Source organism: Homo sapiens, chromosome 6, assembly GCF_000001405.40.
Source record: "Homo sapiens chromosome 6, GRCh38.p14 Primary Assembly".
In the NCBI taxonomy this organism is placed as follows: domain Eukaryota; kingdom Metazoa; phylum Chordata; class Mammalia; order Primates; family Hominidae; genus Homo; species Homo sapiens.
In genome coordinates, this window is record NC_000006.12 from 104,091,023 (window position 1) to 104,163,111 (window position 72,089).

General features: G+C 36.0%; 2 annotated features.

Annotated features, from left to right (window-relative positions):
* Window positions 26,904-28,103: an enhancer, noted in NCBI's record as "BRD4-independent group 4 enhancer chr6:104565801-104567000 (GRCh37/hg19 assembly coordinates)". NCBI's record gives its function as "activates an origin of replication core promoter dependent on BRD2, P300/CBP, MED14 and CDK7 cofactors, and independent of BRD4, by STARR-seq in HCT116 cells {active_cell/tissue: HCT116}" and the evidence as "EXISTENCE:reporter gene assay evidence [ECO:0000049][PMID:35650434]".
* Window positions 32,121-32,674: an enhancer, noted in NCBI's record as "OCT4-NANOG hESC enhancer chr6:104571018-104571571 (GRCh37/hg19 assembly coordinates)". NCBI's record gives its function as "activates a minimal SCP1, AML or CMV promoter by ChIP-STARR-seq in primed H9 embryonic stem cells {active_cell/tissue: H9 hESC(primed)}" and the evidence as "EXISTENCE:reporter gene assay evidence [ECO:0000049][PMID:30033119]".

Sequence of the window (72,089 nt, forward strand, 5' to 3'; positions counted from 1 at the left end):
AGGGATCTAGAACTAGAAATACCATTTGACCCAGCCATCCCATTACTGGGTATATACCCAAAGGATTATAAATCATGCTGCTATAAAGACACATGCACACATATGTTTATTGTGGCACTATTCACAATAGCAAAGACTTGGAACCAACACAACTGTCCAACAACGATAGACTGGATTAAGAAAACGTGGCACATATACACCATAGAATACTATGCAGTCATAAGAAATGATGAGTTCATGTCCTTTGTAGGGACATGGATGAAAGTGGAAACCATCATTCTCAGCAAACTATTGCAAGGACAAAAAACCAAACACCCCATGTTCTCACTCATAGGTGGGAATTGAACAATGAGAACACATGGACACAGGAAGGGGAACGTCACACACCGGGGACTGTTGTGGGGTGGGGGGAGGGGGGAGGGATAGCATTAGGAGATATACCTAATGCTAAATGACAAGTTCATAGGTGCAGCACACCAGCATGGCACATGTATACATATGTAACAAACCCACATGCTGTGCACATGTACCCTAAAACTTAAAGTATAATAATAAAATTTAAAAAAAAAAGAAGGGACAAATATTCAAACCATAGCAAGGGTTTTGGGAAGGAGGGATTGAGTAAAGTGAAACTGTCTTTCCTAGCCTCTTTAGTATGTCTTTTATCTCTATGCTCCACCTGGATTTTATAATCTGTCACCTGGATTCTGGAGCACTCATGAAGATACTGTGATTCATGGATGGTTGTCAAATTTGTTTTCTCTAGGGGAACAAGGCTATAACTTCCTGTTCTACCATCTGCTGATGTCACACTCCTAAATGGTACTGTTTTACAATTGATTTTTATATATTAATTTTGTGTTCTAAGATGTTGTAAACATATTATTCTAAGGAACTTTTTTGTAAATTCTTAAGGACTTGCTTTGTGATCAATTATGATGTCTACGAATAGAATTTGTTTTATTTCTTTCTTTTCAATCTCTATATACTTAGATTTTTTGCCTTGTCTTATTACATAACATATTCAATACAATAAATAGGCTTGGTAATAGTAGATATCCCTGCCTTGTCTCTAATCTTAAGACAATGTTGTTCAGTCTTCCACTGTTAAGTATGATGTTAATTATAGGCTTTTTGTAAATATACTATGTCAAATCGGGGAATTTCTCTTCTCTTCCTAATTTGATGAAGGTTTTTATGATAAATTAATGTTTATTGTTTTCACATGCTTTCTCTGCTTCTATTTAGATTATAAGTGATAATATATTAAGGATTAAAATAGAGTCAGTGTGGCTGAAACATAATGTACAGATTTAGAAAATAAACCTTGATCAGCCAACTCAATCCTAAGGCAAAAGAACAAAGCTGGAGGCATCACACTACCTGACTTCAAACTATACTACAAGGCTACAGTAACCAAAACAGCATGGTACTTGTACCAAAACACAGATATAGATCAATGGAACAGAACAGAGCCCTCAGAAATAACGCCACATATCTACAACTATCTGATCTTTGACAAACCTGAGAAAAACAAGCAATGGGGAAAGGATTCCCTATTTAATAAATGGTGCTGGGAAAACTGGCTAGCCATATGGAGAAAGCTGAAACTGGATCCCTTCATTGCACCTTATACAAAAATTAATTCAAGATGGATTAAAGACTTAAACGTTAGACCTAAAACCATAAAAACCCTAGAAGAAAACCTAGGCATTACCAGTCAGGACATACGTATGGGCAAGGACTTCATGTCTAAAACACCAAAAGCAATGGCAACAAAAGCCAAAATTGACAAATGGGATCTAATTAAAGAGCTTCTGCACAGCAAAAGAAACTACCATCAGAGTGAACAGGCAACCTACAAAATGGGAGAAAATTTTTGCAACCTACTCATCTGACAAAGGGCTAATATCCAGAATCTACAATGAACTCAAACACACTTACAAGAAAAAAACAAACAACCCCATCAAAAACTGGGCAAAGGATATGAACAGACACTTCTCAAAAGAAGAATTTATGCAGCCAAAAAACACATGAAAAAATGCTCATCATCACTGGCCATCAGAGAAATGCAAATCAAAACCACAATGAGATGCCATCTCACACCAGTTAGAATGGCAATCATTAAAAAGTCAGGAAACAACAGGTGCTGGAGAGGATGTGGAGAAATAGGAACACTTTTACACTGTTGCTGGGACTGTAAACTAGTTCAACCATTGTGGAAGTCAGTGTGGCGATTCCTCAGGGATCTAGAACTAGAAATACCATTTGACCCAGCCATCCCATTACTGGGTATATACCCAAAGGATTATAAATCATGCTGCTATAAAGACACATGCACACGTATGTTTATTGTGGCACTATTCACAATAGCAAAGACTTGGAACCAACACAAATGTCCAACAATGATAGACTGGATTAAGAAAATGTGGCACATATACACCATGGAATACTATGCAGCCATAAAAAAGGATGAGTTCATGTCCTTTGTAGGGACATGGATGAAATTGGAAATCATCATTCTTAGTAAACTATCGCAAGGACAAAAAACCAAACACTGCATGTTCTCACTCATAGATGGGAATTGAACAATGAGAACACATGGACACAGGAAGGGGAACATCACACTCTGGGGACTGTTGTGGGGTGGGGCGGGGGGAGGGATAGCATTAGGAGATATACCTAATGCTAAATGACAAGTTAAAGGGTGCAGCACACCAGCATGGCACATGTATACATATGTAACTAACCTGCACATTGTGCACATGTACCCTAAAACTTAAAGTATAATAATAATAAAAAAAATGCAAAAAAAAAGAAAATAAACCTTGGTCATTGGTAGTTCTCTTTGATTGCTGCCCTTTTTTCTTCTCTCTTTCTCAGGACTTCCAAATGTTTTCTTCAAGACAATGGCAATGAAACGAGATATTCAAAATCCCTATTAGCAAAACTAATTCAAAAATTATTTAGTGCCATTGCAATAATTATTTATTCAGCATGTGGTTTTAAGTAGATGCTATGCTCTACGCACTGAGATTTTTTTGAAAAACCAACAGCATACATTACATGATCCCTGCCCTTTAGAAGCTAATGGCTTAGTTGGAAAGGCTTACTAGAAATGGTTCAATTTCAGTAGACTGTGTCAAACACCAAGGTAGGAGTACATAAAAGAGTGTTAGAAGACATAGAAGAGACAACTAATTAAGGGTTAAGGGGTCGAAGATGGCTTCATGAAAAGAGTGGGAGGTATTAATAGAAGACTACTATTTACTTATGCTATTTGTGTAAACTTATTTGAATGTTCATAAAGGTCATTGAGCTTCATCACGAAATTTTGATAAGTTAATGTAGGTTTAAGTTTTAGAAAAATAATTACTACTATTATTACTATTGATTACTTTCATGTCTTTAAATTTTTAAATAAGATTTTTCTTATTGTAAAAGCGATATAAATTCACTGTAGAATTTTGAACACTCAAAAATAATAAACACAATAAAATGACATTCTTAACTTTAATCCTTAAATGTAACTAATCTGAATATTTACTATACGCTTTTTATCCATTAATACATATATAGATTAATGTGGTGATATAGTGATTCTTACTTGCTTATATATCTATTGCATGTACAATAATAACTATTTTCCAGTATCATATTAATGTGCTGTAAAATGCAAGTTTGATGATTGTAGAATATCCAGTAGATGAATATACCACAATTTGTTTCACCAGGCCCCAGTTATGGGGCACTTAAGTTCTTTCCATTTGTAAATGTATAAATAGCATGGTGATTTGCATTTTTGAAATTAAATCTTCACATGCATTTTTAATTTTTTTCAGGGTAATTGTTAAAGTTTATTGATTTAGTAAAAAGTAATAATATTATAGAAATTTTGCTTGTCAAATTTCCCTCCAGAGAAAACCATACTGAGGTATCTTTCTCCCAGTAGCTATGTCAAAAATTAACATTTTTTATTTCAGCAGCACACCTTCATTGACATTGTTTATTACAAATTGTTTTAATTGCCAGAATTTTTGTTTAAAAGGACATTCTATTGTTTAAACTTGCATTGTTCTGATTATTAGAGTTTTCTGGAGTTTGGCCAGCAAAATTAAAATGTATAGTAATAAAGTAATGCTACTGAGTTTAACCTGTTACTTCTGGAAATTTTTCCCATAACATTATAGCCATACTATTTTCATAAACATCGTGTAACTATTAAAACCTGTTCTTAATTGTAATGTTTTTATGTTCACACATTGGATACAGAATAATAATATTTTTTATTTAAAACAATCTTAAATTTTTCAACCACTAGAAATATGAAAGGCATTGTATTTCTGAAAATACAGTTTTCCCAAGTAATAAAAAATTATTTTCAATGGACATATCTTAAATCGTACTTGAAACTCTACAAGCGGGGGTGGAGCCAAGATGGCCGAATAGGAACAGCTCCAGTCTACAGCCCCCAGCGTGAGTGACGCAGAAGACGGGTGATTTCTGCATTTCCCCAAAAAAAAAAAAAAAAAAAAAAAAAAAAAAAAAAAAAACTCTACAAGCGCATAATACATTTCTAAATACTGGTATATACTGGGAGTAATATAATACCTTTTAAAACATACCACATATAGCACTACAGAGTTAGTTCTGCTATAATTACTCCTGCCTTCCTACACTGAGTATTACAAAAAAGCTTCACTGGCTACGGCAGTGGCTTGATATATTGTTAGTAACATATTCTGACACAGCTCAAAATGTGGATCATTAGGCATAATTTTATAGAAAGCATCGAAATAGGCTTGCAATGATATCAGAAAGGAAAACAAAACCGCGATTCTGCCCAACCGCGGTACTGCACTGTTACAGAGCAATTTCTCCTTGGATTGCACACCTGCTTTCTGGCCCATTAAGTCCTGCTGTCTTTACAAGGAATTGAGGTTGTAATGTCTTTCCCCAATGCATATTTTTATGGGACCATGCATAACAAGTACACATAAAGTACATATGAATGAACATGCTGCCAACCTCATTTTTAATATGTCTGATCTGACTAGAAAAGAAAAACACTTACCTTAGAAAATAAATCTCTTAATTGCTTAAAGCTCTGTAACAGTTATTTCCTGACATATATTGCAAGAATTCCCTGTAGCTGTGTGGAATCATTATTCTGTTCACTTATATATATATACATTCCTAGAAACATGATCTGATATCATTTTTCATAAAGAAGCAGTATTTAGGAATAATGTGCACATCAGATCTATTTTTGTGCACATCAAAATTCCACTGTGCCAAGCTCCTGCAGTCACCTGTCATTAAAGTAATTCCAGTAAGCTGTATCTCCCCTTTCTCTGCTGTGCACAGACCACTTCTCAACATATTTTCATGGTTTGCAGAATATATCAAGAGTTAGCTAAGAAATAATTTCAACAGTAGAGTTCCACTGGGAATGTCAATAAGCTAAGGGCATTTTGGCCACACTATCTGCATTTCTGAGTTTTATTTTAAGATTAAATAAGTTTGAGACAGAAGAAGCACTGATCTGTACCTGATGGAACAATGGTCTTTCATCAGAGACATATGTACATTGAAAAGGTGAGGTGGTAGTTGCAATGAAATTAATGTAGTTGGGTTCTAGAGTTCTTTGAAATTTAATCTAATCAAGAACCCAAATCTGCAATTTTCGAGACCTTTAAATTTTTTGATACGAAGTTTTAAAAGTTAGTGTTATCATACTACTTTTATTATAAATACATATGTCGATTTTTTTTTTTACTATCTTGACTTATTAAGTCAGCTAAAATTAAAAGTCAAGTAAAATTGTCCTGGCTGGCTAATTAAGGTGAAAATGGTCAACCCATCTTTCCCATGAAAATATAATAATTATTTATACTGACATTTGAAAATATTAAGTGACATATATAAAATTATTTTTCTCTCAGTATTTAGAAAATATTGCAAAGGGATAAGTGTATATCAGAAGCCTATGTTTCAGTTATTAGGAGAAAATGATATCTAATAAAAGGGAATAAATGGCAAATCCAATTTCTGATTTAACTTTGAACAGAACAACTTTTATATATGATTTTGAATTTTTGTTTAATAATATGAATTTCAAAGAAATAATCAGAGATATCTTGGGAAATACAGGTGTCATGTTGACCAGAAAATAATCTGAATGTCATTTTTAAAGTCTTATGTATTTTACTCAGTTTATCCCTTTTCTCGTGTTTTCTATCAATATATTCTCTCCAGATTTTGTGGACTTGCAATTGTTATTATGAGGTGGCAAGGGGGAAAAATGCAAGCTCTTTTCAAGGACAGAGTCAAGGTACCAAAGGGAAAATCAACCAGAGAAAGAATAACCATCTGTTCTGTTTCCTACCAAAATGTAAAAACATGTTACTTCACATCAAAGGAAGCATTAAAAATTATTCTTAGAAAAACTAATACGTCCAACTTCAATAAATACCTATAATATTATTTAATTTACGTTATTTCAGTATAGCAGTAGACTTAATTAAATATAGTAAGTTCTTCACATCTCTTCATTGCAATGAACATGTGTAAAGACATTTAGGTCAAGTTTTGAGTGAGAAGAAAATAAATTATCTGTGTAGCTCAACCAAAGTGAAGTAACAAAAACAGTCAATGTCTAAGGCTTTTATCACATAATCCTAGTGAGTTTTTAAGTTATATAATACCTTGATGAGCATGCTGACTCAGAAAGAATTTTCAAATTGTATCAAGAATGTTTTGTGACATAACTGGGTAGAGTATCTGCCTGTGCATACTATCAAGATTTTGTCCTGTGTGACAGAATCAAATTTTCTAAAATGTATTTGGTTAAGTGTTGTTTCTAAACGATAAAAATGGAAAGTAAAATTCTAACCATTTAGTTAATTTCCTGATTCAACTGACATCAAAATACCTTTTTTTTCTTTTTTTGAGATGGAGTCCCACTCTGGCACCCAGTATAGAGTGCAGTGGCACGATCTCGGCTCACTGCAACCTCCGCCTCCCAGGTTCAAGCGATTTTTCTGCCTCAGCCTCCCGAGTAGCTGGGACTACAGGCCCACGCCACCACGCCCAGCTAATTTTCACATTTTTAGTAGAGATGGGGTTTCACCATATTGGCCAGGCTGGTCTTGAACTCCTCACCTTGTGATCTGCCCACCTCGGCTTCCCAAAGTGCTGGGATTACAGGCGTGAGCCACCGTGCCTGGCCCAAAACACTTTTTTAACTGAATCTATCAAATATATTGTTTTTGCAGGCCAATGATTCCCAATCGTAATGTAATGTTTACAGATGCCCATCTAAATTTCTCAAATAATTGATTTTATTGTATTTAAAATATAATACATACTACTTTTGCAGGGAATAGGAGACTGAAATTATTCAAATGTTTTTTGGGTGCCAAAAACTGTATATTTATCTTATTTATATTTTCACAATCCTATTAAATATTATTATTCCACACATTTTCTTAGATAAGGCACTTCAGAGATGTTAGATAATTTATCCAATATTCCACAGCTCTGATTTGAACCCATGTTGACTCCCACACCTGTGTTGCTAGTGGAGAATAAAGGCTATGAGCGATATCGTATCATATTGTAAAGATGTAAAAATGGCTCTTAATCTGGGTTACAGAAAAACTTTGATCACTTCAGGAATAATTTTGCTATCTGGGTTGTTGTTTTTTGTTTGTTTGTTTGTTTTTTCCTAATGTTAAATATATTCATTGAATAAACAAAGCAAGTAGCCTTTCATCACTGGCTGATATTCACTCACATTCCCATTTCACTAAAAGAATTCAAGTTTCTGGTCCAGGAAGCAGTGCAGAATTAAAGGCTTGGGCTTGGGAGTTAGCAGGCTTGGACTCCAAACCTAGCTCTAAGGTTTACCAGTTGTGTTAAGACAGCTTGCTTTTAACTTCTCTCAGTTTCAATTTATTCATCTATAAGAAAGAATAATAATCAGATGTATAAAATGTATGTAAAAACAAGAAGAAATAGATAGATGTTACTTCTGGTCAAGAATAAATTCAATTTTGTATCTCTAAACAGAGTCACAAAAGTTTAAACTCATATGGAAGAGATCTCTATATAGTTTTATCTCTTTTTATTGTATACAATAATTTCTAATGTGATTAAAAAGAATAAAACAAAGGAACACTGGGCAAAACAATGAAAGTGTTTTCTAATGTGATATTCATGATTTATCATTGTATGCTGTAAGCTTGCAAGAAAAATTTTTTAAAAATCACTATTAATTAGGAAGATACTATTTAAAACACAATAGAAACGTCCAGAAAATCTGATTTTTTTTTTTTTTTATCCAGAGTACCCCAATGGCTTGACCATTCTTCGTGGAATGGTCAACAATGGAAAACAACAATGGAGCTAAAATTGTCTTGTGGCAAATGCAGTGATTGTGATTTGTCACAATTCCATGTGGCTCTGAAATATTAAGGTTATGAGAAAACCAAGTCCTGAGTATCACAAACTCTGTTATACATAGTCAAATACAACTTTAACCAATTCTGTCACAGTTGATGTAATAAAAATATATATTTGCACATTCATTATGTTTATACTTAACATTTCTCAGAGGAATGCTTATTTCACTTCATCTTTATAATATTAATTATTGAAGTAGTTTTAATCAAATGTCTTGTTAAAAATAAATGAAAGTAATAAAAGAAGAACTAAATAAATAAATGTTCATGAATAAAAATACTGAATATTCTCGAGATGTTAGTTCTTCCTAACTTTATCTATCAATTCAATGTGATCTCAGTCAAAATCCTAGCAAGTTATTTTGTGGATATTAATAATCTGATTTTAAAATTCACAGAAGAAGCAAAAGACCCAGAATAGCCAACACAATATTGAAGAAGAACAAAGTCAGAGGACTGACACTAACAGACTTCAAGACTATAAAGCTACAGTGTGGTATTGGTGAAAGAAGGAATTGGTCAGTGGAAAACAGAAAGCCCAGAAATAGATCCACATAAATATAGTTAACTGATCTTTGAAAAAGAAGCAAAAGCAATCTAATGGAGAAAATATAGTCTTTTCAATAATAGAGTTGGAACTGTATATCCACATGCAAAACAATAAATCTAGACATAGACCTTATACCTTTCATAAAAATTAACTCACAATGGATCCAGACCTAAATTTAAAATGTAAAACTAGGCTGGACATGGTGGCTCATGCCTGTAATCCCAGAACTTTGGGAGGCCAAGGCAGGTGGATCACCTGAGGTCAGGAGTTTGAGACCAGCTTGACCAACATGCTGAAAATACAAAAATACTAAAATACAAAAAAAAAAAATAGTTTGGCCTGGTGGCACACACCTGTAATCCCAGCTACTCGATGCTGAGGCAGAAGAATCACTTGAACCCAGGAGGCAGAACTTGCAGTGAGCTGAGATCGCGCCACTGCACTCCAGCCTGGGCAACAGAGTGAGACGCCGTCTCGGAAAAAAAAAAATGCAAAACTATAATTCCTAGAAAGTAACATAGGAGAAAATAGAGATAATTTGGGACATGGCAATGACTTTTAGGACCAAAGGCATGATCTATGAAATAAATAATTGATACTCTGGACTTCATTAAAATTAAAAACTTGTATTCTGTAAAAGACACTGGCAAAGGAATAAGAAGAAAAGCCACAGATGGGAAGAAAATATTTATAAAAGACACATCAGGTTAAGGACTTTTATTCAAAATATACAAAGAACAATTAAAGCTCAACAATAAGTAAATAAATAGTCCAATTAAAAATTAGCCCAAAAGGCTTGAATAGATACCTCACCAAAGAAGATAAATGAATAATCAATAAGCATATGAAAAGTTGCTAAACATCTATGACAGTAGTGAAATGCAAATTAAGACAATGATATCTACTACATGCCTGTTAGAATTACCAAAATCCAGAACACCGACAATACCAAATGCTGGAAAGGGTGTACAGCAACAGAAATTCTTATTCATTGCTGGTGGGAATGCAAAATAGTACAGAAACTTTGGAACACAGTTTGACAATTTCTTAGAAAACTAAACATATTCTTTATATATGATCCAGCAATCACATTCCTTACTATTTACCCAAATAGGTTGAAAACTTACATTCACACAAAAACCTGTGCATGAATGTTTGTAGCATCCTTATTCATAGGCACCAAAACTTGGAAGCAAACAAGACATCCTTCAGTCAGCAGGGGAATGGTTAAATAAAGTATGATATATCCAGAGAACAGGATATTATTCAGTGCTAAAAAGAAATTAGCTATCAAGTCATAAAAAAATGGGGAAATCTTCAATGCATATTACTAAGTGAAAGAAGCCAATCTGAAGACTACATAGTATAGGATTTCACCTGTATGACATTCTGGAAAAGGAAAATCCTAGAAGAATATCAAGGCAATACCCTTCAGGACAAAGGCATGGGCAAAGATTTTATGTTGAAATCGCCAAAAGCAATTGCAACAAAAGCAAAAATTGACAAATGGGATCTAATTAAACTAAAAAGCTTCCGCACAGCAAAAGAAACTATCATCAGAGCAAACAGACAACCTACAGAATGGGAGAATATTTTTGCAATCAATCCACCTGACAAAGATCTAACATCCAGAATCTACAAGGAACTTAAGCAAATTTACAAGAAAACTAAACCCATTAAAAAGTGGGCAAAGGACATAAATAGACACTTCTCAAAAGAAGAGATACATGCAGCCAAGCAACATATGAAAAAAAGCTCAACATCACTGATCATTAGAGAAATGCGAAATATGGTACCTTGGCGAGATACCGTCTCATGCCAGACAAAATGGTGATTATTAAAGTCAAGAAATAACAGATGCTGGTGAGGTTGTGGAGAAACAGGAACACTTTTACACTATTGACGAGAATGTAAATTAGCTCAATCATTGTGGAAGACAGTTTGGCAATTCCTCAAAGATTTAGAACCAGAAATATCATTTGACTCAGCAATCATATTACTGTGTATATACCCAAAGGAATATAAATCATTCCATTAAAAAGGTACATGCACATGTATGTTTGTTGCAGCACTATTCAAAATAGCAAAGACATGAAATCAACCCAAATGCCCAACAATGATAGACTGGATAAAGAAAATGTGGTACATATGCACCATGGGATACTATGCAGCTGTAAAAAGGAAGGAGATAACGTACTTTGCAGGAACATGGATGAAGCCAGAAGTCATTATCCTTGGCAAACTAACACAGGAACGGAAAACCAAACACTGCATGTTCTAATTTATAAGTGAGAGCTGAACAATGAGGACACATGGACACAGGGAGGGGAACAACACACATTGGGACCTCTCAGGGGAGGGCAGAGGGTGGGGTAGAGCATCAGGAAAAATAGCTAATGCATGCCAGGCTGAATATCTAGGTGATGGATTGATAAGTGCAGCAAACCACCATGGCACATATTTACCTATGTAACAAACCTGCACATCCTGCACATGTACTCTGAAATTTAAAAAAACATGAATAAAGTGTGGACAACAACAATGGAGCTAAAATTCAAAATTCTCTCTCTCTCCCTCTCTCTCTATATATATGGGTAAATATATAAATTTGGTAAATATATAAATATGGGTAAATACATAAAAATTTAAATATGGGTAAATACATATTTCTCTCTCTATATATATGGGTAAATATATAAATTTGGTAAATATATAAATATGGGTAAATACATAAAAATTTAAATATGGGTAAACATAAAAATTTGAAATTCTATCTCTCTATATATAATGGGTAAATATATAAATTTGGTAAATACATAAATATGGGTAAATACATTAAAAATCTATCTATATCTATATATCTATATATATATACATATATATATAGATATATATAGACAGAGAGAGAGAGAGAGAGGGAGATATCAGTGGTTGCCAGGAGAGGGAGGGATGAATAGGTAAAATATAGAGGCATTTAGGGCAGCGAAACTATTCTGTATGATACTGTAATCGTATGTATAAGTTATTACACAATTGTCAAAACTAATGGAATGTGCATCACAGGAAGTAAACCCTAATGTAATCACAGGAAGTAAATCCTAATGTAAACTATGGAGTTTGGGTGAAGACGTGGCATTGTAGGTTCATCAGCTGTAACAAATGCACCACTCTGGGGCAGGATGTTGATAGTGAAGGAGGCTGCGAGAGTGTGGGGGTAGGCGATATGTGGAAACTCTGTACTTTCTGCTCAGTCTTTCTGTGAACCTAAAACTGCTCTAAAAAAATAAAGTGCATTTAAAAGAAAAAAAATAAGATAGTCAGAAAAATATTACTGTCTTAAAGTAGGAATCTTAACTCTGTGTATTATGTGTATTTATACCAAATTATTTTTGCTTCAAATGTATGAAATTTTAATTTAAATAAGCAATAAATACGTAAAGATATTCAAATTCATGAGTCATCTTGAAAATAAAGTTAATTTGTAATGAAATATATCAAAAGACTAAGAAGAAAAATAGTAACAAACTTTTGCAAGAATGTTACTTGCAAAAGAACGTTGTATCATTCAACCACTTTGGAAAACCATTTGGCAGGTCTCCTAAAGCCAAATTATACCTGCCCTTTGACCCCAAAAAACATGAACTATCATGGCCGTAATAGCATCATTTTAATAGTCAAAATATGGAAACAACCCAAGTGTCCAATAGTAGCATAAATCACTAGTGATATGTTCACATAATAGAATACTCCATAGCAATGAGGATAGACTTCAACTGTGTGCAAGAGTGTGAAGGAGTCTTATATATATAACTTTAAGCAAAACAGGCCAGACATGAAAAGAGCTCAGACTTTATTATTCCATATTTATTATGCACAAAAACAAACCAATCCCAGTAGAGTAGTGAGTGAGAGGAGGCTGAAGAGAGCTTAGGCTGCTGCCAGTGTTGTGTTTCTTGATCTAAGTGCTGTTATTTGATTGTGTATGGTATATAAAAATCTATTGAACTGAGTATTAATGAAACACTTAATTTACCTCATGTATACTGTATTTCAATAGAGAAAAATATACACTAAATGTAAAGGCTTTTGTTAATGTATATGTAAAGATAGAATTGTTTAAATATTTTATTGAAATACATATTTAAATAACAAAAGGATTTTAATCTAGCATCACCTCCTTGTGTTTCTTCGCTTCATGATAATTCAACAACTTCATAACCATGAAAAGTTTAGGCTGCTGTGCACTCGTTGAACAGGAGAGACAGGCGCATAGAAGCTGGCCTGAAGTTCCTTTCAAACTGAAAATGATGGTTCTTTTGCAAAAATCATTCTTGTTTTTCTATAGGTTGTAGTATTAAATACTATGAACTAATGTTTGCTACATAACATATAACATTTAGAGTACAACTTAATTCTGAAGTTGTGTATTTATCTAAAATTATAAGATGCTAGTAATTGTCATAATGTGGAGACGTTCTATTTGCTGGCATACCAAAGGTTGTGGGCACAAGATCTTTCTCTGAATATGTTTTTCTCTACCAAATATTTTGACACATATAAGAATAGAATCCTTTGTAAGCTGTATTCGTAGGTATTTTATTCTCTTTGTAGCAATTGTGAATAGGAGTTCAATCATGATTTGGCTGTCTGTCTGTTATTGGTTATAGGAATGCTTGTGATTTTTGCACACTGATTTTGTATCCTGAGAGTTTGCTGAAGTTGCTTATCAGCTTAAAGAGATTTTGGGCAATGAGATCTAATTAAACCAAAGAGCTTCTGCACAGCAAAAGAAACTATCATCAGAGTGAACAGGCAACCTACAGAACAGGAGAAAATTTTTGCAATCTATCCATTTGACAAAAGGATAATATCCAGAATCTACAAGGAACTTAAGCAAATTTACAAGAAAAAAACAACTCCATCAAAAAGTGGGTGAAGGATATGAACAGACACTTCTCAAAAGAAGACATTTATGCAGTCAACAAACATATGAAAAAAAGTTCATCATCACTGGTCATTAAAGAAATGCAAACCAAAACCACAATGAGATACCATCTCACGTCAGTTAGAAAGGCAATCATTAGTCAGGAAACAACAGATGCTGGAGAGGATGTGGAGAAATAGGAATGCTTTTACACTGTTGGTGAGAGTGTAAATTAGTTCAACCATTGTGGAAGACAGTGTGGCAATTCCTCAAGGATCTGGAACCAGAAATATCATTTGACCCAGCGATCCCATTACTGGGTATATACCCAAGGATTATACATCATTCTACTATAAAGACACACGCACAGGTATGTTTACTGCAGCACTGTTAACAATAGCAAAGACTTGGAACCAATCCAAATGCCCATCAATGATAGACTGGATAAAGAAAATGTGGCACATATATACCATGGAATATGATACAGCTATAAAAAGAATGAGTTCATGTCCTTTGCAGGGACATGGATGAAGCTGGAAACCATCATTCTCAGCAAACTAACAGAGGAACAGAAAACAAAACACTGCATGTTCTCACTCATAAGTGGGAGTTGAACAATGAGAACATACTGACACAGGGAGGGAAACATCCCACACCAAGGCCGACTGGGGGTGGGGGCTAGGGGAGGGATAGCATTAGGAGAAATACCTAATGTAGATGACAGGTTGATGGGTGCAGCAAACCACCATAGAACGTGTATACCTATGTAACAAAACTGCACGTTCTGCATATATATCCCATAACTTAAGGTATAATAATTAAAAAATAGAGATAGAGTACTTAAAGGATTATTGTGAAGAATAAGGAGACCATTATGCCAAGTGTCTCCTTTACAGTATAAACCTAATAAATATTGATTCCTTCAAAAAAAAACAAAAAATCCGAGGGCATTTGGACACAGCACTGACGGTGTCTGCTAGAATGCGTGTGCTTTTTTTTTTTATTAAATCAAAGACAAATTTAAGTGGTTGTTTGCTTAATTATGCCCTTTACAAAATTATTACTTTTTTCTAAGGATTCCCTCTAAATAATGAGGATGTTGGGCATTTGTATGTCTCTTTTTAATAAACGTCTATTAAGGTCTTTTGCCCATTTTTAAAATTGAGTTGTTTTGTTGCTATTGAGTTGTTTGAGTTCCTTATATATTTTGGATATTAACCCGTCATCAAATGTATAGTTTTCAGGGGTATTTTTTTCATTTTGTAGGTAGGTTGTCTCTTCACTGTTGATTGTCTCCTTTGCTGTGCAGATTCTTTTTAGGAATAAGTTCAAGAGGTCTATTATACAACATGGTGACTACAGTTAATAATTCTATTGTATTCTTGAAAGTACCAAGAGAGTAGATATAAAGTGTTCACACCACAAAAATGATAGCTATCTGAGGTAATGCATATGTTAATTAGCTAGAGTTAGTCATTCTACAATGTATGCCTATGTCAAAAGGTAAATACATCCATTTTATCTGTCATTTTTAAAAATGAGGATGAATTTATACATTGATAAGGCCAAGTCTACTATCAAACATCTCTATGATAAATTTTAAAAGACTACCATGAGAACAAAGTCATGAAAGAATAATAGAAAGAACAGTAAAAATATCAAAGCATTGAATATAGGAGTGTAACAAAAAGTAGCAAAATTGAAAGCAATCATGAAAATATCTGATTATAGCTTGCAAATTGAGGTTGTATGTAAAAGTAATAAAAATAAAATTTAAAAACTAGAGGGTTAAAATTTTGAATGATTTGAGTCTGAGTCATAATTAAAATTTGAACTAGTTGTCATAGTCCTCAGCAAAATGAAGAATTTGCCTAGAGCTTGGTAAAGAAAGACAAAAAGGATGAAAAAGTATCCATATGGCATAAACCTCACAGAAATAAGGGACTTTGTGCTAGAGAAGAAGAGTAATCACTTGAAAGTAGCCTTGGAGACCCAAGGGAATGTCAGTGTCATCTCCCAGATCTTTGATCAGCCTCCACTTGAGCAATCTACAGGGAAAGGAATGAAACTAGGATGTACTGTTCTTCCGTAGGGTATGGAAGTTTACGTAATGATGCTTGGGAGCTTGTGGCAATAGAAAGATTCCTGGAGCACCATGAAAACATTATGGAGGGAGTAGATCTAAGAAAGAATGAGCCTTGAGAGCATAAATGCAAAAATAGGATGGTCAAGGAATAAAAATCTGAGAAAGGCTGGGTAACAAAAGACCATCATTTGGGATGAAGACCAGCATTGAATGGTAAACTTGAAATTAACTGTCCTTGAGGCTTCAAATGAAACCTTTGGGGAAGATGAGTGAAAAGGAGGCGTAAATAAGGAGTTATACCTCAATATTACCCTCACCCAAAAATCACAGCAAAGAAATCAAGATTGAAAGGCATTATTTGAAAGGATCATGATTAATTCATGGAAAATAAATACCTTAGTTTTTAGTTTCTATAAATTGAAATACAAAAATGTCTTCAACCTATGTCTTAGGATTTGTTTAACTGATATCAGATACAATGATATATTATGTTTTGTCAATTGTGGAGAGGTTACACATTTTCTATGCCAGATGAAAATAGGATTGGGAGTTTAAGTGATAGAATGGAAAGGAATTTTATGATACAGTGTGAGGAAGTATATACTACGTTTGACTATATACTACCTCTTAAGCAAAAAGATGCTTTGATAAAAGTTCATGGCTTCAGATAGAATTTTGGTGAAAGCTGGTTAATATTTCTCTTCAGGCGGTTGTTTGAGCATTGTTTGGAAAAGCCTCTTCTTTCTTTTAGATCAGTCTGAAGGTTCCCCTGACATTAAGACTGAACATTTAAGATGTGTTTTAAGATTTTTTAAATAAATAAAATTAAACTAAAAAAAAACTGAATTTGTTCATGAAATTAGTCAAAGGGCCAAAAAGAGGGAGCCTGAAGTTTAAGCTAGTAATTTAGTCTACTTACTAAGAGCAACTGCAAATGGCATATTCAGCTTATTTATGACAACTGACATTTTAAAAATCTTTTCTCAAAATTGAGTATTTTCTCTCATTCATTTACTAATACAAAATAATTGAATTTTTCTGAAAATTTAAAATGAAATCCTTGCCATGTGCTAGGATAAAATTAGACAATAAATAGGTCTATAAAGATAAATAGGAAACACGCAGTCCATATATTCCCACCTCATAAAGTTCAACTAAAATACCTCCAGGGACATAAATAACAACTATGGAAAAACGCATAATTAGATAAACAGGAGATAACTTTTCAAATATGATTAAATTTTTTTAAAAACCTGAAATCATTAATTTTTACTAATGTATTTTCAACTGAACATGCATATTATACACATACAGACTTTTAAATTTGTAATATATTTAAATTTTTAATTATTACCATATTCCATCCTTAGTCAAATCCTTAATAACTTTAATGTGAAGTACAAAGATATTTCCTCTGTATTTCAATGCTAATATAAATTTTCTCTTTATCTCTGCATGGTGCTCACACTTTACTATGTAACCATGTATTATTCTCTGATTTTTTATTTCTATGGCTTTCCTACGGTCATGAATCAATAAATGATTGCATAAAAAGTCCGTATTTCCTGACAGATGTGATTTTTATACTGGATAGAGGAGAGATAAACAGTATATACCAGGGATGTAATTGCCAAAGTCAATTTAAAGGAGATAGGAGCTTTAGCCTCCACTCTATCTGTTATGATCACATTCCAAATACAATTACTAACAAAATGTATACTGATGTCAAACAAGCAACTCACTCCTGGGGCATTCCATTCTTTTTTATTTGCAACTGCTATCATGGTATCCTATATGAAATGAGCTCTGCTTACATAAATGCATGTTAGTAATTTTTAAATATGAATTCTGGCTTTGTGACAATTGTCATAAAATGGGTAATGTAAAACATACTAAAAATATTTTAGGAGTGACAAGGTGTATGTCTTATTCAATATTTGAAGATTTTTTAAACCAAGGTTGAAAGACTCAAAGGATACACTAACAAGTCAAATTTATAGTCTATGTGCTCATATATCGTACTAGTCTGTTATGAGCTGAGGAGAACTCAGACAACAAAATAAACCTTGCTTGACCCCACAAGCCTGTGTGTAGAAAATGTGTTTTGTAGCTTGACTTTATTGTTATTGGACGTCATTTTACATTTTTAGATCTTCAAAGGATAGTTGATTAAATAAACAAATTACTTAATGAGTTTACCTATATGTTTCAGTATTTTATCCAAAAATACTACACCTGTAAATTTTTGGACTACTTCCCAAAGTTTATTCTGATAATATTCTCCATTCATAGAAGATAAACTCCTCATTTACCAGAAGACCAAATTTTTGATTGAGAAATTTATTTGATAAGTAACTGTTACATTCATTTTACTTAAGTCTGTTGTCAACTAAAATCTATAAAAACAAATTATGCTTAAATGATAATGTTCAATAAAGGGAATTAAATAAAAGGTAACTACCAGTGAACTAAGCCAATGTATTTTCTATTTTCTTGCTGATCTGTTCAAGAATTTTCTTTATTTAACTGATTCATCACTAAACCTTTCCCTAAATGATGTTAAAAGTAATTGTTATCTAGTGATTTTTAAAGAGTCAAAGCAGCTAGAATAATTGGGGAAAATAGGCTCCCTTTCCTTTATTTCATTTAAAATTGCCTTTCTGAGGTAGATAGAACTCATGATACAACGTTTCCATTTTTATTATATGATAGCAAAGGAACATTAATTGATTTTTTTCATTTTTGGTATGTTTCTATCAGTGTAGCATGTCTTACACAGAGACATACTCATTTGGTCATTTGATACACATATTCTCACATTTATGAAATTATCACCATATAGCATACTGTATGGATTCAGAGTTCTTATTTCAAACCGAACATGTTATAGAGTCTCTAGAGAAAGTAAAGAATAGTTAAGTAATAGACTTCATCACTACATGACTCAGCCATGATGAACTCAGATATCATTGGCAAATGCCAATCATTTATATACTCACTTTCTAGTCCCACGTATATAATTAAATCATAAGCATGGAATTTTGTTCAATATCCTATATTTTTATACTGGCTTTGAGCACAGCATATTCAAAACTGTTAGTTGTTTCAGAAATGTTTATAACACATAAACAATTTCCAACTGTTTTAACTGAATGCCCTAAAGAATAGAATTGGAAATCACTTCACCAGAATAAGACTTTTTTTAATGCAGAAATAGCATTTTAATTAAGATTACGCTTCCTTTTTTAACAGATGGAACTCTGTCAAGGCATGCTATTCTTTTCTGTTCAAAATGCACTATATTCTGTAAAAACTGCTAAGCAATTATTGGGTCAAAAATTGTGTGTGTAGTCAGCTACAACTGTGAGGATTTTCTGTAGGGAACAATGGGGACCCACCTGTACAGTATGCTCTGTAAAAGTGTCAGAGCTGCTATTTCAGGATCCAATGCCTGTGATGTGTGAGTGAATGCAATATGCATATCAGTTTTCATTATTGGGAAGTGTCACTTGCTGCCCAATTTGAAGACTACATCAAAATACAGTTTATAAACATAAATATATGAAGGAGCATTGAACTGTGGGCAATATAAAGGCACACACAGCCTTTGGCATATGAGAGTCTGGCAAATATACTGTATCTTATTTTATACTCAGAATAATCCTATGAGATACCTTGGTATCATTAAACTAATAAATAAGGTAACCAACTTCCCAAGAGTTAAAGTATTTTTGAGATATAGTGTACATTAAAATATAAATCCCTTCTACATGACTGATTTTCCCATTGAGGAGACTGCCTAGTTTTACATATTTGCTGCAAAAACATATAGTGGAAGCTAGCTATTTTGTGGTTTCAAAAGATTCTCTTGGTGGATTTGGATACCAAGTTATGAAATACAGAAAAAGGTGAGCTAGGCTAAAAGAAATTATGTCTTTCTTTCTGATCACTCATCTTGACAAAATGCACAGTCACTGAAGATACTTCTAGTGTTTAGGACAAGAACATCATTTTTATGCCTTGAGAACAAAATAGTTTTAAAAGATATAGCTGGGTTAATCATTATTCCTGGAAGTCATTTCTGGGTTCTAAAGAGTCTGCATCAAATTGTTCATGATGTGATATTTGTCATCTGTTCACACATCTTTCAACACAGTAAATTATTTAAGAGGAATATAATATCAGAGCTGTATTCAATTGGCTACTGGTAAATGAGAAGCTGAGGCTTTTGGAAACATAGCTGGAAAACTAGTAGAACATATCTATGCTGCAAAAAGCAGGCTCAGAGTTAGCAATAGAGAAAAAAATCTGGCACAATCCTGTTCTCAGGATCACCAAGGTAGTGATCTTTAAGTTAAGTGGTCAGGATCAAGGAGATTTTAAAAGTTGAAGACAAGGACATAGCATCAATATCAATGTTAAGGAGATTTGGTACTGAGCAAATCCCTGGTCTCAACCAGGAAATTTTAAATACTCTCTATTTAGGGCAAGATAAGATGTCCCAAGTTTAAGACTCAACAGATGAAGTATATATAACAAGAGATTTAAGAGATAATGACTGAACCCTCAGCATAGAGAATCATGTCTCTTTTCTCATATAACCAATTTAGGTATATTTACATAAAATAAGAAATAATATGCTGGCACATTTATATACATTTTCACATACTCCTTATAAAAATGCTCAAATCATTAGCCAAGATAAGATATCTCTTATTTGGCCAAGCTGTTCTTTTTGTTCCTTTTGTTTCATTTTGCTTTTCTGTTCTGGGATATTGATGATCTTGGTGCATAGCTGTTCTCTTCCCAGACAGTTTTAACCAAATTATGGTTTAATTATTGTCAGTATTCGCCTCTGACTTTACTCAGCCTTTATGTATGGTTTGGATCAAATGATTTTCATGGAGGTTAGTTTTCCCCTGAACATTTACAGATCTGCTGGATGTCTGACCAATGGAATGGGATAGAGATAAGACAGCCTAGAAATACTGACACATTCACAGTCAATTGGTTTTAACAAAGGTGACAAGAACACACAATGTGAAAGGACAGGTTCTCCAATAAATGGTGTTGAGGAAAACTGAATATCCACATGCCAAAGAAGGAAAATGGACCCTTATCTTATACCTTAAATGACAATCAACTCAAAATAGATTAAAGGCTTAAGTGTAAGACCTGACGCTGTAAAACTATGAGAAGAAAACATAAGGGAAAAGCCCCAAGACTTTGGTTTGGGCAGTAACTTCTTGGATAAGACCCTAAAAACCACAGGGAATTAAGGCAAAAAATAGACAAATGGGATTGCATCAAACTAAAAAGTGTCTGCACAGCAAAGGGAACATGTAACAGTGTGAAGAGACAATTCACAGATTGGGAGAGAATATTTGCAAAGGAATTTGCAAAGCAAAGTCATCTTAAGCAAAAAGAACAAAGCTGAAGGCATCACATTACCCAATTTCAAACCACACTATAAAGCTACAGTAACCAGAAGAGTATGGTACTAGTAAAAAAAAATAGACACATAGACCAATGGAACAGGTTAGGGAACCCAGAAATAAAGCCACACATCTACAGCCATCTGGTTATTGACAAAGTTGACAAAAATGAGCTATGGGAAAAGGATTCCCTATTTAATAAGTGGTACTGAGATAGCTGGCTAGCCATATGCAGAGAATGAAAGTGGATCCTATCCTTTCACCATATAGAAAAATTAACTTGAGATGAATTAAAGATGTTTGCATTCTCATGTCATTGCAGCATTATTCACAATGTCCAACAATGTCCAAGATATGGAAACATTCGAAGTGCCCATCAACAAATAGATGTTTAAAATGTGGTACATATCCAAAACAGAATACTCCTCAGCTTTAAAAAAATAAATTTTGTCATTTGTGACAACATATATGAACCTACAGGACTTTACGTTGTACGAAATATTCAAGGTACAAAGAGATAGATACTGTATGAGCTTATACGTGGAACCTAAAAAAGTTGAAATTACAGAAGCAGCGAGTAGAATGGTGGTCACCAGAGGCTGGGGGAGGGAGTAGTAGATGGGAAAAGGGGTGGCTTTTGTCAAAAGGTACAAAGTTTCAGTTAGAAAGAATAAGTTCTGTTGCACAGCCTGATGACTACAGTCAACACTAATGTATTGTATATTTCCAAAAGCTAAAAAAGGATTTTAAATGTTCTCACCACAAAGAAATGATAAATATTTGAGATAATGAACATAGTAACGAGCCTGATTTGATTATTCCACAATGTGTATACGTAAGAAAATATCACAATGTACCCCATAAATATATGTAATTATTATGTACATCAATTAAATAACATTAAAATAAAAATTTAAAAATAATTTTAAAATGTTAGATGTCTGTTTATCTTACTTTTGGTCACCACTTTTTATGATTAACTATTGTTGTTCCCCATTTTATTTTTTCAGCAAACGTTGGGTGGATTATACTCATTTTCTTTTCTTGAGGTGAATAATTTTCTGATGGCCTTGAACTGAAAACTGATGTCCCATCTGGAAGAAGAGTGCAATAATGCTTCCTGTCCCCCTATTGTGACATCGCTTTAATCATCACATATGTAACAGCACATAGGCTACACACACCTAAGTGGCTGTTATTTGCTAGTGTTCCTCAAGATCTGTAACATGAACAACTTATATAAGTGTCACCTGTGGAGCTTGCCAAAAATGCTTATTCCAGGAAACTATCCAGGTCTTTAAAAAAATAAATAAATGTATGGGGTGTAGGTGTAATTTTGTTACATGGCACATATTCAAAACAGACTTAGCACATATATACAAACTACTATCAAGTGAACAAAAAGTGGATACTGAGAAATAAGTGTATGCATTAGAAAATCGGAACTTAGCATATCATCAATTTAGGTAATTAAATCTGAAAAATGTTGGAAACCTGTGATTCACTAAATTACTGTTACTAATTATGTAACTAATTATGTAATGTAAATAAGAAAATCATCATATGATCACATTGCAGAGTGGTGAAGTCAGGGCTTTTAGAGTATTCATCATTTCAATAACATACATTGTTCCCATTAAGTAATTTATCATCATCCACACCCCTCTCAACCCCTCATCATTCTGAGTTTCCATTCCCATTCAGGTTTTCTGAATCAGAAAATCTCAGATTGGCCCAGAGACCCTGCATATTTAGAACAAGTCACCAGGTGATTTTAACACAAAAGAAACTTGATAAAAAAAATTATGAGATGACATTCTTTACAAATTCCAGGTAAATAAAATCCCCTTCTCAAGAGAGATACTTCCCTCTACTCTTTTGAGTATTCCAGATCTCACTGGCACAAGTTAGAATACCTGGAATATTTTAGTTCAAGCTAAGTCTTAGTTCAATGTTGAACAAGAACAAATTCTTAACTTTTCTAGTCTTTGATTCTTAATTTGAACGAAATCATCATTACAGTGGAGTGGCACATATTCAAAACAGACTTAGCACACATATAGAAACTACTATCAAGTGAACCAAAAAGTGGTTACTGAGAAATAAGTGTATGCATTAAAAAATGGGAACTTAGCATATCATTAATTTAGGTAATTAAATGTGGAAAATGTTGGAAATCTGTGATTCACTAAATTATGGTTACTAATTATGTAAATAAGAAAATCATCATATGATCATAATTTTTCTTTCAAGTCACATTAGTCATTGCAAATTTGGTAAATGAATAAATGAGATGTTACATTTTAAAATTTTCCAAACAGGGAAAATTAAATATAGATATTATTCTATATGCAAATAATTTATTCAGCAATTATTTTGAATATGTGATTATTTATAAAATGTCATATCATTTTATAAGTATAGACACACACATATATATATGTGTGATTATATTAAAAAGTATAAGACGTCACCAACCCTAAACAAAGTTTATACTTTAGTTGTGGAGAAAAGAGTAAACTTTTAAGAGCTAAACTGCAAGGAAGTAAGAGAGCATCCTCAGGAGTGAAGCTTTTCTAACTTCTGCAATCCTTGATGAAATGAGTCAGGGCTAGTAAGCCTTGCCTGGCTATAAAGAGAGATATGGATTTGAAAGGGCAGAAAGCAAGGGATAGAGGGGCCCAGGAGACAGAAAAAGCATAAGCAAAGACAGAGAGAGAGAAATGTGTGTGCACAGTGCAAGAATAAGACATGTTTAATAACTTTAAAGTTTAATGTGGGAGATGGATAGAGAGAAAGGCTGTTTAGTAAATCACATTAGGGAAAGCAAGACAGAGATGAAATTGATGTGGAAGAAAATAGAGCCATTATTGTATTTTGAACCTAGAAGTGAAAAGATCAAACTGGTATTTTGGTAATTTTAAAATCGCCTGACTCTCAGATAATCAAGAAACAGGGACAACAGATAGGGCATCTTTATAATAACCTATCCAGGTTATTATATCCTATATAATAATAATAACCTATCCATGAAGCACTGCAGAACAGATAAATCACACAACTTAAAGGATGAAATAACAGATTTTTTACTTTTTTAAACATAGTACACAAAGTAAAATGAGAATGAAGAACTTATCATAGGAAGTTGCATTCCACTTGATGAATGGCATTTCCAAGTGCATGCATGTTAGTTTCCAACTACTGCTGTAACAAATATCACAGGATTAGTAGCTAAAACAACAAAAATTTATCTTCTCCTTTATAAGGACCCTTGTGATTATACTAGACTCACTCAAATAATTCAGGGTAATATCTCCATATCAAGATCCTTAAGTTAGTCACATCTAAAAAGTTCCCTTTGCCATGCAAGAACATATTCACAGATTCCAGGGATTAGGATATGGGCATCTTTGGGTGTCCATTATTCTTCCTACTCTATCAAGAGATGAACAAGAGAATACAATTAATATTATTGAGCTCTTACCCCGTAATATGGCTTGGTTGTGTCCCCACTCAAATCTCGTCTTGAACTGTAGCTCCCATAATTCCCATGTGTCGTGGGAGGGACCCAGTGGGAGGTGATGGAATCATGGTGGCAGGTCTTCCTCATGCTGTTCTTGTGACAGTGAATACGTCTCACAAGTTCTGATGGTTTTATAAAGGGGAGTTCTCCTACACAAGTTCTGTCGCCTGTCACCATGTAAGATATACCTTTGTTCCTCCTTTGCCTTCTTCCATGATTGTGAAACCTCCCCAGCCTGTGGAACTGTTAGTCCACTAAACCTCTTTTCTCTCAGGTATGTCTTTATTAGCAGTGTGAAAACAAAATAATGCACCCTGTGAGAGACACATAATCTCACATATCCAATCTCATTTATCCCCAAAAATAGACCGAAAGGGAAAGAGAAACATTCCCTATAATCCCACAGTTAATAAGATGCAAAACTGAGTTTGAACCCAGTTTTATTTCACTTCAGACACCATCCTCAAAAGGGAAAAGTTGAGGATCTTTTGGGGGTTATTTAGGGGGTGTGTGCTGTGAATTTTGTTTTAAACATATTGCATATGAAGGAACAATTACAGAGAGTTGGAAATAAAGAACTTAAGCACAAGTAAAGTATCAGCGACACAGGTAGAAATTTAGAAATAAATATCAGATAAATAATAACTAAAATTATTATAGCATATGGATTATGAAAGATAATTTGAACAGGAAATCAGGGCTATTAAGTTGGTTAGAGGGAGAGGAAGAATGACCAAAGAGGTAGGAGAATCAGAGGAGTGTATTATTGTAAGAGGCAAAAAGGAGAACACGTGAATGAGACAGAGATGGAGAGCTTAAAATGCTGTCAAAAGGAAGAGGAAAAATAGAAATGAAAAAAGGCCCTGACTTTCCATAAGGAGAAAGTAATCTTTTGGCTCATTAGTGTCCTTTGATTCAAATTACTTGAATAATACATTTTTTGAAGAAAAGAGATACCTACATTTTAAGTAAAATTGATGTTGCTGTCCTATGAATCTTTTATCATTGAGTTATTGAATATTTTGTCATTGAGGTACTGTAAGAAAATATGTTTTGGTATTTTCTTGAAATAGAGAATATTTTACTGCATTTTAAGAACTTTTTAAACAATTACCAACATGTGTTTTAAGGTGCCTTTCTAAGATCCTTTGGGATAGTTTGACTGGGCTCTCCTCTCTTCCCATCCCCACTCCGCTCCCTGACCTGCCATGTTCTTCTCATGTGTTCACATCATTGATATGATTGCTTTAATCTGCACAAAATCTCTCACTGGGAGTTCAGCTGTCCAGAGCTAAATCATCTTTATATTTATTTATTCAGAAATAATTGCATTTTCCTCAACATTATTATTCTGCTATCACCTCAATGTATTTGTCTTTTCTGCTAGTGAGAGAAATGCTCATGGATCAAAATGTTTCTTTTGAGATTTTGATAGAATTACTAGTACTTGGGCCTCGAATTTCACCTGTGAAAAGCTAAGAATCCTTCCAAGATTTAGAGTCACATAGAATTATACTTTATAATAAAAACTGAGATACCGTCATCAAATTATAAAATTAAAATTAAAGAATTTTAAAATATTAAATAATATAAAGTTGGGATATGTGAGTATGAATGCTAGAGAGGCTTCTTTGAGTGTGGGTGAAAAGACAATATTATTCAAAACATGTTTTCCATGTTGTTGCCATACAGATACTCACATATAGCTTATAACAACATGTGTATGTCCATATATACACACATTAGCTTATGTATGCATATCTATAGTTCATAACTATATCTTAATATATATAAAACACAGTAATACTAATATATATAGTATCCTCAGTCAAAGACTATTGGCACAGGACTTGGGAGACAGCTCTCACAATGTCTTTTAAATTTCAGATAATTTAAAATGTTAAGGAGATATTAATTTGTCCAATGTTATGTTGATATATTCTGCTATCATAGAAAAAAATAGAACTTCACAAGTGTTTGCCACAATGGAAAATGCAATTTGACTTCAGAAAAACAAACAAAAAAGACAAAACCACCTAAACTTTTAAATAGATGCCCTAGTTGAACTTTTAAAATACATAAAAGTATAAAGGAAACAAAAATGACACATAATTCATGATTAACAATTTCATTTAGAAATCACCAATATCCTAATAACCATATGAGATATGTGTATGCAGGTGCATATACAGTGAATACTGTTTTCACTAAAACAGTGAAACAGATGGTCTAATACTTTGTCTTTTTTTATTTCAAGAGATTTCTTCATATCAGGCCTTAAAAGATTGTTTCTTCAGGCATTCTTCTAAGTATCTAAAACTCGGTACTGCATGAGCACTGGCCAATCAGCATGGATGCTGACTTTAGGCTGAGCAGGACCCTGGGAGGACCTTGTTATACCTACACCCAATCCTTTAGTTGATGGGTCACACAGTTGTCCTAGGGTCACACAGGAAGCATTTTAGTGGCGTGAGAGGAGGCCTGGGACTGCAGGAACTTGAGTCAGCAGCTATTACGAATCATAGCAAAAGTATTTGAGTATTTTGACAACTATGTCTATAAGAAGAACATAGTGTCTGAAATTAACCTCTGTGTTTTCCTATAATTTGGTACACTTGCTAAGTAAATTAGTAAGTACTGAAAATTCTCATTTAAAAACGACCAAATTAGGAGCTTACCATTATATATTAGAGAAGACAGAATCAAAAGAAATGCCAGAAGATTATAGCAATTTCTAAGGCAGAAAACCTGACTTTCTCTTTCTAGGATGATCTTTCTCATTGACGTATTTCTTGGAAAACCTTTAAGAAATCACTAGCATACTTAAGAAAGAAGAGAACACAGGAAAGTTAATTGCTTCAGCAAAATCACCCATAATCTGGCAGTGGAAAAGAGGTTAAAAACTAAAGCATGCTAATTGCCCATTAGTTACATGAGTAAAGTGATCATATGTACTGCTTTGCTTAATATGTCATAGATTGTGTGTGTATGTGTGTGTGTGCATGTATGTGTGTAGAAAGAGATAGTGATAGAGATAGGCAGATGTCATGAGGCTTTGTCACTAAATACTTCTGCCCTTGAGTTCTAAAAACAAGCAAATTAGCCCACATAACCATAATACAGTTATTAGGAAATTTAACATTTAAATACAAATCATTTATCTAGTATACAGTCCACATTAGAATTTCCACAATTACACTGGTAATGGGCTTTATAGTTTTTAAAATTTTATAGTTTTTTTTTCATTCAGAAAACAATAAAGGGTCATGAATGACACTTAGTTGCCACTGTCTCTTTAGTCTTCTTTAATCTGGAAGAGTTCCCAGAAAATTTTGTCTTTCATGACACTGATATTTTGAAGAGCCATTGCTATATGTTTGCAAGACAATCCTTAATTTTGATTTATATAATTGTTCCTAATGATTAGACTAATTTTATATTTTTGATAGGTTTTTATATATATATATTTTAGGCTATATTGCTAAATACAAATGAGTTGAAAAAAATTTATATTTCCTGATATGATAAACCATATATAATTATATAGTGTCACCTTAATTCTCAAAAGTTTTATTTCTTTTTGTTTTGTATTACTATAGCTACTTCTAGTTACTTCAATTTTTTAGTCACATTCATTCTTGTACTATCAACATTTCTGTGTACATATATTGCAGGTATGTTTCTTTGTGGCAATAACTGTAGATTGTTTCCAATATCTGTACATTTTCTTTCCTTAATAAAAAAACAGAATCTTTAGATTTTAGTTCAGTATATTCTTATCAAGCATAAAAATGTGTATCCCTGCCTCTTGCAGTTGGGTGTGACCATGTGACTAAATTTTTGACCAATGAGTTATAACTATAAATGGTATGTACAATTTCCAGAAGCAGTCATTTTAGTTTTTAATTTTTGGGGGTACATAGTAAGTATACATATTGATGAGGTACATGAGATATTTTGATACAGGCATACAATGCATAATAATCACATCAGGATAAATGGAGTATCTATCATCTCAAGTATTTATCCTTTCTTTGTATTACAAACAATCCAAATATACTTAGTTATTTTGAAATGTACAATAAATCATTGTCAACTGTAGTCATCCTGTTCTACTATGAAATAGAATAACTTGTTCATTCTAATTATAATTTCACATTCATTAACCATACACACATTCCCCCTCCACACACACATCCCCAATACCCTTCCAGCCTCTGGTAACCATCATTCTACTATCTCAATGAGTTCAATTTTTTAAAATTTAGTTCCCCAAATAAATGAGAACATGCAAATTTTGTCTTTCTGTGACTGGCTTATTTCATTTAACATAATGACCTCCAGTCCCATCCATGTTGTTACAAGTGACAAGATCTAATTTTTTTTATGGCTGAATAGTATTCCATTGTGTATATGTGCCACATTTTCTTAATTTGTCTGTTGGTGGACATTTGAGTTGCTTTCAAATCTTGGCTATTGTGAACAGTGCTGAAACAAACATGGGTGTGCAGATATTTCTTTGATACACCAATTTCCTTTCTTTTAGGTATTTACCTAGCAGTGGGATTGCAAAACATATGGTAGTTCTATTTTTAGTTTTTTCAGAAAACGTTAAACTATTCTCCATAGTGGTTAAACTTACATTCCCACCAGCAGCAAACAAGTAGGTTTCCCTTTTCTCCACATCCTTGCCAGCATTTGTTATCGCCTGACTTTTGGATAAACACCATTTTAACAGGAGATGACATCTCATTGTAGTTTAAATTTCCATTTCTCTGATGATCAGTGATGTTGAGCACCTTTTAATATACTCATTTTCCATTTGTATGTCCTCTTTTAAGAAATGCCTACTCCGATTTTTTGCCCATTTTAAATGGAATTACCAGATTTTTTTCCTATACAGATGTTTGAGCTCTTTATATATTCTGGTTATTAATCCCTTGTCAGATGGATAATTTGGAAATAGCTCCTCCCATTCCATGGGTTGTCTCTTCACATCGTTGATTGCTGTGCAAAAGCTTTTTAACTTGATGTGATATAATTTATCCACTTTTGTTTGGTTGCCAGTGCTTGTGGGGTATTACTCAAGAAATCTTTGCCCAATCCAAAGTTATGGAGAGTTTCCCCAAAGTATTTGTTTAATAGTTTCATAGTTTGAGGTCCTAGATTTAATTCTTTAATTCATTTTGATTTTATTTTTGCATACGGTGAGAGATAGGGGTTTACTTTCATTCTTTTGCATATGGATATCCAGTTTTCCCAGAACCATTTATTGAGAGACAATCCTTTCTCCCATGGATGTTCTTGGCACCTTTCTCAAAAAATAGTTCACTATAGATGTATGGATTTGTTTTTGGGTTCTCCGTTCTATTCCATTGATCTATGTGTCTATGTTTATGCCAATACAGTACTGCTTTGGTTACTATTGCTCTGTAGTATAATTTGAAGTCAGGTAACGTGATACCTCTAGTTTGGTTCTTTTTATTCAGGATAGCTTTCACAATTCTAGGTCTTTTGTAGTTTCATATACATTTTAGGATTATTTTTTCTATCTCTGTGGAGAATGTCACTGGTACTTTCATAGGGATTGCATTCAATCTGCAGATTGCTTTGGGTAGTATGGACACTTTAACAATATTGACTCTTCCAACCCATGAACAATAAAGTATCTTTTCATTTTTTGTCCCCTCTTCAATTTATTGCATCAATGTTTTATAGTTTTCAGTACAGAGATCTTTCACATCTTTGGTTTAGTTCTTATTTGTGGCTATCATAAATGGAATTACTTTCTCAACTTTTTAGATTCTTCACTATTAGCATATAGAAATGCTACTGATTTTTGTATGTTGATTTTGTATCCTGCAGCCATACTGAATTTGTCTACCACTACTAATAGCTTTTTGGTGGAGTCTTTAGCTTTTTCCAAATATAAGATTATATCATCTGCAAATAAGGATAATTTAACTTCTTCTTTTCCAATTTGGATGTCCTTGATTTCTTCATCTTGTTTCTCTAGCTAGAATTTCCAGTACTATGTTAAATAACAGTGGTGAACGTGGGTATCCTTGTCTCATTCCAGATCTTAGGGGGAAGGATTTTAGATTTTCCCTATTCAGAATGATACTAACTGTGGGTCTGTCATATATGGCTTATATTGTGCTGATGTATGTTCTTTCTATACCTAGTTCTTTGAGGATTTTTAACATGAAGGGATCTTAATTTTATCAAACGCTTTTTCAGCACCAATTGAAATGATTTTACGGTTTTTGTCTTTCATTCGGTTGATATATCAAATTTATTGATTTGCATATGTTGAACCATACTTGCATGCCTGGATAAATCCCACTTGGTGATTATGATTTTTTCAATGTGTCATTGAATTTGATTTGCTAGTGACGTGGTTTGGCTCTGTGTCCCCACCCAAATCTCGTCTTAAACTGTAATCCCCACATGTTGAAAGGGGAGCCTAGTGGGAGGTGACTGAATCATGGGGGCGAAGTTCCCTCTTGCTGTTCTTGTGATAGTGAGAGAGTTCTCATGAGATCTGATGGCTTAAATGTGTGTGGCACTTCCCTCTTCTATCTCTCTCTCTCTCTCCCCACTCCTCTGCCATAGTAAGATACGCTTGCTTCTCCCTTGCCTTCCACCATAGTTGTAAGTTTCCTGAGGCCTCCCACTCATGTTTCCTGTTAAGCCTGCAAAACTGAGTCAACTGAACCTCTTTTCTTCATAAATTACCCAGTCTCAGTTAGTTCTTTATAGCAATGTGAGAATGGACTAATACAAAAAGTTGATACCACGAGTGGAGCACTACTATAAAGATACCTGAAAATGTGGAAGCAACTTTGGAACTGAGTAATAGACAGAGGTTGGAAGAGTTTGGAGGGCTCAAAAGAAGACAGGAAGATATAGGAAAGTTTGAAACTTTCTAGAGGCTTGATGAATTGTTTTAACCAAAATGCGGATAGTGATATAGACAGTGAAGTCCAGGCTGAAGTAGTCTCAGATGGAGATGAGGAACTGATTGGCAACTGGAGTAAAGGTCACCCTTGTTATGCTTTAGCAAAGAAATTGGTGGCATTTTGCCACTGCCCTAGACATCTCTGGAACTTTGAATTTAAGAGAGATGATTTAGGGTATCTGGTGGAGGAAATTTCTAAGCAGCAAAGCACTCTAGATGTGACCTGGCTGTTTGTAAAATGTATGCTCATATGCATGAAGAAAGATTTGGCCTGAAATTGGAACTTATCTTTAAAAAGGAAGGAAAGCACAAAAATTTGGAAAATTTGCGGCTTCCCCATGTGGTAGAAAAGAAAGCCCATTTCCTGAGGAGAAATTCAAGCTGGCTGCATAAATTTGCCTAAGTAAAGAGAAGCCAAATGTTAATAGCCAAGACAATTGGGAAAGTCTCCAGGACATTTCAGAGGTCTTCACAGCAGCCCCTCCCATCACAGACCTGGAGGCCTATAAGGGAAAAATGGTTTCCTGGGCTGGGCCCAGAGCCCTGTTACTCTGTGCAGCCTTGGAACATGGTGCCCCCAGTCCCAGCCACTCCAGCTCCAGCTGTGGTTAACAGGAGACAAGGTACAGCTCAGGCCATTGCCTCAGAGGGTGCAAGCCCCAAGTCTTGGCAGCTTCCATGTGATGTTGGGCCTACAGAGGCACAGAAGGCAACAGCTGAGATTTGGGAGCCTCCATCTAGATTTCAGGGGATGTATGGAAATGCGTGGATGTCAAGGCAGAAGGCTGCTGCAGGGATGGAGATTTCATGGAGAACCTCTACTAGGGCAGTACAGAGGGGAAATGTGGGGTTAGAGCCCCCGCCTCCCCCCCCCCAAGAGTCCTCACTGGGGAACTGCCTAGTGGAGTTGTGAGAAGAGGGCCACTGCTTTTCAGATCCCAGAATGGTAGATCCACCATTCTGGTGCATTCCAGATCCACCATTCCAGGTTCATCATGCACCTGGAAAAGCCACAGGCCTTCAATGTCAGCCCTTGAAGGCAGCTGTGGGGGCTGTACCCTGCAGAGCCACAAGGACAGAGTGGCCCAAGGCAATAAGTGCCCACCCCTTGCATCAGTATGTCCTTGCTTTGAGATATGGAGTCAAAGAAGGTTATTTGGGAGCTTTAAGATTTAATGACTACCCTGCTGGGTTTCAGACTTGCAAAGGGCCTGTAGCCCCTTTTTTTGGCTAATTGGAATGGGAGAATTTACCCAATGCCTGAATCCCCATTGGATCTTGGAAATATCTACCTTGTTTAACTTCATACACCCACTTCTTGTTTCTATTTATATCTTAGTGTACTATGTCTTGAGATGTTGTAGTTATTATTTTTGATCATTTTATCTTTCAGTCTTTCTACTCAATATGAGTTTACCACCATAAGTTTTATAAGATTGTGTTTTTCTGTATACTTACTGTTGCCAGTAAGTTTTATACCTTCAGATGGTTTTTTATTGTTCATTAATGTCCTTTTCTTTCACTTTGAAAATCTCCTGTTAGCATTTCTTATAGGACAAGTCTAGTCTTGATGAATTTCCTCAATTTTTGCTTGTCTGAGATAATATTTCTCCTTCATGTCTGAAGGATATTTTCACTGAATATACTATGCTGGGATAAACTTTTTTTTTTCCTTCAGCACGTTAAGTATGTCATGCCACTCTCTCCTGGTCTGTAGGGTTTCCACTGAGAAGTTTGCTGCCAGGTGTATCAGAGTTCCACTGTATGTTGTTTCTTTTATTTTGCTGACTTTAGGACCCTTTTTTGTCCTTGATAGTTGGAAGTTTGATTATTAAATGTCTTGAAGTAGTCTTTTTTGTGTTAAATCTGCTTGGTGTTCTATATCCTTCTTGTACATGGATATTAATATCTTTTCTAGGTTTGGGAGGATGTCTGTTTTTATCCATTTGAATAAACTTTCTACCCCTATCTCTTTCTTTACATCCTCTTTAAGACCAATCATTCTCAGATTTACCGTTTTGAGACTATTTTCAGACTTTTTAGGTATGCTTCATGCTTTATTATTATTTTTCTGTCTCCTTGGTGTATTTTCAAATAATCTTCAATCTCACTAATTATTTCTGTTTGATTAATTATGTTGTTAAGAGCCTCAGGTGCATTTTCAGTGTTTCAATTTCATTTTTCAGCTACTGAATTTCTGCTTGATTCTTTTAAGTTAACCTCCTTGCTAAATTTATCTGATAGAATTTTGAATTCCTTCTCTGTGTTATCTTAAGTTTAGTTGAGCTTCCTCAAACAGCTATATTGAATTCTCTGTCTGAAGGGTCACATATCTCTGTCCTTCCAAGTTTGATCATTGGTGCCTAGTTAGCTCATTTGGTGAGGTCAAGTTTTCTGGATGGTCTTGATGATTGTGGATGTTCATTCGTGTCTATACATTGCAAAGTTAAGTATTTATTGTAGACTTCATAGTCTGCACTTGTTTGTACCCATCCTTCTTGGAAAGAGTTTCCAGGTATTCAAGAAGACTTGCATGTTATGATCAAGTTTTAGTCATTGCAACCATATGTGCATTATACTCTATAATCAGCAGGTGGTAAAGCCACACAGGCTTATGTCCATCCTTTCAGGACAGTGAGTCCCCCACCAACCCCAGTCCCAAGTGGGCTCAGAGATATCATCCAGAAGCCAGGACTTGGAGTTAGATAAAAATCTACCTAATGCTCTATTCTACTGCAGTTAAGCTGGCACCCAAGACAAAAGACAAAGTCTTTCCCACTCTTGCCTCCTCATTCCGCAAGCAGATGAGTATCCTTCCATGGCCACTACTACCCCAGTACCACGGTGAGTACTATCTGGCTACCACAGATGTTCATTCAAGGCCTGAGGGCTCTCCAGTCAGCTTATGGTGAATGCTACAATGTCTGCGACTCTCCCTTCAGAGTAGTGGGCTTCCCTCTGTCCCAGGGCAGGTCCAGAAATGCTAAGAGCCAAGGCCTGTAATCAGGGACTGCAAGAGCCCACTTGGTGTTCTACCCCACTGTGGCTGAGCTGGTACCTAAGCTGCAAGACAAAATCCCCTTTATTCTTCCCTCTCCTTTTCACGAGCAGAAGGATTCCCTCCCGACTGCCACCACAGCTAGGAATGTTCTGGGTCACACCTGAAGCCAGCATGCCTGTGAGTCTTACCCAAGGCCCATGGTGAGTACTGCCTGGGTACTGTTGCTGATTATTCAAAGCCAAACAGTTCTTTAGTCAGCATGTAATGAATCCCACCAGGACTGGGCCCTTCCCTTGGAGGCATCAAGTTCTCTTCTGGCCCAGGGTGTGTCCAGAAATGTTGTCGAGGAGCTAGGGCTTGGAAAGGGGGCCACAGGACTCTGCCTGGTGTCCTAACCTACTGTGACTGAGCTAGTTTCTACATCGTAAGACAAAGTCCTCTTTACTCTTCCCTCTCCTTTCCTCATGCAGAGGGAAGGAGTCTCTCCCAGAGCTGTGAGCTATGCTGTCTGGAGTGGTGGGAGAGGTGGCACAAGCACTCCCTTAGCCACTCTGGCTGGTGTCTCAGTAGGCCACATTCCTCCCAAGTCCACCAGCTCCAATCCCAGCACAGGATCAGGACTTTCCCAGGAATTGCAGTCCTTGTGGCCTAAACTGATTTTCTTGTTTATTTAGGATCCCAGAACACCTTAGCACATGGTGGCAAAACTTGCCAGAACTCAGGCTCCAACCACTGGAATGGGCATTTTCCTCTGACTAGGGCTGGTCTAAATGCTTTCTCCATGGGCAGCAGCTTAGTTCTGCCCTGTGTTGCTTAGCACTGTGACAGGCAGCATTGGATTCCAATGCAAGATTCCACAATCACTGCAATCTCCCTCTCCCAAGCACAGAAATTCTATGCACCACACAGCTGCTCCCAGGGGATGGGAGGAGGGTGGTAGTGGCAACAATTAAAGAGTGTCTTCCCTATTCTCTTCAGTGACTCTTTCAGTGTTACGAAGTTAAAACCAAGTACGTGATTACTCACCTGATCTGGGGTTTTTATGAAGGTGTTGTTTGTTTTTGTTTTGTTTTTTGAGACAGAGTTTCGCTCTGTCACCCAGGCTGGAGTGCAGTGGTGCTATCTCGGCTCGCTGCAACCTCCGCCTCCTGGGTTCAAGCGATTCTCCTGCCTCCCAAGTAGCCGAGATTACAGTGCCCGCCACCATGCCTGGCTAATTGGTGTTTTGTTTTGTTTTGTTTGATTTGGTTTTTTTGTATTTTTAGTAGAGACAGGGTTTCACCATGTTGGCCAGGCTGGTCTGGAACTATTGACCTCAGGTGATCCTCCTGCCTCAGCCTCCCAAAGTGCAGGGATTACAGGTGTGAGCCACCACGCCCAGATCAAAGGTGTTTTTTTAATGTGGATATTTGTTCCATTTAGTATTCCTGTGGGAAGGATGATCAGTGGAGGCTTATATTTGGCCATCTTGCTCCCTCGATCAGTTCTTAAAGAGATGGCATATTGCCTTCTTCAAATCTTCTTTCTCGTTGGCTGGAATGCAGACCTAATGTCTGTAGCTGGAGCAGCCATCTTTGCAAATGCTGTGGGACAATTAATATAATAGATGAGCAAAATGGAAGTACCTTGCTCTGTGATGGTGGTGAAGTGAATATCCTTTCCTGGACTGACTGGACATATCATCGCTGAACTCCTTTAGGATGAGAAGATAGTCTTCTACATTATTATTTTGTTGTTGCTATTGTTACTGACAGCTAAACCTAATCCTAAGGAGTAACATGTTATAAGCAATGTAACACTGGGCAATTTTTCATTCAACATGAAAATATTTATATATACACAGCAAGTTTAGTACATTTGTATCTACTGTGATTTTTGACACATTAATTTATATGATTTTTCCTAGCTGAGTAGTATGTATGACCATATCCAAATTTTGAATCCATTGCTTTGATGGACATTTAGGTTGCAAATATGTTTTGGCTATTGTCAATGGAACTACTATAAATGGTTTTGTATGATTCCTTTTGGGTCATATGCTTTCATTACTTTTAGGTAAATACCTAGGAGTAAAATTGTTAGTATATGCTTCCTTTTATAAGAAACTGCCAAATTGATCTTCAAAATGCTTTAAAATTTTATATTCCTACCAACAGTGTATGGCTATCTCAGTTGCCACATATGCTAACACTGGTGTTGTCAGTCTTTTTAATGATTTTAGAGAATATAGTCATATTCCTTTATGGTTTTTGTCTTAGTTCATTTGTCCTGCTATAACCAAATACCTGAGACTGGATAACTTATGAAGAAGAGATATTTATTTCTCACAGTTCTGGAAGCAGAAAAGTCTAAGATCAAGGCCCTGGAAAATTCAGTGTCTGGTGGAGTCTCACTCCTGTCAAGATGGTGCCTTGTTGCTATGTCCTCTGACAGGAACAAATGCTGTGTCCTCACATGACAGAAGGAAAGGAAGGGAAGGGGTGGCTAGGGCACTCTCTTCGACTTGTTTTACATGGTCACAATCCCATTCAGGAAGGCTCTACCCTCATGACTTAATTATCTCCTAAAGGCCCCACCTTCATAATACTATCACATTGCCCATTAAGTTTCAACATATGAATTTTGAAGGACACATTCAGATCATAGCAATGTTATTTGCAATTCTCTTATGATTATTGATTTTGAGCACCTTATCTGGTACTTGGTGATAAGGTGGGCACTGAGGGGTGAGGCAGGTGAAGGGGGTATGTGTACACATTTGTAAAGTGTTCACATATTTTGCCCATTTTAAATCGAGTCATTTGTCTTATTATTATTCATCTGTAAGCATTCTTTATACATTTGGGATGCAAGTTTTTCATCAGATGTGTGTATTGCAAATACTCTATCTCAGCCTGTCCATTTGAAATATATTAAAGATATCTTTTAATGACCAGAGTTTAATTTTTATTAAATCCCATATATTATTTTATAGTTGGTCATTTTTATGTTATATCTAAAGAATTTTTGCCTAGAAGACTGAGAAAATACTGTTCAACATTTTCTTCTATAAACTTTATTGTGTTAGCATTTACATTTGGGCCTATAAGCCTCAAATTAAGATTTTCTATGATGGAGTTTTTTCAAGACAATTATTCAGTTGGTCTAGCACTGCTTGTTGAAAACTTTCATTGACATTTTATTTACGTAATTATTCTTTTCATTTGTAAAAGCATTACTTGGTTCTTAAACATGCCTGGTCATTTTTCATGGTATCTTATTTTTCCATTCCAATTTTGTTTATATCCTGTATTACTTTAAAATATTTAAAACATACTCATGTTACATACCACAGAATCTTATGTTCTGACATTCTTGGGTGTCTAGTTTTGGTCTTTTGAAATTTATCTAACTCTTACTCCTGTGGGCAAATGTGAAAAAAAAATTCTCCTCTAGTCCTTTTGCCTTCTTGCTTTCCTATCTAGCTTCTTTGAGTATAAGAGCAGCTGCCTATGTAGGTTTGCTGAGCTTGAGGACACATCTGAGGGTCCAGGCTTTTCTGTGATCTCTACAGGAGAGAACAGCATGAGAGTTTGTTCGTTAGTCTGCTAAGCAACTTTCAGGAGACTGGGTGAGGAGGCTCAGGAAAGGACCTAGATTTTTCCAAAGGAAGCAGAACATGTTAGGAAAGAAAGAGATTGACTAGAAGATTAAATGGAAAGCATATCTCAAAATATAGACAAAAGAGACAGGCATGATATGCAATGAAAGACTTAAAGTACAGAGCCAGGAAACAGCTTCAGAATAGGAGTTGAAGAAAGAAAAAAGGACCAAATGCAAAAGAGGTGTTTATTTTAAAAAAATAACAAGGGAACTTACTTTAACCTGAATAAATATTTGGTTCTACATAATAATATTTTAATGAGGCCTCAGATAGATTAATGTTATAAGCTTACAGGATGGAATATTCCTTCGTTCTAAGAAAAACAGAAAAACCTGATGTGTCCAGTTGAAATTGCCAGGATCCCTGTCACTGCTACCCTTGCCCTCAAAAGGAAGAAATCCAATTAGCATCAGACTCTCACCAGCAGTGCCTCAAGCTATAAACTAGAGCAAGGTGAGAAAATCAGCTCTTCTTAGGTTTCTAAAGGCAGGACCTCTATCTTCTCACATTAATTTATATCCCTGAAAATAGCTGTTATTGGAAATTAAAATCATAATATGGCCTTCACCTGCCACACCTTTGTTTTATATTTTTCTTATCATTAGTGGGAAATAAGAGTGTCATTTAACAGTCACCCTTAAGAACAGGATTATCTTTAAAATTTTTAAGAATACATTTAGTTTTATAGAAAAATTACAAAGATAGTACAGAGAGTTCCCTTATACCCAAAACCCATGTCTCTCCATTATTAACATCTTATATTAGCATGGTCCATGTGTCACAGTTAATGAATCAATATTGATACTTTATTAATTAAGTCAGTACTTTACTCATTTTTTAATGAATGTCCTTTTTCTCTTCCATGATTTCAGCCAACACAGCACATCATGTTTAGTCATCATGCCTCTTTAGGCACCTCTTAGCTGTGACAGTTTGTCAGAATTTCTCTTAAGACTTGACAGTTTTAAGGAGTACTTGTCAGGTATTTTATAGAATATCCATTAATTGGGTCTGTCTGTTAATTTTTATTAGACTAGGGTTTTAGATTTTTGGAAGGAGCACCTCAAAGATTAAGTGCCATTCTTACCACATCATATCAAGGATACAAACTACCAATATGACTTATCTTTATGGATGTTAATTTTCATCACCTGGCTGAGGTAGTGTTTGTAGACGCCTCCACAATAAAGTTACTTTTTCACCTTCCCATGCTATATTCTTCAGAACAAAGTCACTAAGCACAGCCTGTCCTTAAAAAATAGAAAGTTATGCTCAATCTCCTGAGAGCAGAATAGCTGTATAAACTATTTGGAATTCTGCCTGGGCTATGTGTTTGTTCTCACAATTAATTTATACAATCATTTATATCATTATAGATTTGTGAATATTTTATAATGTAAGCTATAATACAGTGATGTTTATGTGTTTTGTCGCTCAGAATTATTTGTATTTGGCCATTGGAAGCCCTATTATTTGGCTTCAATTTCACTTCGACATACCTGCATCTTTGCCTATTTTTTTATTGTAGTACTCCATACTTTTGAGACATTCAGGATGATCTGCACACATCTTGTATATTTCCTGTGCCAGTCCTAGAATCAGCCATTGTCCTAAAGAGCCTGATTCCTTTTACTGGAGAAGACTATTAGAAACCAAGATCTGAGTTATGAGTGTGCTAATTGCTACTGGGACATAATTGTTTCTTTGACCTCAGCTGTGAGAAATTTATGTGTGCATACCAACCCATGTATATATACATATCTGTAAATATTTTCATATGTAACTATTTGTGTCTATATAAAAATGAACATGATGTCATTCCAATGTCTCCAGCTCCAGCCTCTTCTCCTTGCTTGTCTATAATCCTCCATCCCAACAATGAGAAACATGGCTCCCACTATCTACCAGTGACTATTGTTGAATTCCAGAAAATAAGTACTTACAGTGGTTTCTGAAATGCTATCCCATACCCTCATGGGAAGCAATTTTGTCAACTGGGGAATGTGCTTATATACAATACCTTTGCCTTTATCCTTACAGACTGCACTCATTTCTTATGTCAACACTTTGTTCACACATCCTCTTTGGTGAGTTTATTTCATACATTTGTAATATAGTTAGATTCCTTTGACACAATATGCGTTCCATTGAGTGCCACATCATCCTAGATGATTTTTTAAATTTCATACATCAAGCTTTATTCTTTGTTTTGTAAAATTATGTGGGTTAGACAAATGAAGTGTCATGTATCCACCATTAATATGGCTTACAGAATAGTTTCAGTGCTCTAAATTTTCTCTCTTCATCACTGAATCCCTGAATAAACAATGATGTATTATCCTCAGAATTTTGCCTTTTCCATAAGTTATATAAAGGCATACCTTATCTTATTGTACTTCACTTTATTGTTCTTTGAATATATCACATTTTTTACAAATTAAAGGTTTGTGGCAACCCTGCATTGAATGAGTCTATAGGCACAATTTTACCAAAAGCATTTTCTCACTTAATGTCTTTATGTGCATTTTGAGAATTCTCACAATTATTTGGACTTTTTCATTATTATTATTGTTATGTTATTGAGACAGAGTCTCACTCTGTCGCCCAGGCTGGAGTGCATTGGCACAATCTCAGCTCACTGCAACCTCTGCCTCCCTGGTTCAAGCGATTCTCCTGTCTCAGCCTCTTGAGCAGCCGGGACTACAGGCACCACCACCACGCCCAGCTAATTTTTGTATTTTTAGTAGAGGTGGAGTTTCATCTTACTGGTCAGGCTGGTCTCAAACTCCTGACCTCAGGTAATCCATCCACCTCAGCCTCCCAAAGTGCTGGGATTACAGGCATGAGCCACCATGCCCGGACTCATTAATATTATATCTATTATTGTGATCTGTGATCAGTGCTTTTAAATGTCACTATTACGATCGGCTTTGGGCACCAAGAACTGCACCCATATGATATGGCCAAACTCAATTGATAAATGTTGTATGTGTTCCAACTGCTTCATCAATTTCTGATATCTCGTCTTCTCCTCAGTCTCCTTATTTGCTGAGACACAATATTTAAATTAGACCAATTAAGAAATGAAAATGGCCTCTAACTGTTCAAGTGAAAGAAGAGTCTCACATCTCTCACTTTAAACCAAAACTAGAAATTATTAGGCATAGTGAGGAAGATGTGTTGAAAGCTGAGATAGGCTGAAAGCCAGGCCTCTTCTGCCAAAGAATTATCCAGATTGTAAATGCAAAGGAAAACTTGAAGAGAATTAAAAATATTATTGCAGTGAACACATGCATGGTAAAAAATTGACACAGTCTTCTTGCTGATATGGAGAAAGCTTGAGTGGTCTGGATAAAAGATCAAACCAACCACAAAATTCCCTTAAGCTGAAGCCTAATCTAGCACAAGCCCTAACTCTCTTTGATTCCATGAAGGCTGAGAGAGGTGAAGGGGCTGCAGAAGGAAAGTTTAAAACTAGCAGACGTTGGTTCATGAGGTTTAAGAAAAGAAGGCATCTCCATAAAAGTGCAAGATAAAACAGCAAATGATGATCTAAAAGCTGCAGCAAATTTATCTAGAAGATCTAAGATAATTGATGAGGGTAGCTGCACTAAACAATGGATTTTCAATGTAGACAAAACATCCTTATATTGGAAGACGGTGTCATCTAGGACTTTACATAGCTAGAGAGAAGTCAATGCCTGGTATCAAAATTACTCAAAAGGCTCTTTTGTTAGGGGTTAATGCAGCTGGTGACTTTAAGTTGAAGCCAATGCACATCTACCATTCTAAATATTCTAGGTCCCCTTAAAACTTATGCTAAATCTATGCTCTACAAACGGAACAATAATACCTGCATGACAGCACATCTGTTTACAGAATAGCTTACTGTATATTTTAAGCCCACTGTTGAGACCTGCTGCTCAGAAAAAAAAATACTCTCAAAATATTACTGCTTATTAACAAAGCACCTAATCACCCAAGAGCTCTGATGGAAACATACAAGGAGATGAGTGTTGTTCACATGCCTGCTAATACAACACCCATTGATACAACATCATATAACATCTGTACTCTATGAATGAATAAGTAATTTCTACCTTCAAGTCTTATTATTTAAGAAATATATTTTGCAAGGCTATAGCTACCATAGTGATTCCTCTAGATGGATCTGAGTAAAGTTAATTGAAAACCTTCTGGAAAGAATTTAGCATTTCAGATGCTATTAAGAATAATTGTGATTCATTGGAGGAGGTCAAAATATCAACATAAACAGGAGTTTGAAAGAAGTTGATGCCAGCCCTCATGGATGACTTTGAGATATTTAAGAATTCAGTGGAGGAAGTACCTGCAGGTGTAGTAGAAACAGCAAGATAACTAAATTTGAAATGGAGCCTGAAGATGTGACTAATTGTTGCAATCTCATGATCACCCTTGAATGAATGATGAGTTGTTTCTAATGAATCAGCAAAGAAAGCAGTTTCTTGAGATAGTATCTACTGCCAGTGAAGATGCTGTAGAAATTCCTGAAATGACAACAAAGGAATTAGAATAGTACATAAACTGAGTTGAAAATGTAGCAGCAGGGTTTGAGAAAATTGACTTCAAAACTGAAAGAAGTTCTCCTGTGGGTAAAATGCTATCAAACAGCTGTCCATGCTACAGAGGAATCTTTCATGAAAGAAAGTCAATTGATGAAGTAAATTTCATTGTTGCTTTAAGAAATGGCCATAGCCACTGGAACCTTCAGCAACCACCATCCATGTCAGTAAGCAGCCATCAATATGGAGGTAAGACCCTCCACCAGAAAAACTATTACAACTTGCTGAAGCGTCAGGTGATTGTTAGCATTTTTGGCAATGAGGTAGACCACAGCATAGCGTACACATAAATTTTATATGCATGGGGAAACCATGCATTTGTGTGACTTATTTTATTGTAATATTTATTTTATTGTGGCGATCTGAAACTGAACCCACAATATCTTTGAGGTATGCCTGTAAATGCATGAAAGTATTCTATAAATGTCAATTAGATCAAAGTGTATGATATTGCTAGTCAGGTCACATATAGCCTTACTGTTTTCCTGCCTGCTTGATTTAATCCATCACTGACAGAGGGATGTTGAAGACTTCAACTGTAAGAGGGGATTTATCTATTTCTCCTTTCACAGTTCCATCAGATTTTGCTTCAAGTATTTTGATGCTCTGTTTGTTAGGTTCCTACATATTTAAGATTGTTGGGTGTTCTTACAGAAATTGACCTCTTTGTCATTATGTTAACACTCTCTTTGACCCAGATACTTTCTATGGGGTAAGGCCAGAAATTAAGGGCCAACATTATGTGCTGTCTTAACATCTGGTAAAATCAGAAGGGCCACAAAAAGGCCTAACCACAAGTTCACCTCCCTATTATGCTTCCACAGATAAGGTCCTTACAGCCAAACAACCCTTATCTTGGGGAATAAGCACAGTTCCTGCTTATCCCTGAGCAGCCAGTATTAGTTTCCTGCCAGCTAACAGAATTACTCAAACAAGCTCAACACAACCTCCTATGGGAACTAGGGGACATCCATTATTTTCATACTACAGAGCCTGCATCCAACAGCCTCTGGTTTTTCACTCTGCTTCTGTGTGTAAACCCCACGTTGTCTGGTATGGTGTGCGTGTCCTCCTCCCCCAGGCTGTGAATACATTTGACTAATAAACTGCTGTAATGTTTATCTGTCCAGTGTTGGGTGCCATTCACATAACTCCAGGTTGGTAATCCCCCTCTCACCAACAGGGTGATAGAAGGTAACTAAAACACGTTCTTGTTCTGAAATCAGCTCTGTCTAAATTTAATAACCTGTTCCAGCTTTCTTTGACTAGTGTTAGCATATTATACCTCTCTCCATCCCTTTTTTTTTTAATGTATCTGGGATTTATATGTAAAGTGAAATTTTTATAGACAATAATTAGTTGGGTCTTAAATTTTTAATCCACTATCACAAACTCTTTTAATTAATGTTTAGACCATTCATATTTAATGTTTATATTGATATAATTGAATGAATATCTACCATGTTTATAACTGCTTTATTTTATTTCATTTGTTCTTTATTTTTCTTCCTTGTTGTTCTGTCTTCTGAGATTTTAATTGAGCATTTTATTTTATTTTATTTTATTTCTTTTTTTGAGACAGGGTCTCATTCTGTCGCCCAGGTTGGAGTGCAGTGACATAATCTTGGTTCACTGCAACCTCCACCTCCTAGGTTCAAGCAATTCTCCTGCCTCAGCCTCCTAAATAGCCGGAATTACAGGTATGTGTCACCACACCTGGCTAATTTTTGTATTTTTTGTAGAGACAGGGTATCACCATGTTGGCCAAGCTGGTCTCAAACTCCTGGTCTCAAGTGATCCACCACCTCAGCCTCCCAAAGTGCTAGGATTACAGGTGTGAGCCACTGTGCCTGGCTTAATTGAGCATTTTCTATGATTTTATTTCATCTCATCTCACAGAGTATCAATAATAATTCATCAAAATTATTTTATTGGTTTCCCTCATTTATGATATACATTTTTTACTAATATAAGTCATTTTCAAATATTACTAAATCATTATAATGAGAAAACCCAATTTCTTAGAGCAATTTACTGTAAGCATATATGAAATATTTATAAAAATGAATCATATATTAGGCCACATATTTAATACTATTAATTCTCAAACCCAAATGTTCTGTAATTTTAAATTACTAATGAAAGTTGAAACAAAAATGATTCAGGAATTTGAAACACTCTTAAAAACTATTGGGTAAAATGTATAATCAAAAGCATAACATATTTAGAAGATGAAATCTACCACACAACTAATCAGCATATTACATGTATAGCCAAGCAAGTGTTGAGACCCAAAGTAATTTTAAGCACTTGGCATGATTTCATTATTCAATGAAATATTTAATTCAAATGTATTTTCTCAAAATCTAAGAAATGCAATTTATTTATATAATCAATATACATTGACATCTACTAGGTGAAGACTTATTGTAGACACTGGGGATATGGTGCTGCAAAAATAGCCCACACATACTAAAATTAAAAGTGGAAATTATTCATGAATAGATAAAAAGCACTGATAAAAGTCTTGACATAAATGCATATCAAAGAATTGATAAATGCAAAAGCTAATTGCAAAATATATAAATATTAAATTTTTGCAAAATATGATAGTTAAAAACTTATATGCAAATATAATTGGAAAAATAAGATATAGCTCTAAGTTATCCAATTAAATAAGATGAACTAATACTCTATATACTTGAAATTTTTAATGAAATTTATTCTCACAAAACAGTAGCCAAATTAATAATACCCAAAATTTGTTCACGAAAAAGCCAACAAGTAGGCAATAAATCAAACATTAACCAGATATTTCTTTAACTTTTAAGTATAGGAATATATGTGCAGGTTTGTTACACAGGTAAACTTGTGTCTTGAGGGTTTGTTGTACAGATTAGTTTATCTCTCAGGTATTAAGCCTAGTACCCATTAATTATTTTTCCTGATCCTCTCCCTGTTTCACCTTCCACCTTCCAATAGGCCCCAGTGTGTGTTGTTCCCCAATTATGTATTCATGTGTTCTTACCATTTAGCTCCCACTTGTAAGTGAAAACATGTGGTATTTAGTTTTCTGTTCCTATGTTAGTTTTCTAAAGATAATAGCTTACAGCTCCATCCATGTCCCTGCAAAGGACATGATCTCATTCTTTTTTACGGATACCTTGTATTCCATGGTATATATATGTATCACATTTTATTTATCCAGCCTAAATGATGGGCATGTAGGTTGATTCCATGTCTTTGCTATTGTGAGTAGTGTTGCCATGAACATACATGTGCATGTGTCTTTGTAATAGAATGATTTATATTCCTTTGGGTATATATCCAGTAGTAGGATTTCTGGGTCGAATGGTATTTCAGTCTTTAGGCCTTGAGGAATCGCCACACTGTCTTTCACAATGGTTGAACTAATTTACACTCCCACAACAGTGTGTAAGCATTTCTTTTTCTCCACAATCTTGCCAGAATCTGTTATGTTTTGACTTTTTAGTAACAGACATTCTGAATGGTGTGAGATGGTATCTCACTGTGGTTTTGATTTGTATTTCTCTAATGATCAGTGATGAGCTTTTTTTCATATGATTGTTGGTCACATTATTTCTTACTTTGAAAAGTGTCTTTTCATGTCCTTTGCCCACTTTTTATGGGGTTTTTTCTTGTAAATTTGTATAAGTTCCCTATAGATGCTGAATATTTGACTTTTGTCAGATGCATAGTTTGCAAAAATTTTCTCACATTCTGTAGGTTGTATGTTTACTCTGTTGATAGTTCTTTTGCTGTGCAAAAGCTCTTCATTTTAATTAGATACCATTTGTCAATGTTTGCTTTTGTTGCAATTGCTTTTTGCTTCTTCATCATGAAATCTTTGCCCATGCCATGTCCTGAATGGCATTGCCTAGGTTGTCTTCCAAGGTTTTCTTAGTTTGGGTTTTACATTTAAGTCTTTAATCCATTGTATTACTGTGTTCTCACACTGTGTATTAGTCTGTTTTCATGCTGCTTATAAGGACATACCTGATACTGAGTAATTTATAAATACAAAGAGGTTTAATGGACTCACAGCTCCATATGGCTGGGGAAGCCTCACAATCATGGTAGAAGGCAAAAGGCACATCTTACATGGTGGCAGACAAGAGAGAGTTTGTGCAGAGAAACTCCCTTTTATAAAACCATCAGATCTTATGAGACTTATTCACTATCACAAGAACAGCACAGGAAAGTTCTGCCCCCATGATTCAATTACCTCCCACTGGGTCCCTCCCATGAACATGGGAATTGTGGGAGCTATAATTTAAGATGAGATTTGAGTGGAGACACAGCCAAATCATATCACACTGCTCTAAATAACTACCTGACACTGGGTAATTTATGAAGAAAAAAGGTTTAATTTACTCAACGTTCTGCAGGCTTTACAGGAAGTATGACTGGGACGCCTCAGAAAACTTACAATCATGGTGGAAGGCGACAGAGGAGCAAGCATATCTTACTATGGTGGAGCAGGAAAGAGAGAAAAGGGGGAGATTCTATACATTTTTAAATGATTAAATCTTGTGAGAACTCACTCAGCATCACAAGAACAGCAAGGGGAAAATCCACCTCCATGATTCAATCACCTCCTACCAGGCCCCTCCTCCAACGTGCCATAAGATTTGGGTGGGGACACAAATTCAAACCATATCATTCTGCCCCTGGCCTCTCCAAAATCTCATGTCCTTTTCCATTTCAAAACCAGTCATGCCTTCCCAACAGTCACCAAGGTCTTAACTCATTCCAGCATTAACTCAAAAATTCCCAAGTCTCATCTGAGACAAAACAAGCCCTTCCACCTATGAGCTGGTAAAATAAAAAACAAGGTAGTTATTTCCAAGATACAATGGGGGTGTAAAAGGAAAATATCTTGAGCACCCCAAATCACTAAGCTAAAAGTAAAATTCAAACTGGAAATTCCTCGGGGCAAACCTGCCTCCTATTCTATTCAAAGTCATCCCCTGCTCACTATGATAGATGCATATTCTAATTGCCTCCATTGGAAAGCCTTATCAGAAACTCAAAATAATGCAACCATTTGTCTCTCACCTATCTGTGACCTGTGACCTGGAAACCCCCTCCCTGCTTCGAGTTGTCCCCGTCTTTCTGGACAGAACCAATGTACTTCTTACATATAGATGAGATTGATGTCTCATGTCTCCCTAAAATGTCTACAACCAAGCTGTGCCCCAACCACCTTGCACATGTTGTCAGGACTTCCTGATGCTGTGTCATGGATGCGTGTCCTCAATCTTGGTAAAATATACTTTCTAAATTAACTGAGATCTGTCTCAGATTTTGAGTTTACAAGGGTTCAGGCATTGCATGCTTGCATTCCAAATGGGAGAAATTGGCCAAAACAAAGGGGCTACAGGCCCCTTGCAGATCTGAAACCCATCAGGGCAGCCATTAAGTCTTAAAGCTCCAAAATCTACTCTGACTTCCTGTGTCACATCCAGTCAACAGTGATGCAAGGTGCATGCTCCCAAGGCCTTGGGCAGCTCTAACCCTGTGGCTTTGCAGGGTACACCACCATTGGCTGCTTTCAGGAGCTGGTATTGAATGTCTGCAGTTTTTCCAGACACACAGTGTAAGCAGTCAATGGATACAGCATTCTGGAGTCTGGGGGATGGTGGCCCTCTTCTCATAGCTCCACTAGGCCGTGCCCCAGTGGGGACTCTCTGTGGGGGTTCCAACCAACCCTACATTTCCCCTCTGAACTGCCCTAGTAGAGGTTCTCCATGAAAGTTCCATCCCTGCAGCAGTCTTCTGCCTAGACTTCCAGCCATTTCCATATATCCTCTAAAATCTAGGCAGAAGCTCCCAAACCTCAGCTCTTGCCTTCTGTGCACCTGCAGGCCCAACACCACATGGAAATTTCCATTTCCATATATCCTCTGATATCTAGGCAGAGGCTCCCAAACCTCAGCTTCTTGCCTTCTGTGGACCCGCAGGCCCAACACCACTTGGAAGCTTCCAAGGTAGGGCTTGCACCCTCTGAAACAATGGCCTGATCTGTAACTTGGTCCCTTTTAGACCTGTCTGGAGCTGGAGCAGCCGGGGTGCAAGGTGCCATGTACCAAGGCTGCACAGAGCAGTGGGGCTCTGAGTCCAGCCCAGGAAACCATTTTTCCCTCCTATGCCTCCAGGCCTGCGATGGGAGGTGCTGCTATGAAGATCCCTGAAGTGTCTTGCAGATTTTTTTCCCCATTGTCTTTGCTATTAATATTTGGGTCCTCTTTGCTTATGTAAATTTCAGCAGCTGGCTTGAATTTATCCTCCGGAAATGGGTTTTCTTTTCTACCTCATGGTCAGGCTACAAATTCTCCTAACATTTATGCTCTGCCTCCCTTTTAAATATAAGTTCTAATTTCAGACCATCTCTTTCTTCACACATGAGTGTACACTTTTACAAACATCCAGGTCAAATCTTGAGTGCTTTTCTGCTTAGAAATTTCTTCTGCCAGATACCTTAAACCATCTCTCTGAAGTTCAAATTTCCACAGATCTCTAGGGCCATCAGAGATCTGGTGGGAACTGGAGTAAAGGTCACTTGTGCTATGCTTTAGCAACTGCCACCACTCTCTTTGCAAAAGCGTAGCACAAGTGACCTTTACCGTAGTTCCCAATAAGTTTCTCCTCTCCATCTGAGATCACCTCAACTTGGACTTCACTGTCCAAATCACTTTGAACATTTTGGTCAAAACCATTCAACAAGTCTCTAGGAAGTTCCAAACTTTCCCACATCTTCCTCTTTTTCAGAGCCTTTCAAAATGTTCCAACCTCTGCCCATAACTCAGTTCCAAAGTCATTTCCACATTTTCAGGTATCTTTATAGCAGTGCCCCATTCTCAGGACCAATTTTCTATATTGGTTTGTTCTTACACTGCTATAAACAACTACCTTGAGACTGGGTAATTTATAAAGAAAAGAGGTTTTATTGACTCGCAGTTTTGCAGGCTTAACAAGAAGTATGACTGGGAGACCTCAGGAATCTTACAATCATGGCAGAAGGTGAGGGGCCAGCAAGCATGTCTTACCATGGCAGAGGAGAGGAAGAGCAGAGTGGGAGATGTCACACACTTTTAAACCATCAGATCTCATGAGAATTCACTATCATGAGAACGGCAAGGGGGAAATCTGTCCCCATGATCTAATCACCTCCCACCAGGCCCTTCTTCCAATTTGACATGAGATTTGGGTGGGAGTACAAATCCAAACCACATTATCCATCTTAATTTTTGTATATGGTGTAAGGAAGGAGTCCATTTCTGCATATAGCTAGTCAGTTATCCCAGCACCATTTATTGAATAGGGACCCTTTCCCCACTGCTTCTTTTTGTCAGGTTTGTCAAAGATCAGATAGTTGTAGGTGTGTGGTCTAATTTCTGGGTTCTATAGAGTGTTCCACTGGTCTATCTGTCTGTTTTTGTACCAGTACCACACTATTTTGGTTTCTGTAACCTGACTTCAAACTATACTACAGGGCAACATTATGCCTCTGGCTTTGTTCTTTTTGTCTAGGATGAACTTGGCTATTTGGGCTCTTTTTGTTAACTAGATATTGCTATTTTAAAAAATAAAAGTTTTGAAAACTCTGAAGTAGTTTTTTTTTTTTGAGACAGTCTTACTCTGTCACCCTGTGTGGAGTACAGTGATGTGATGATGGCTCACTGAAGCCTCTGACCTCCCGAGCTCATGTGATTCTCCTGCCTCAGTCTCCTGAATAACTGGAACTACAGATGTGTGCCACCATGCCCAGCTAATTTTTAAATTATTTTTTTGTAGAGACAAGGTCTTGCTATGTTGTTCAGGCTGATCTTGAACTTCTGGCCTCAAGCCATCCTTCTGCATTAGCCTCCCAAAGTGCTGGGATTATAGGCATGAGCCACTGCACTCTCCTAAAGTAGTAGTATTTTCATTATTTGTCATAGAAAGAAAAAAAGGAGATAGATGAGAAGCAGAGATGTCATTAGAATAAACCTGATATCCCGAGCATAATTCTACTTATTCCACTGCATAGGATTTAAGAAGAAAACTTTAATAACATAAATAAGAACTGTGTACTTTAAACCAAAACTAACATTATACTCAGTAACAAAACAATAGAAACATTCTCATTAACATTAGGAACTTGCTATTATCATATTTTAAATGGCTCTGAAATCCTGTGGCAGTTCAGTAAAACAAGAAGAAGAAATAAAATGTATGGATCTCAAAAAGCATAAACTATTTCCATTATTTATATAAAACATGTATATGTATTTAGAACATTAATTATATATATCTAGAAATCCCAAGGAAATCAAGTGAAAAAATATTTTAGCATTAATAAAGCACTCCTGTATATATGATGCAAATGAGCTATTAATAATTTCCCTTTATAATCCTAACAAAGTACAAAATATTGTGGAAAAACATTCCAGTCAACATATCAATATAAACTATAAAATACCCACAAATAATCTTTGAAAAAATGTGTGGGGCCTATCTATTCTTAAATAACATGAGATAGCATATCACAATCCTACACATGCAGATTATTTTGATCATTCAATTTTTCCTATATTAATTCATAGAATTAATAATCTCCAGTCCAAAATGTATTTGAAATTTAACAAGGTGATCCTAAATTTCATTTGGAGGAAATCAAGACTGATGTTAAAAAGAAAATGTGAAAAGACGATTAAAAATGAGATGGTCATGGACATTCTAGATATAAAAATACACTATGAATAATTGATAAAATATTGTCTTTGTCCTGGGATTGAACTATAACTTCTTCCTCCCTCCCCACAAAATACAACATTTCCACATATTTAGCAGCATAAATATTAAACGAAAGAGAAAACAAAAATCTAAGCAAGAAAGAAAAATTGTTTATTATATGGTGATAGCAATATAAAGTTATTATTTAAGGAAAAGAATATATTGCTTCATGTCATGCTCCAAATTATATCCTAGATTGTCATTAAATTCAAACTTCACAAAAAATTAAAATACATTATAGTTGAATATCTAATATAAGAGTGTAAATAGACTTTCTAAGCATAAAGGTATGAAAGAAAGCACAAGGAAAAATTCAATAGATGTGGTTATATAATATTTTTAATCTTTTTTACCTCTTCAAGTAAGAAACTTTGAAACATCATTTGCCCAAATATGGTAGACAAAGTTTACTGTTCTTATTATGTGAAGAGCTCATACAAATGATACTCAACCACAAAATCCCCAAAAGAATAAGTGGCAATAGGCATGAAAAGAAAATTTATAGAAGTAACTTAAATGTTTGATAAATATTAAATATTTTGGTCTCAATAATAAAAGAGAAGCAAATTGATATGATAAACTACGATATTTTACTTATCAAAATTAACAAAGCTTTACTTAAGTACTATTATTTAATATCAGAAAGCCTAATGTAGCATTTGTCCTCTTATACACTGATAGAAGGTTTTTATTGCCAGATATTTTGGGGGGAAATGACTGGATAGCATTCATTTATATATTTATGTGCTGAGAACTAGTACTTGCATTTCTAATCCACTAAGTAAATTATACATTCAGACACAATTGTATGCTATTTACAGTAGCTCTTTTACCACATTTTGCTGCATAACAAATTACCACAAATTTAGCAGCTTTGTAACACCTGTTTAATAGCTCACAGTTCTGTAGGTCAGAGTCCTGGCATGATGTGCCCGGATCCTCTGCCCAAGGTTGAAATCAAGGTGTTCTCAAGGCTGCACGCTTTTCTGGAAGCCCTGTGAACAAATCCACTTCCAAGCTCAGTCATGTTGCTGGTACAATGCAATTCCTTGCAGTTAGAGAGCAGTCCCTTTACCTTGCTGGCTGCCCCCAGAACCAGGCAGCTTCTAGAGGCCCTGTCCATCTTCGAAGCTTGCATGAGTGCACAGAAACCTTCATGGGCTTTTAATCTCTGTGATTTCCCCTTCTGCCACCAGCCAAAGTAAACTCTACACCTAAAGGGGCTCATGTGATTAGAATAGGCCCACCTGGACAATCTTATCTTAAAGTCAGCTGTGCCATATACATAACAAATTCCTGCAAATGGTATCACATCATCTTCACAGGTTCCAACAATTTTGGTCAAGGAGACTTGGGGGGCCACTTAGAGTTCTGCTTGACATAGACATAGTGCATTATTTTTATTAGTAAAATTTAGGAAACAAGTTGGTTCATAACACTGGAATACTCAAACCATGATCTATCTATATTTTAGAATATTAGAAAGCCATAAAAGCTGATGCCTTCAAACAATAATTATTACCTGGAGAATGTACTCAAAATATAATGTTAAATTGAAAAGAAGAAACAAACTTCCTAAAATACATAAAATTAAGATGCTACAATCAAATATATATATGTGTATATATATATGTGTGTGTGTGTGTATATATAGAGAGAGACTTATTGGCTATTTTTAGAATCTAATAAAAGTTATACATCTTTTCCCAAAGAAAACATAGGTATACACAGAAGATTGAATATAAAGTAGATTGTCCACAGGGTCCCTAGAGATTCCAGGTTAAGAACCCATAACTAATTATATGTGTCTCTAAAGGTAATATTAAAGGCAATACAGTCTCTTATGTTCACTTTAATAATCAGGTATTGTAGACAGCACCCCACTCTGTGTTCCTGCAGGCAGTCTTTTATCTTATTCTTATCACTCAGTATTTCTGGAAATCACCAGGGAAGGCTTCCAAGTCTACTTTCATTGTCCTTTGCTACCTCTTGCTCTAGACTTCTGATCTAAGCTTCTTGGTACCTGGTAACCATTTTTTGGGTGCACAATTAAAGCTGCCTTCAAATGTAATGAGCCACAGATGCAAACACAGCCTCCTTCTTGCATTCCTTGAAAGCTCAGTTAACCTAGGCCATAGAGTCTGACTAAATTGTATAAAAGACTAGATAATGTAAATATGCTACAAAGCAAAACACAAAACTCTGAGGTTGTCAGATGCCTCTCTTCCTCAAGCTATTGGCCATGTACCTATTCAGGGCATCCCAGACATAACATCTCACAGGTCTTCTTGCTCCTGAACTTGGCCTGCAAACATGTCCAAGGGGTCCTCTTATTTCTCAGAAAGGAGTCTCTTTAGTCCTGTCTTCGTTCTTCTAGTGCTATAGGAGTTAAGAAGAAATCACTTAGGCAGATAGTAGGGGTATGGGAGTCCTTGGTAAGGCTTTTCTTTTTAATGAAAAGCAGCCCCAAATCATTTTCTAACAAAGAGTAGCCTGTAAAGTCGAGCTGCAGACATAAGCAAGCTGGAAGCTTGCACAGTGAATGCCGGCAGGAACTAGGGACTAGGCATGTTCAAGATGGGGGCTCCATCTTCCCTTCTCTGCCCTCCACGTGTGTAGTAAGGAGCAGACAAGATGGCCCTAGCCAAGGGTAGAATTTGTTTGCATAAGATTAGGGTTGGGGGACCATCCTTCCCCAAATGCTACCTAAACAACACACCTGATGGAACCAATCTGTGAGCCCTATGTAAATCAGACACCACCTCCTCAAGCCGGACTACAAAATCCGGTGCATCCACTGCCGGCTGGTCTTTCCACTTGGAAATCCCCTCTCTCAACAGAGAGCTGTTGTTCTTTCTCTTCTTCTGCCTATTAAACCTCCACTCCTAAGCTCCTCATGTGTGTCCGTGTCCTAAATTTTCCTGGCACCAGATGACTAACCCTAGGTACATACCCCAGACAACATAGCCACTTCACTAGGAACTAGCATACTACTTGGCCCTCCCTAGAAGCATTCCTCTTCTCTTCCAATTCAAGATTCATTTCCTTTTCTCTTGTCCCACGTCCTGAACAACATGGCACACTATTTAACTTTTTAAAAGAATATAGCCAGGATGAGACAGGGAGTCAACAGTGAACTTTCCAAACTCTTGGCTATTCAGTTGGTTAGATGTGCCATTCAGGGGACGCTGTCCAGTGGTTGTAGCTCTATACCCAAGCTGGTTGTTGTCCTGTTGGTAGTCTCTAACCTTGTCAAGGTAAGGGGAATATAGGTTGTTCTGTCTTTCCTGATAGGCCAGGCTTACAACATGCTTTGAGCACACCCTTCCTAAAAACAAGCAGTATTTCTTAGACAGTCACTATTAATCACATTTAGAAAAAATTTCTACAAATAATCTGCTAAAATATATTAATCCAACATGTAATACTAAGCAAATAACAGCACAGTCTCAAGCCTTTCATTTGGACTATTTAACTTGCTTACAACATTCACTGGAAAAAGGGAGGCCTAATTAAGGAAAACCTGAATTATACAGTCCTGACTAAAAGTACCCCACAGAAATGTTTCTTTCAGAGCAAAGACAGGGCCTAACCCAAACTTTAGTTTCCACTATACAGAACAAAACATGTGTGAGAAATCAATACTTCATCATTAGCAACAGTAAAAACATACTGACAACTTCAAAGTAGTAGTTTATCTTTGTTCCACAAACATACTCATTTAAAGGAATATACTAAAAGAAAATACACAGGAAAATACAGGTATCATTTTCTGGCTTTTAAGTTTACTCATACATATTTTTAATATTACTTATAAATATATTCATGTAAGAATATACTGGTTAAAATCAATACAGACACTGAGTCTGGCTTAATTATTATGTAAATACAATATTTCCAGTGATAACCATACTTTCTAGGATAAATTATACTTTCACTGTATTTAAACTGAAAAAACACTAATTCTTCCAATGTAAACAAGCACTATTTCAGAATAAAAGAGCAGTCACAAATCTGAGATTGTTTACTTCAAAATGAAAATACCTAAAGATTAGTCAACTACTTGTGATAAGAAACAAGAGTGGCCAAAACGATTTATGCAAACCTAGTACTAATAATTTATCAGCTACATTTTGACATTGTGAATACAATTGCTCTGTGCATCAACTAATGTGACAAGAGGAAGATGTGAATGTTTTCTTAATTCAGAAACATATTCTGATGAAGAAATTATTTAAATACAAGTTTTAAATAAACTATTAAAATAACAGGAACATGAATAGGTTCACCTAGCTGAGCAACAGAAAATGCAATCCGGAATGAGCAACTTACTGTTTATATGCTTACTCTTGATGATGAGCATTCCATATTCTAGGTTATATTTAACATATAAGGCAGTTTCTCAGGATGATAAGGAGAAGGACTTCATTTTAAACCAGCTAACTACCTCACAAGGGAAACCACTGTAGAGCCAATGTAAAATAGTGTCATTCTTTAAATCATGAAGTCATGATTTTTGAGTCAAGGATACAAGAGAGAGCACTCAACAAGGCTGTATCTCTCAGGAAGTCCTATATTTTAGAAAAAATATGAGAATAGAGTTTTAGATTCTTTTGTAGTTTATCATCTTAATTTTTATTTATATCCCCAAGGGGCCAATTACTAAATAAAATCTGTTGTTCAGGAGTTTGCCCTGAAGTAGTTAAGGAGCTGAGCAGGGAGAATATTAACAGCTCCATCCTCAGGGTACAAATAGTAGCATGTAAATCTGAGGATAGATTGGTTTTATGAGGTGAAGCAAGGGAACAATCCATTGGAAGAGCACTTTACACCAACTTTCAAGAATACAGTTGAAGAATAAGCCCTTGAATTTATGTGACTCCAGCTCTCTAGTTTCAATGAACCTGTTTCCATTTCTATAAGTTTAATCACACTGTGATATTTTACTGTTAACAGATTTGTTCAAGCAAAAATAACATCGCTTGGTTAACTACAGACATAGCACTCACTGGTAACCATTCTTCTGGTTTGAACTTATTATTTCAATGAACACCTAGTAACCCTAGTAATAGATCATTTTTTAAAAAAAAACACTTGGCTTTAGTGCATAAACAATATTTTTTAAATAGTGCTTAATTTTTTAATAGACAATGTGCTCATATGATTCAAGAATCAAAACACAGAATGAGTATTTGGTATACAGTCTTTCTCCACTTTGTCCCCAACCACCTATTTCCCCTTTCTGGAAACAAACAATGTTATCAGTGGTATCCTTTCACAAACATTTTAGCAAGTGCCTATCTGTATATATTTTTATATACTCCCTCTTTCTACCTTTTTCGGACAAATGGTAGAAGACTGTAAATGTTTCACATTTTGTACATGTGTGTTTAATTAACAATACAACTTGAAACATATTTCATATCAACACACAAAAGGCGTCCTCATTCTTAAGAGATGCTTAATAATCTATTGGATGCATAGACAATAGTTTAACCAGTACTCTATTGTCAGACCAGTGGTTTGCAATATTTTGCTATGTCAAATACTACCGTAATATATAACCTTGCATTTTCATCATCTTGCATGCTTATAAACAAATTTGTAGAACAAATTATGGTCTTCTGGAGCATTTTTAAGCTTTCATCAAAGATTGTATATGATTCTTGGTTCTTGGGTATTAAAGATTGTACTCCTAGGCATTTTCGCTTTCTACTGCTACACTTTTGTTATATCTTCTAATGCTTGTATTTTTGAGTTCTATTCATCTCTGTATTTCAATTGTGTATCCATTTATCTTTCTGAATTTTCTTATTGTTTGTCATATAGTTTTTAGGTTGACTCTTTTGGGTTTTTATAGATATGTATCATATTATCTGTAAAACAATAGTAATTTCATCTCCCTCTTTCCAATATTTATACTTCATTTCAATAGTTTGGGGGGTAAAAGTGGTTTTTGATTACATGGATAAGTTCTTTCGTGATGATTTCTGTGATTTTGGTGCACCCATCACCCAAGAAGTATACACTGTATCCAGTATGTACTCTTTTATTCCTCACCCACCTCCTTGGAGGGTGGAGTCCTTCCCTGCAAGTCTCCAAAGTCTATTTTATCATTCTTATGCCTTTTCATCCTCATAGATTAGCTCCCACTTATAAGAACATACGATATTTGGTTTTCCATTCCTGAGTTAACTCACGCAGAATAATGGCTTCTAGCTCCATCCAAGTGGCTGCAAAAGACATAATTTTATTACTTTTTATGGCTAAGTAGTATTCCATGGTGTATATATACCCCATTTTCTTTATCCACTTGTTGGTTGATGGGCATTTAGGTTGGTTCCATGTGTTTGCAATTATGAATTGTGCTGTTATAAACATGTGAGTGCATGTATCTTTTTCATATAATGACTTTTGTTTTCCTTCAGGTAGGTACCCAGTAGTGGGATTGCTGAATCAAATGGTAGTTCTACTTTTAGTTCTTTAAGGAATCTCCATAGTAAAAACCACTATTTTCATAGTAGTTTTACTAATTTACAGTCCCACCAGCAGTGTAAAAGCGTTCCCTTTTCACCACATCCACACCAACATCTATTATTTCTTGACTTTTTAATTATGGTCATTCTTGCAGGAGTAAGATGGCATCGCATTGTGTTTTTCATTTGCATTTCTCTGATAATTAGTGACGTTGAGCATTTTTTCCTGTTTGTTGGCTGTTTGTATATCCTTTTTTGAGAATTGCCTATCCATGTCCTTTACCCACTTTTTGATGGGATTTTTGTTGTTGTTGCTGATTTGAGTTCCTTGTATCTTCTGGATATTAGTCCTTTGTAAGATACGTAATTTGTGAATATTTTCTCTCACGCTGTTGGCTACTTATTTTGCTGTGCAGAAGTCTTCTAGTTTAATTAAGTCCCACCTATTTTATCTTTGTTCTTGTTACATATACTTTTGGGGTCTTAGTCATGAATTCTTTGCCTAGAGCAAATATCTAGAAGAGTTTTCCAATGTTGTCTTCTAGAATTTTTATTATTTCAAGACTTAAGTCTTTGCTCCATCTTGAGTTTATTTTTGTATAAGGTGAGAGATGAGAATCCAGTTTCATTTTTCCACATGTGGCTATTCAGTTTTTCCAGCACCATTTGTTGAATAGGTTGTCCTTTCCCTAATTTATGCTTTTTGTATGCTTCATCAAAGATCAGTTGGCTGTAAGTATTTGGTTTTATTTCTGGGTTCTCTATTCTTTTTTATTGGTCTATTTGCCTATTTTTATACAAATACTATGCTGTTTTGGTAACTATAGCCTTGCAATATAATTTGAAGTCAAGTAATGTGATCCCTCCAGATTTGTTCTTTTTGCCCAGTATTGCTTTGGATATGTGAGCTCTTTTTTTGGTTCCATATTAATTTTGGGATTTTTTTTCTCTAGTTCTGTGGAGAAAAAAGATGGCATTTTGATGGAAATTGCATTGAATCTGTAGATTGCTTTAGACCATATGATCATTTTCACAATATTGATTCTACCCATCCATGAGTATGGGATGTGTTTCCATTTGTGTTATCTATGATTGTATTAGTTTGTTTTCATGCTGCTCATGAAGACATACCCAAAACTGACAACAAAAAGAGGTATAATTGGACTTAACAGTTTCACATGGGTGGGGAGTCATCAGAATCACGGCGGGAAGTGAAAGGCACTTCTTACATAGTTGTAGCAAGAGAAAATGAGGAGACGCAAAAGCAGAAACCCCTGATAAACACATCAGATCTTGTAAGACTTATTCACTATCAGGAGAATAGCATGGGAAAGACTGGCCCCCATGATTCAATTACCTCCCCCTGGGTCCCTCCCACAACATGTAGGAATTCTGGGAGATACAATTCAAGTTGAGATTTTGCTGGGGACACAGCCAAATCCACCCTGGCCCCATCCCAAATCTCATGTCCTCACATTTCAAAACAAGTTATGCCTTCCCAACAGTCCCGCAAAGTCTTAACTCATTTCAGCATTAACCCAAAAGTCTAAATCCAAAGTCCCATCTGAAGCAAGGCAAGTCTCTTCTGCCTATGAGCCTGTGAAATCAAAAACAAGTTAGTTACTTCCTAGATACAATGGGAGAATAGGCATTTGGTAAATACAGCCATTCCAAATGGGAGAAATTGGCCAAAACTAAGGGGCTATAGGCCCCATGCAAGTCCAAAATCCAGCAGGGCAGTCAAATCTTAACGTTCCAAAATGATCTCCTTTGACTCCATGTCTCACATCCAGGTCAGGCTGATGCAAAAGGTGAGTTCCCATGGTCTTGGGCAGCTCCAACCCTGTGGCTTTGCAAGGTACAGCCTCCCTCCCGGCTGCTTTCTCAGGCTGGCATTGAGTGTTCTGGCTTTTCCAAGTGCAGGGGGACAAGCTGTTGGTGGATCTACCGTTCTGAGGTCTAGAGGACGGTGGCCTTCTTCTCACAGCTCCACTAGGCAGTGGCCCAGTAGGGACTCTGTGTTGGGGCTCCAAACCCACATTTCCCTTCCACACTGCCCTATCAGAGGTTCTCCATGAGGGCTCTGCCCCTGCAGCAAACTTTTTTCTGGACATCTGGAATTTCCATACATCTTCTGAAATCTAGGTGGAGTTTTCCAAACCTCAGTTCTTGACTTCTGTGCACCTGCAGGCTTAACACCACATGGAAGCTGCCAAGGCTTGGGGCTTCCACCCTCTGAAGCCGAAGTCCAAGCTGTTTGTTGGACCCTTTCAGCCATGGCTGGAGCTGCTGGGACACAGGGCATCAAGTCCCTAGGCTGCACACAGCACGGGGACCCTGGGCCCAGCCCACAAAACCACGTTTTCCTCCTAGGCCTCCAGGCCTGTGATGAGAGGGGCTGCCATGAAGATCTCCGATATGCCCTGGAAATATTATCCCCATGGTCACGGGGATTAACATTTGGATCCTTGCTACTTATGTAAATTTCTATAGCTGTCTTGAATTTCTCCCCAGAAAATGGGTTTTTCTTTTCTATCATATAGCCTGCAAATTTTCCAGATTTTTATGCTCTGCTTCCCTTATAAAATTGAGTGCCTTTAACAGCACCTAAGTCACTTCTTGAATGCTTTGCTGCTTAGAAGTTTCTTCCACCAGATACCCTAAATCTTCTCTCTCAAGTTCAAAGTTCCACGAATCTCTAGGGCAGGGGCAAAATGCTGCCAGTCTCTTTGCTAAAACACAACAAGAGTCACCTTTCCTCCAGTTTCCAACAAGTTCTTCATCTCCATCTGAGACCACCTCAGCCTGGATTTCATTGTCCATATCACTGTCAGCATTTTGGGCAAAGCCATTCAACAAGTCTCTAGGAAGTTCCAAACTTTTCCACATTTTTCTGTCTTCTTCTAAGCTCTCTGAACTGTTCCAACCTCTGCCTGTTACCCAGTTCCAAAGTCACTTCCACACTTCTGGGTACCTTTTCAGCAATGCTCCACTCTACTGATACCAATTTACTGTATTAGTTTGTTTTCACACTGCTGATAAAGACATACCTGAAACTGGTAACAAAAAGAGGTTTAATTAGACTTACTGTTCCACATGGCTGTGGAGGCTTCAGAATCATGGCGGGAGGTGAAAGGCACTTCTTACATGGTGGCAGCAAGAGAAAATGAGGAGAAGCAAAAGCAGAAACCACCAATAAGCCCATCAGATTTCATGAGACTTATTATTCACTATCACAAGAATAGCACAGGAAAGACCAGCCCCCATGATTCAATTACTTCCCCCTGCATCCCTCCCACAACATGTGGGAATTCTGGGAGATACAATTCAAGTTGCAATTTGGGTGGGGACAAAACCAAACCATATCAATGATCTTTCAGTAGGGTTTTGGAGTTCTTCTTGTAGAGATTTTTGCCTCCTTGGTTAAGTATATTCCTGAGTTTTATATTTTTTCTTCAGCTGTTGTAAAAGGGGTTGAGTCTTGATTTGATCCTCTGCTTGTTTGTTGTTGGTGTATAGTGGTGCTACTGATTTATGTACATTGATTTTGTATCCTGAATTAATGAATCATGAACTAATATCCCGGAATATTTATGAAAAGTAAATTAATCATAATTTTTACTATGTTCACATTTTTATAACCAAAATGTATAAAAGATTCTACATATTCTCTTTAAATTTAATTTAAATACTATTCTTATCTACAAGAGCTCTCTTCTTTATGATTTCCCTGCCAGTCAACCTGCGAACTTGGAAACTATCAGGAACATTAAAAAATGATCTAAGGACCCTGATGCCACAAGCAAGAGTCTCATACTTCATTTCATCAGTCAGCTGGTAAATTGCATTAGCAGAGCCAATAGTGGATAGATGACTGCTGTGCTGTTGTTGTTGTTTTTAAGATAAAAGATACTTAACAGTGTTTAAATGTCAATGTTTAGAATTTCTTTTAATAGGTCATAAGTTAAGGAAAGTAAATGGGACCAAAGACCACAGAACAGGTAGAAGGACCAGCTCTGTTTTAATGGGAGGAAGAATATGCACAATGTGATAATACAGCAAAGGAAGTTGGCTAATCATATCTGGATGTTCTGTGTTCTGTGCAAAAGGATATGAGGTTCCTGAGGAGTCTGACTCCTGGTTAAAAACCTATGTGTGATTTTTCAGGCCTGACCATAGGCAATTACAAAGGCTTTACCTGTATGGTACCTGGTGTATCCTCCCTACACCAGACTTGGTGCACAGCCAGTGCACTGTAGTCTCTGAAGGAAGTTAGAGTCAAGGACTCAGGCCTCCCTGGCTAGTCATGTTCTTGGTGTATTTATATTCCTAGTCCTAGAGCTTTCATTCCTAAATCTCTGTTTGAGGCCTTGGACAGAGGTCTTGGAAATATTTTTCTCTACTCTCAGAACCCAGATTTTTCCCTCTCTTAGCCCTTTCCCTTTCCCATCCCTCTGGCCCTCATAAAGCTGCCATAAAACTGGAGCCCTCAACAGTGAGATGACTCCCACATCTGTGCTAATCCACTTGATCCTGAACAGGAGCACCATTCCATGGAGGAAATGGAACAAGGGGAATTTGTGCCTTCTCGTGTTTTAGCCTCTGGCCTGTACCATCATAGAAATCAAAGGCTTAACTTTCATTTTTGGCTTGTTTGAATCAGGTATTCTGACACCTGACACTCAGCTCTCTCTCCCAGCTTAGCTGAGCTCCATACAATCCCTTCTAAAACAGTATTCAGAGCCTTGTTTCTTCATTCCTAGCTATGTGATCTTGAGTACATTGTTTATCTAAACGTCAATTTTATTGCCTATAAAATAAGGATAAATATAGAGATAACAGCTAATGTTTACAGAGTTATAAGAATTACCTAAAATGACGCATATAAATACTTAGTACTGAATAATTTTGAAAACCAAGATGAGTTGTTTATACATTGCTAAACAAAGTTTTAGTTAATTTTGTTTCTTTTTTGAGTAGGTAATATATACATGTGGTTAAAAAATGCAAAGGAAAAAATATATATATTATAAAAGTAATTTTCATTGTTTCCTGGTATTTATTTCCTACTAATAATGCATATTTGGCATAATATTATAATTTTAGGTGTTATGCCTAGGTAAGTAGAACCACTAATTTCCCCAAAATCTAGATAAAATTTTTAATCATATAAATTTAATATACTATGATTAATGTGTCCTATTTTAGCTCTTAGTTCTTTTCTGCATCAATCCTATGTTGCTAGATTTATTATGACTTTATAGTCTAAATATACTTTTTATATATTATACCATGCAGTAAGTTATATTAAGCTCCTTCTGAAAAAAATACCAGCCTTTTCTTTGAAATATGTTAAACTCTTTCCTTTACCTACAGTAGCTCTTATATTCTTAGTTAGGAAAAGCTTTTCTATTTAAGCAGAAAGAATAGTGAAGTTCATCAACCAATATGTTTAAAGAGATTAATTTTAGTTCTCAAGGTGACATAGATCCTTCCTAGCCATATTATCAGCAATGGCTATTTGATATATGTGAATGCTTCTTGATTTCTAAATACTACTCTTTGAAATCAAACAGAGAAATAGATTTCTAATTAAAAAATTTGAAGTTCACTTGTTTGTTTTTTTTGAGACAGAGTCTCACTCTGTTGTCCAGGCTGGAGTGCAATGGCATGATCTGGGTGCACTGCGGCCTCCACCTCTCAGGTTAAAACGATTCTCCTGCCTCAGGCTTCCGAGTAGCTGGGATTACAGGCATACATCTCCACGCCTGATTAATTTTGTTTTTTTTTTTTTTTTGGAGAGGTGGGGTTTCACCATGTTGGCCAGGCTGGTCTCGAACTCCTGACCCCAAGTGATCCACCTGCCTTGGCCTCCAAAAGTGCTAGGATTATTCATTTTTGAATCATTAAGTAAAATTGCTAGGACAAATGGTGCATACATCTAACATTTCTGCCTCTATCTTGAGAGATCAACAAGGAGATCATATACTTGGAGTAAGTCTGTCTCGACTCTGGCCTTCTTGCTGGAGCTTTGTGGAAGTTCTAGAGTCTGCATGCTCTTGGCAAGATACAACTTCTGTTTCTCAACACTCATACTTACTTTTTTCCCTGTTAGTGTCAACCTCCACAAGAAACTCAAGCTGCCTTCTTCAGACCTCATCTCTCACCCTGTTCTTCACATACCCTTCTCAATCTACCATTTCTTCCCAATTCCTAAAGTCTTTCTATTGGATCATCTGGAATTCACAGGTAATCATTAGCAAAACTCCCTAAAATTTTATTTTAATGCTTCAACTTAATTGAAACTTTAACTGCATCACCAATGTTTCTTTCCTCTTCTTGGTCTAATGGAAATATGACATTTCCCTGAGGAAACTGCTTCCTCTAAAGACCATTCAAGTAGTTCTTCCATAGCCTCCCAAACACTAGGAATGACAACAGATTAGAGACTATTTTGATAATTACATCAAATAATTATATCGAATATAATTATATCAAACGTAATTATCTATGGTGATGTAAAATAATGCCCCTGTTTTTAGAAAATATATAGTGAAGTATTCTGGAGAAAAGGGATGCCATGGTCCAATTTACTCTCAGATGTTTCAAAAGTTATATATACATGGAGAGAGAAATAATATAATATATATATGGAGAGAGAAAAAGAATGACATAAAGAAACAAGACAAATGTAAGCAACTTAAGAATCTGGGTAACCAGTGTATAGGTAGTATATAGGTGGTTCTTTCACAAAACTTTTTGTAAAAATTTGAAATTTTTTGTTTTTGTTGTTGATGCTATATCTTTTTTTTTTTATTATACTTTAAGTTTTAGGGTACATGTGCACAATGTGCAGCTTTGTTACATATGTATACATGTGCCATGTTGGTGTGCTGCACCCATTAACTCCTCATTTAACATTAGGTATATCTCCTAATGCTATCCCTCCCCCTCCCTACTCCCCACAACAGGCCCCAGTGTGTGATGTTCCCCTTCCTGTATCCACGTGTTCGCACTGTTCAATTCCCACCTTTGAGTGAGAACACGCAGTGTTTGGTTTTTTGTCCTTGCGATAGCTTGCTGAGAATGATGGTTTCCAGCTTCATCCATGTCCCTACAAAGGACATGAACTCATCATGTTTTATGGCTGCATAGTATTCCATGATGTATATGTGCCACATTTTCTTAATCCAGTCTATCATTGTTGGACATTTGGGTTTGAAATTTTACCCAAAGAAAATGTTTCAGTCAATTCATCAATCAAAGCTGACCCCAAAGTTTTGAGCCTGAATGAGCTAAAGGCCAAAAGAAAATAAGAAAAGATCAGAGGGGAACATAGGATTGAATCGGGAATGTGAATTCTGAGTTGTGACACATACAGTGGAATATTTTTCCCAAGCAGCAGATGGAACTGTATATCCAGAAAAAGCGCAGTGGCAGAGCCAGAGCCCCATTATTGCAAGGTAGCTAATAAATACATTCAAAACTCTCCAAAAATACTAAAAGTGATTATGTACAGGTTATTTCAAAAGGCCAGCAAACTAATCAGAAATCTCACTGAATGAGAAAACTCAGTGAAATATATCATTCACTGTTCAGAAAACTGCAGAAAAGGATGTTAAACTCTGATTAAATTTAACCTGATCACTGTCCTCTGTTTATCTACATTGTGTTGACTTCCAGAGCTTGACAGCTAGACTGATGTTAATTGTTACTTTATGTGCATAGAATAAAAGGGACATTTGATGGCCAGGAACTGTGGCTCACGCCTGTAATCCCAGCAATTTGGGAGGCCAAGGCAGGCGGAATACTTGAGGCCAGGAGTTGGAGATCAGCCTGGCCAACATGGTGAAAACCCGTCTGTATTAAAAACACAAAAATTAGCCAGGCTTGGTGGTGTGTGCCTGTAATCCAGCTACTCCCAGGATGCTGAGGCATGAGAGTCACTTGAACCCAGGAGGTGGAGGTTGCAGTGAGCCAAGATCGCATCACTGCACACCAGCCTGAGTGACAGAGTGAGACTGTCAAAAAAAAAAAATGAAAAAAAAGAGGACATTTCAGAGAGAATATGTGGCCTTTAAAGTATATTTTAGAAGGAACTCGAGACTACAGACAGTTCCATGTTTTAATAGACAAGTTTAACTAACTCCTGTTCTTGAATGACTGAGGTCTGGTCTCTTTGGTAATGCTGAATGCCACCTGTTCTGTAATCATTTTAATCATCAAATTATCACATGGCACTAGTTATGGATGCTACCAGTCTGTAATATGACAGACATTTTAAGGGCCATTTGTTTTTCTATTTGTATTGTACTGAGGAATTAAATTGGAGGAGACATTGATGGTCCAAAGGGGACTAATTTAAGGTAGGGATGGGCTGTCTTGTCTGTAAAACAGTGTTTCCCTAACACCCAAGAACCACTGAGCCCCTCTACCAAATCAAGACAAATATGTTTGTTTTGTAGAATTGCAGGGATAAATGTAAATGTAAAATTTAATTGAAACTATTTTTTTCTTCTTCTAAAAATATGTCTTATTATAAAACTGCAATGTTACACAAACAACTATTTTAAGAAGTGGTTGTTATAAGGATACTTCACACCGAAGGGAAGGTTTTCAAAAAGTTCAGTCTACGATGCAAATTCTCTTCTTAAATCACACCACACAGCTGTGATCTAAGTGTATGTGCTCTTGGCTATAGTTATAATAAATTCCTTGAATAAAATTTCCTTCATAAGAATATCAGTCAAGAAGTAAGAAAACAGACCATGAATTCCACTACATTAGTTTTGTGCTTCCTGCTTTCACACACTGTAGTTTCATGCTTGTCTGAGAACTTTCATAATCATATTTATTTGAAAAGAATTGGTTTTATTATGCATCTAAAATAAAACCAGAGCAGACAAAACAAGAACTTGTAAGAATGATACGCTATCCTTATCATTTAAGCACAAGATGAAATGTACCCCCATTTTAAAGCAAAAAATAGCTATTTTGCTTTTAAATGTACCTCCATTTTAAAGCAAAAAAAATAGTTTTTTTTACAGAAAACTATTTTACAATTATCTTTCCTTTGAAGTGGTAGTTTTACCAATAGTCTTGATCTCAAATCACAAGTCATTTATTTTACCAACGATACTATTGTTAAGTATAACAATTTAAGTAATGCAGGAAAAAAATTAATCAACATTGCATTCCCACTGCTTCAGAGTCTATTTTACAGTGGTGTTTCTAGTTTTTATGGAGCTACCCAGGCTGCAACAAAATTAATTCTTTTAATCATCTCGTACAATATTTACTAAAGGAAAACTATTACATAAAACATATTTTCTGCCTTGAGAATATAAAACTATAGTAATTATATGGTGCATTTACTACACAAAAAGTGTGTATGGTTTAATTAAAAGGAGCAGATCTATTATTTGTTTCAATGGCACTCTACATTTTTAATGCTACTGAATGATAAAATTTTATTTCCAGCTTGTTATGCTATATTCTGTATGGTATTTTTGAATAAGATACAACTGACAACAATTCAGAGTATAGTGACATTACATGACTGAAATTAAGCTCTGTCTAAATAAGCAAACAAGTATGGATTTTAAAAATATAAGAAAAGGAACCCCACTAGTGGTGAGAAAAGTTGAATGAACTGAAATAAAAAACTAGGTAGATGAGCAGCCCTCAGTGACCATCGATGCACAGCAGGTCCACCCTGTAGTGTGCCTCATGGAGGAAACACAGCAGGAATGAGTATCCATCTTTGGGTAGGGAGGGTAGAGGGGAACTCAAAGCCTGTCCAGCTTCCAGACTAAGTGCTAGAGCCATTAATGGGCTTTTTCTTTGTTTTATTTTTGTTTTGTTTTGTTTCATTTTTCATTTTTACCAATTTACTCCTGGACTTAATCAACAGAGAGTCACATGATAGAACTTTTCTAACTTTTAAAACAGAAGGTTTCAATTTCTCAAGCAGCCCCAGGGAGAGACAAAAAAAGCTGTCCCTATTAGGAAATGTGAATAATAAACTGGCTTTTCTTTTCTATTTGTGTATTTTTTTTACACATATAAGCAACAGAAAAATTTGAGAAGGTACTTCGACACAAAAGACAAAAGTAGCTTGAAATTTAATGTATACCTATTTTTATTTTTAATAAATTGCTAATCAATTGTTTGAATATTATGTAAAAAGGAACCAATATTAAGATCAGCGATGGTTTTTTACCCAAATTGAAAAGAACTTAATATGCGATAATTAAAACATAATACAGAGTCAGCATCTATCACTGAGTTATAGAAAAAGCAGGTTTTCTACACAACAGTCTTCATTTATTATCATTAAGGCTTATTGAGGGTGTATTATGCATAAGACATTGGGCTAAAAAGAGATGCCTTGAAGACATAGTGCTTAAGGAGGCTAAAAATCTACTAGAAACCAACTCTTGGACTATTTATAGAGGCAAGCACAGTGTCTATTAAGTACCCTGGCACACTGTGTGGGATTAGGGATAACAGGAACAGAGATAAACAGAAGAAATTAAAATATTGCAGATCTAGAAACACAGGTGGCAGAGGGAAGGAAACAGAAAGGATGGAATTTGATGACTAATTGTGGAGAAAGAAAAAGATTCATGGAAGTAGTACAATAATGGTGTCAATAAAAAGAGCTATAGCTCTTTAATTGTGTATGAGAACATAAGCTCAAGTAGACAGAGATTTTGTCTATATTTTTGATTGCTGGGCCCTCAGTTTTTAGAACAATGACTGACATATTGTAGGTGTCCAATAAATTTGTTGGATGATTTAAAATGTGCCAAATGGCTTATGTACATCATGTTTAACCCTCATAACTCTTCTGTAAAGTTGTTAATTGTATTCCCAATATTTAATTAAACTAAGACAGTGTTAAAGACCATGCTAAAGTCACGCATATAGCTATCATTAAAATACAAGTTTTTCTATCTGTCATGGTGGTCTTTCTTCTGCCACATAAGGTAATTTACTGGGAATGATACATTGAATTAGAAGGCAGATCTCTAGGCCTTACTCTGTTGGGTGACCTTGAGTAAATTAGTTAGTTTTTCTGTGGAACCACTCCAGTTGTAGAGAGAGGACTGTATCTATCTGTACAAACAAATCTAGATGGCATAGTCTACTAGAGTTAGGCTATATGATATAGCCTGTTGCTACTAGGCTACAAACCTATACAGTACATGTGTACCCATACTGAATACTGTAAGGCAATTATAACATGACGGCAAGTATTTTTATATCTAAACATATCTAAACATAGAAAATGTCCAATAAAAATACAGGATAAAATATAAAAAATGATACACCTGTATAGAGCACTTACCATGAATGGAGCTTGCAGGACTAGAAGTTGCTCTTAGTGAGTGAGTGGTGAGTGAATGTGAAGGAGTAGGACGTTATTGTCTACTACTGTAGACTTTAAAAACAATGTATATTTAACTAAATTTATATATTTCATTTCTTCAATAATAAGTTAATCTTAGCTTCCTGTTATTTTTTACTTTATAAACTTTTAACTTTTTGACATTTTTGTAAAAACACTTAGCTTGTAACACACATTGTACAGCTATAGAAAACTATTTTCTTTCTTTATATCCTTATTCTATAAGCTTTCTCCTATTTTTTAATATTTTACTTTTTAAACTTTTTTATAAACTAAGACACAAACACACACGTCAGTGTAGGCCTATTGAGGGTCAGGATCATCAATATTACTCTTTCACCTCCACATCATGTCCCACTGCTAAGTCTTCAGAGGCAGTTACACACATGGAGCTGTCATTTCCTATAACAATGCCTTCCTCTGGAATACCTTGAGAAGGGTCTACCTGAGGCTGTTTTACAGTAAACTTTTTTTTTTATAACTAGAAGTATGCCATAAAATAACAAACATATAGTGTGGTAAATACATAAACCAGTAATATAGTCATTTATTATCAAGCATTATGTACTGTACATAATTATATTGCTATTTTTTTGAAGACTAGCAGTACAATAGGTTTGTTTACATCAGTATAACCACAAGAATGGGATGAATGAGTCGCACTAGGACAACATAACATAATGTAACAATGACTGGGACATCACTAGGCAATATGAAATTTTCAGCTTCATTATCTTATGGGACCACCACTGTATATGCAGTCTGTTACTGAAATGTCTTTATGTAGTGCATGACTATATAGAAATTTAATTAGTTGGCCGTGGTGGTGGGCACCTATAGTCCCAGCTACTCGGGAGGCTGAGGCAGGAGAATGGCGTGAACCCAGGAGGCGGAGCTTGCAGAGAGCGGAGATCGCGCCACTGCACTCCAGCCTGGGTGACAGAGCAAGACTCCGTCTCAAAAAAAAGAAAAAAAAAAGAAATATCTAGTAATAATAATATCTGGATTCTGGTGGAGCAAGATGGCCAAACAGAATTCTCCAGTGATCACCCCCTCAAAAGGAACACCAAATTGAACAACTATCCATACAAGAAAACACCATCATAAGATTAAAAAATCAGGTGAGTGATCACAGTACCTGGATTTAACATTATATCAAGGAAACAGGAACTGAAGAGGGTAGGAAAGACATTCTTGAATTGGTGACATCACTCCTTCCCGATTGCCCGGCAACAGCCTTGTGGCACAGAGAAAGAAACTGTGTGCTTGGGGGAGGGAGAACGCAGTGACCATGGGAATTTGCATTGGAACACAGTGCTGCCCTGTCACAGCAGAGAGGAACAAAAGGCAGTATATAGCTGGTGTCCACAGAGAGATAATTTAGATCAGCCCTAGCTAGAGGAAAATCATAAATCTCAGTGGGTAGGACTGAGTTCTGTCTAGTCTGACCACTGCAGGCTAAAGTACCCTGGGATTCTAAGTAAACTTGAAAGGAAGTCTAAGCCAAAAGAAATGCAATTCTTGGGCAAGTCCTGGTGCTGTGCTGGGCTCAGAGCCAGTGGGCTTGGTGTGCATGTGACCTAGTGAGACACTGGCTGAGGTGGCCAAAGGAGTGCTTGCATCATCCCTACCCTAACCCCAGGCAGCGCATCTTGCAGCTTTGGGAGAGACTCCTTCCTTCTGCTTGAGGAGCAGAGAAAGGCGAGTAAACAGGGATTTGCCTTGCAATTTGGATATCAGCTTAACCATAGTAGAGGCAGAGTCCTGAGGCCACATTCCATTCCATTCCATTCCATCCCCAGACAAAATTTCTAGACACACATAGGGACAGAGGGGAACCTGCTCCCTTGAAAGGAAGGACCCAGTTCTGGCAGGATCCATCACCTACTGTCTAAAAAACCCTCAGGCCTTGAATAAACTTCAATGATAGACAGACAGTACTTGCCATGGGCCTTATGTGAGCCCAATGCCATGCTGGCTTCAGATGTGACTCGGCACATTCCTAACTGTGGTGGCCATAGGGAGAGATTTCTTCTGCTTGAGAAAAGGAGAGGGGAGAGTAAAGGGGTCTTTGTCTGGCAGCTTCAATACCAGCTCAGCCATAGTGGGGTAGAGCATCAGGTGGACCCCTAGGGGCCCCAGTTTCAGGCCTTCTCTCCTGCTTGGAATTTCTGGACCTGCCCTGGGCCAAAGGGGAGCCCACTGCCCTGAA